At 47.6% G+C, this 72089-nt stretch overlaps 1 protein-coding gene across 1 annotated transcript; it reads right to left on the reverse strand.

Annotated features, from left to right (window-relative positions):
* Positions 1-30447: 30447 nt before the first annotated feature.
* On the reverse strand, positions 30448-31866 carry LOC123191351 (uncharacterized acetyltransferase At3g50280-like). Its single transcript, XM_044604125.1, has one exon. The coding sequence runs from the start codon at positions 31849-31851 to the stop codon at positions 30448-30450; it is 1404 nt and encodes a 467-aa protein (XP_044460060.1). The 5' UTR covers positions 31852-31866.
* Positions 31867-72089: the final 40223 nt, after the last annotated feature.

A 72089-nucleotide genomic window follows, 5' to 3' on the forward strand; every position in this document is an offset into this window, starting at 1 on the left:
CGTCTCACGTGATGATCGGACACGGCCTAGTCGACTCGGATCATGTAACACTTAGATGACTAGAGGGATGTCTAATCTGAGTGGGAGTTCATTGAAATAATTTGATTGGATGAACTTAATTATCATGAACTTAGTCTAAAACCTTTGCAAATATGTCTTGTAGATCAAATGGCCGCCGCTAATGTCAATATGAACTTCAACGCGTTCCTAGAGAAAACCAAGCTGAAAGACGATGGCAGCAACTATACGGACTGGGTCCGGAACCTGAGGATCATCCTCATAGCTGCCAGGAAACAATATGTCCTAGAAGCACCGCTAGGCGAAGCACCCATCCCAGAGAACCAAGACATTATGAATGCTTGGCAGTCTCGTGCTGATGATTACTCCCTCGTTCAGTGCGGCATGCTTTACAGCTTAGAACCGGGGCTCCAAAAGCGTTTTGAGCATCACGGAGCATATGAGATGTTCGAGGAGCTGAAACTAGTTTTCCAAGCTCATGCCCGGGTCGAGAGATATGAAGTCTCCGACAAGTTCTACAGTTGTAAGATGGAGGAAAATAGTTCTGTCAGTGAACACATACTCAAGATGTCTGGGTTGCACAACCGCTTGACTCAGCTGGAGATTAACCTCCCAGATGAGGCGGTCATTGACAGAATCCTTCAGTCGCTCCCACCTAGCTACAAGAGCTTTGTGATGAACTACAATATGCAGGGGATGGTAAAGACCATTCCTGAAGTATTTGCTATGCTGAAATCAGCAGAGGTTGAAATCAAGAAAGAACATCAAGTGTTGATGGTGAATAAGACCACTAAGTTCAAGAAGGGCAAGGGTAAGAAGAACTTCAAGAAGGACGGCAAGGATGTTGCCGCGCCCGGTAAGCCAGTTGCCGGGAAGAAGTCAAAGCATGGACCCAAGCCTGAGACTGAGTGCTTTTATTGCAAAGGGAAGGGTCACTGGAAGCGGAACTGCCCCAAATACTTAGCGGACAAGAAGGCCGGCAACACTAAAGGTATATGTGATATACATGTGATTGATGTGTACCTTACCAGTACTCGTAGTAACTCCTGGGTATTTGATACCGGTGCCGTTGCTCATATTTGTAACTCACAGCAGGAGCTGCGGAATAAGAGGAGACTGGCGAAGGACAAGGTGACGATGCGCGTCGGGAATGGTTCCAAGGTCGATGTGATCGCCGTCGGCACGCTACCTCTACATTTACCTACGAGATTAGTTTTAAACCTTAATAATTGTTATTTAGTGCCAAGTTTGAGCATGAACATTGTATCAGGATCTCGTTTGATACGAGATGGCTACTCATTTAAATCTGAGAATAATGGTTGTTCTATTTATATGAGAGATAAGGTTTATGGTCATGCTCCGATGGTCAATGGTTTATTCTTAATGAATCTCGAGCGTAATGTTACACATATTCATAATGTGAATACCAAAAGAATTAAGGTTGATAACGATAGTCCCACATACTTGTGGCACTGGCGCCTTGGTCACATTGGTGTCAAGCGCATGAAGAAGCTCCATGCTGATGGACTTTTAGAGTCTCTCGATTATGAATCGTTTGACACATGCGAACCTCATGGGCAAAATGACCAAGACTCCGTTCTCCGGAACAATGGAGCGAGCAACCAACTTATTGGAAATCATACATACTGATGTGTGCGGTCCAATGAGCGTTGAGGCTCGCGGAGGATATCGTTATGTTCTCACTCTCACTAATGACTTGAGTAGGTATGGGTATGTCTACTTAATGAAACACAAGTCTGAGACCTTTGAAAAGTTCAAGGAATTTCAGAATGAGGTAGAGAATCAACGTGACCGAAAGATAAAGTTTCTACGGTCAGATCGTGGAGGAGAATATTTAAGTCACGAATTTGGTACACACTTAAAGAAATATGGAATCGTTTCACAACTCACGCCGCCTGGAACACCTCAACGAAACGGTGTGTTCGAACGTCGTAATCGCACTCTATTGGATATGGTGCGATCTATGATGTCTCTTACCGATTTACCGCTGTCATTTTGGGGATACGCTCTAGAGACAGCTACATTCACTTTAAATAGGGCACCGTCCAAATCCGTTGAGACGACACCGTATGAATTATGGTTTGGGAAGAAACCTAAGCTGTCGTTTCTAAAAGTTTGGGGATGCGATGCTTATGTCAAGAAACTTCAACCTGAAAAGCTCGAACCCAAGTCAAAAAAGTGCGTCGATACCCTAAGGAAACCATAGGGTATACCTTCTACTTAAGATCCGAGGGCAAGATCTTTGTTGCCAAGAACGGATCCTTTCTGGAGAAAGAGTTTCTCTCGAAAGAAGTAAGTGGGAGGAAAGTGGAGCTTGATGAAGTACTGCCTCTTGAAACAGAGAGTAGCGCAGCTCAGGAAAATGTTCATGTGGTGACTGCTCCAATTAGAGAGGAAGCTAATGATGATGATCAAGATACTTCGGACCAAGCTCCCACTGAACTTCGTAGGTCCACAAGGACACGTTCCGCACCAGAGTGGTACGGCAACCCTGTCTTGGAAATCATGTTGTTAAACAACGGTGAACCTTCGAACTATGAAGAAGCGATGGCAGGCCCAGATTCCAACAAATGGCTTGAGGCCATGAAATCCGAGATAGGATCCATGTATGAAAACAAAGTATGGACTTTGACAGACTTGCCCGATGATCGGCGAGCGATAGAAAACAAATGGATCTTTAAGAAGAAGACGGACTCAGATGGTAATGTTACCATCTATAAAGCTCGACTTGTCGCTAAGGGTTATCGGCAAGTTCAAGGGGTTGACTACGATGAGACTTTCTCTCTCATAGCAATGCTGAAGTCCGTCTGAATCATGTTAGCAATTGCCACATACTATGATTATGAGATATGGCAAATGGATGTCAAAACGGCATTCCTTAACGATTATCTTAAGGAGGAACTGTATATGATGCAACCGGAAGGTTTTGTCGACCCTAAGAATGCTAACAAGGTATGCAAGCTCCAGCGATCCATTTATTGGCTGGTGCAAGCATCTCGGAGTTGGAACATTCGCTTTGATGAGATGATCAAAGCGTTTGGGTTTACGCAGACTTATGGAGAAGCCTGCGTTTACAAGAAAGTGAGTGGGAGCTCTGTAGCATTTCTCATACTATATGTAGATGACATACTTTTGATGGGAAATGATATAGAACTTCTAGACAGCATTAAGGCCTACTTGAATAAGAGTTTTTCAATGAAGGACCTTGGAGAAGCTGCTTATATATTAGGCATCAAAATCTATAGAGATAGATCAAGACGCCTCATAGGTCTTTCACAAAGCACATACCTTGATAAGATTTTGAAGAAGTTCAAAATGGATCAGTCCAAGAAAGGGTTCTTGCCTGTATTGCAAGGTGTGAAATTGAGCTCGGCTCAATGCCCGACCACGGCAAAGGATAAACAAGAGATGAGTGTCATCCCCTATGCTTCAGCCATAGGATCCATTATGTATGCCATGCTGTGTACCAGACCTGATGTTAACCTTACCGTAAGTTTGGTAGGAAGGTACCAAAGTAACCCCGGCAAGGAACACTGGACAGCGGTCAAGAATATCCTGAAGTACCTGAAAAGGACTAAGGACATGTTTCTCGTTTATGGAGGTGACGAAGAGCTCGTCGTAAAGGGTTACGTCGACGCTAGCTTCGACACAGATCTGGATGACTCTAAGTCACAAACCAGATACGTGTATATGTTGAATGGTGGAGCAGTAAGCTGGTGCAGCTGCAAGCAGAGCGTCGTGGAGGGATCTACATGTGAAGCGGAATACATGGCAGCCTCGGAGGCAGCGCATGAAGCAATTTGGGTGAAGGAGTTCATCACCGACCTAGGAGTCATACCCAGTGCGTCGGGGCCGATCAAACTCTTCTGCGACAACACTGGAGCTATTGCACTTGCCAAGGAGCCCAGGTTTCACAAGAAGACCAGGCACATCAAGCGTCGCTTCAACTCCATTCGTGAAAATGTTCAAGATGGAGACATAGAAATTTGTAAAGTGCACACGGATCTGAATGTCGCAGATCCGTTGACTAAACCTCTCCCTAGAGCAAAACATGATCAACACCAGAACTCTATGGGTGTTCGATTCATCACAATGTAACTAGATTATTGACTCTAGTGCAAGTGGGAGACTGTTGGAAATATGCCCTAGAGGCAATAATAAAAGCATTATTATTATATTTCCTTGTTCATGATAATTGTCTTTTATTCATGCTATAATTGTGTTATCCGGAAATCGTAATACATGTGTGAATACTTAGACACCAACATGTCCCTAGTATGCCTCTAGTAGACTAGCTCGTTGATCAATAGATAGTCATGGTTTCCTGGCTATGGACATTAGATGTCATTGATAACGAGATCACATCATTAGGAGAATGATGTGATGGACAAGACCCAATCCTAAGCATAGCACAAGATCGTGTAGTTCGTTCTGCTAGAGCTTTCCAATGTCGAGTATGTTTTCCTTAGACCATGAGATCGTGTAACTCCCGGATACCGTAAGAGTGCTTTGGGTATACCAAACGTCACAACGTAACTGGTTGAATATAAAGGTGCACTACAGGTATCTCCAAAAGTGTCTGTTGGGTTGACATGGATCGAGACTGGGATTTGTCACTCCGTATGACGGAGAGGCATCTCTGGGCCCACTCGGTAATGCATCATCATAATGAGCTCAAAGTGGCCAAGTGTTTGGTCACGGGATCATGCATTACAGTACGAGTAAACTGACTTGCCGGTAACAAGACTGAACAGGGTATTGGGATACCGACGATCGAGTCTCGGGCAAGTAACGTGCCGATTGACAAAGGGAATTGTATACGGGGTTGCTTGAATCCTCGACATCGTGGTTCATCCGATGACATCATCGAGGAGCATGTGGGAGCCAACATGGGTATCCAGATCCCGCTCTTGGTTATTGACCGGAGAGTCGTCTCGGTCATGTCTGCATGTCTCCCGAACCCGTAGGGTCTACACACTTAAGGTTCGGTGACGCTAGGGTTATTAGGAAGACTTGTATGTGATTACCGAATGTTGTTCGGAGTCCCGGATGAGATCTCGGACGTCACGAGGAGTTCCGGAATGGTCCGGAGGTGAAGATTTATATATGGGAAGTTGTCATACGGACACCGGAAAGTTTCGGGGGCATATCGGTATTGTACCGGGGCCACCGGAGAAGTTCTGGGGGTCCACCTTGAGGGGCCAGCCCTCTCGGAGGGCCTCATGGGCCACAAGGGGCAGGGAACCAGCCCCTGGAGGGCTGGGCGCTCCCCCTTCCCTTGGGCCCATGCGCCTAGGGTTGGGGGGAAACCCTAGTGGGGGCGCCCCCTTTGCTTGGGGGGCAAGCCCCCTTCCCTAGCCGCTGCCCCCCCCCCCCTCTAGATCTCATCTAGAGGGGGACGGCCCCCTTGCCCCTTCCCCTATAAATAGTGGGGATGAGGGGAGGGCAGCAAGACACACCAAGGCGCAGCCCCTCCCCTCCCCAACACCTCTCCTCCTCCGTCATGCGCTTGGCGAAGCCCTGTCGGAGTACTGCTTCTCCACCACCACCACGCCGTCGTGCTGCTGTTGGAGTCTTCTTCCTCAACCTCTCCTTCCCCCTTGCTGGATGAAGAAGGAGGAGACGTCGACCGTCCCGTACGTGTGTTGAACGCGGAGGTGTTGTCCGTTCGGCACTTGGTCATCGGTGATCTGAATCACGGCGAGTACGACTCCATCATCACCGTTCCCTGAACGCTTCCGTACGCGATCTACAAAGTGGTATGTAGATTCAATCTCTCTCCCATGACTCGTTGCTTAGATGAAACCGTAGGAAAATTTTTAATTTTCTGCAACGTTCCCCTACACATGTACCTTTGGAGACACCTGTAGAGCTCCTTTATAATCACCCAGTTACGTTGTGACGTTTGGTAGCACACAAAGTGTTCCTCCGGAAAACGGGAGTTGCATAATCTCATAGTCATAGGAACATGTATAAGTCATGAAGAAAGCAATAGCAACATACTAAACGATCGGGTGCTAAGCTAATGGAATGGGTCATGTCAATCAGATCATTCAACTAATGATGTGATCCCGTTAATCAAATAACAACTCTTTGTCCATGGTTAGAAAACATAACCATCTTTGATTAACGAGCTAGTCAGGTAGAGGCATACTAGTGACACTCTGTTTGTCTATGTATTCACACATGTATTATGTTTCCGGTTAATACAATTCTAGCATGAATAATAAACATTTATCATGATATAAGGAAATAAATAATAACTTTATTATTGCCTCTAGGGCATATTTCCTTCAGTCTCCCACTTGCACTAGAGTCAATAATCTAGTTCACATCACCATGTGATTTAACACCAATAGTTCACATCATCATGTGATTAACACCCATAGTTCACATCGTTACATGACCAACACTCAAAGGGTTTACTAGAGTCAATAATCTAGTTCACATCGCTATGTGATTAACACCCAAAGAGTACTAAGGTGTGATCGTGTTTTGCTTGTGAGAGAAGTTTAGTCAACGGGTCTGCCATATTCAGATCTGTAAGTATTTTGCAAATTTCTATGTCAACAATGCTCTGCATGGAGCTACTCTAGCTAATTGCTCCTACTTTAATATGTATCCAGATTGAGACTTAGAGTCATCTGGATTAGTGTCAAAACTTGCATCGACGCAACCCTTTACGACGAACCTTTTGTCACCTCCATAATCGAGAAATATATCCTTATTCCACTAAGGATAATTTTGACCAATGTCCAGTGATCTACTCCTAGATCACTATTGTACTCCCTTGCCAAACTCAGGGCAGGGTATACAATAGGTCTGGTACACAGCATGGCATACTTTATAGAACCTATGGCTGAGGCATAGGGAATGACTTTCATTCTCTCTCTATCTTCTGCCGTGGTCGGGCTTTGAGTCTTACTCAATTTCACACCTTGTAACACAGGCAATAACTCTTTCTTTGACTGTTCCATTTTGAACTACTTCAAAATCTTGTCAAGGTATGTACTCATTGAAAAAACTTATCAAGCATTTTGATCTATCTCTATAGATCTTGATGCTCAATATGTAAGCAGCTTCACCGAGGTCTTTCTTTGAAAAAACTCCTTTCAAACACTCCTTTGTGCTTTACAGAATAATTCTACATTATTTCTGAACAACAATATGTCATACATATACTTATCAGAAATGTTGTAGTGCTCCCACTCACTTTCTTGTAAATACAGGCTTCACCGCAAGTCTGTATAAAACTATATGCTTTGATCAACTCATCAAAGCGTATATTCCAACTCCAAGATGCTTGCACCAGTCCATAGATGGATTGATGGAGCTTACATATTTTGTTAGCACCTTTAGGATTGACAAAACCTTCTGGTTGCATCATATACAACTCTTCTTCAAGAAATCCATTAAGGATTGCAATTTTGTTATCCATTTGCCAGATTTCATAAAACGCGGCAATTGCTAACATGATTCGGACAGATTTATGCATCGATACGAGTGAGAAAATCTCATCGTAGTCAATACCTTGAACTTGTCGAAAACCTTTTGCGACAATTCTAGCTTTGTAGATAGTAGCACTACTATCAACGTCCGTCTTCCTCTTGAAGATCCATTTATTTTCTATGGCTTGCCGATCATCGGGCAAGTCAACCAAAGTCCATACTTTGTTCTCATACATGGATCTCATCTCAGATTTCATGGCCTCTAGCCATTTTGCGGAATCTGGGCTCATCATCGCTTCCTCATAGTTCGTAGGTTCGTCATGGTCAAGTAGCATGACCTCCACAACAATATTATCGTACCACTCTGGTGCGGATCTCACTCTGGTTAACCTACGAGGTTCGGTAGTAACTTGATCTGAAGTTACATGATCATCATCATTAGCTTCCTCACTAATTGGTGTAGTAGTCACATGAACAGATTTCTGTGATGAACTACTTTTCAATAAAGGAGAAGGTACAATTACCTTATCAAGTTTCTACTTTCCTCCCACTCACTTCTTTCGAGAGAAACTCCTTCTCTAGAAAGGATCCATTCTTAGCAACCAATGTCTTGCCTTCGGATCTGTGATAGAAGGTGTACCCAACAGTCTCCTTTGGGTATCCTATGAAGACATATTTCTCCTATTTGGGTTTGAGCTTATCAGGATGAAACTTTTTCATATAAGCATCACAATCCCAAAGTTTAAGAAACGACAACTTTGGTTTCTTGCCAAACCACAGTTCAGATTGTGTCGTCTCAACGGACTTAGATGCTGCCCTTTTTAACGTGAATGCAGCTGTCTTTAATGCATAACCCCAAAAACGATAGTGGTAGATCGGTAAGAGACATCATAGATTGTACTATATCCAATAAAGTACGGTTATGACGTTCGGACGCACCATTATGATGTGGTGTTCCAGGTGGCATGAGTTTGTGAAACTATTCCACATTGTTTTAATTGAAGACCAAACTCGTAACTCAAATATTTGTCTCCGCGATCAGATCGTAGAAACCTTATTTTCTTGTCACGATGATTCTCCACTTCACTCTGAAATTCTTTGAACTTTTCAAACGTTTCAGACTTATGTTTCATCAAGTAGATATACCCATATCTGCTCAAATCATCTGTGAAGGTCAGAAAATAATGATACCTGCTGCAAGCCTTAATATTCATCGGACCACATACATCAGTATGTATGATTTCCAACAAATCTGTTGCTTGCTTCATTGTTCCGGAGAACGGCGTTTTAGTCATCTTGCCCATAAGGCATGGTTCGCAAGCATCAAGTGATTCCGAAAGCCCATCAGCATGGAGTTTCTTCATGCGCTTTACACCAATATGACCTAAACGGCAGTGCCACAAATAAGTTGCACTATCATTATTAACTTTGTATCTTTTGGTTTCAATATTATGAATATGTGTATCACTACGATCGAGATCCAACGAACTTGTTTCATTGGGTGTATGTCCATCGAAGGTTTTATTCATGTAAACAGAACAACAATTATTCTCTGACTTTAATGAATATCTGTATTACAATAAACATGATCAAATCATATTCATGCTCAACCAAATAACATTTATTTAGGTTCAACACTAATCCCGAAAGTATAGGGGAGTGTGCGATGATGATCATATCAATCTTGGAACTACTTCCAACACACATCGTCACTTAACCCTTAACTAGTCTCTGTTTATTCTGCAACTCCTATTTCGAGTTACTAGTCTTAGCAACTGAACCAGTATCAAATACTGAGGGGTTGCTATAAACACTAGTAAAGTACACATCAATAACATGTATATCAAATATACTTTTGTTCACTTTGCCATCCTTCTTATCCACCAAATACTTGGGGCAGTTTCGCTTCCAGTGACCAGTCCCTTTGCAGTAGAAGCACTTAGTCTCAGGCTTAGGATCAGACTTGGGCTTCTTCACTTGAGCAGCAACTTGCTTGCCGTTCTTCTTGAAGTCCCGATTCTAAGTTGTTAAGCATGGTGCACTAAACTATCAAGTAGTCATCATATTGAGCTAGCCAAACGTTCATAACATCTGCATCTGCTCTTGCAATAGGTCGGTCACCTAGCGGTGCATCAAGGACATAATTCTTCTGTGCAGCAATGAGGACAAACCTCAGATCACGGATCCAATCCGCATCATTGCTACTAACATCTTTCAACACAATTTTCTCTAGGAACATATCAAAATTAACATATGAAAGCAAAAACTCGAGCTATTGATCTACAACATAGATATGCTAATACTACCAGGACTAAGTTCATGATAAATTAAAGTTCAATTAATCATATTACTTAAGAACTCCCACTTAGATAGACATCCCTCTAATCCTCTAAGTGATCACGTGATCCATATCAACTACACCATGTCCGATCATCACGTGAGATGGAGTAGTTTCAACAGTGAACATCAATATGTTGATCATATCTACTATATGATTCACGCTCGACCTTTCGGTCTCCGTGTTCCGAGGCCATATTTGTTATATGCTAGGCTCGTCAAGTTTAACCTGAGTATTCCGCGTGTGCAACTGTTTTGCACCCGTTGTATTTGAACGTAGAGCCTATCACACCCGATCATCACGTGGTGTCTCAGCACGAAGAACTTTCGCAACGGTGCATACTCACGGAGAACACTTATACTTTGATAATTTAGTGATGGATCATCTTATAATGCTACCGTCAATCAAAGCAAGATAAGATGCATAAAAGATAAACATCACATGCAATCAATATAAGTGATATGATATGGCCATCATCATCTTGTGCTTGTGATCTCCATCTCCGAAGCACCTCATGATCACCATCGTCATCGGCGCGACACCTTGATCTCCATCGTAGCATCGTTGTCGTCTCGCCAATCTTATGCTTCTACGGCTATCGCTACCGCTTAGTGATAAAGTAAAGCATTACAGGGCGATTGCATTGCATACAATAAAGCGACAACCATATGGCTCCTGCCAGTTGCCGATAACTTGGTTACAAAACATGATCATCTCATACAATAAAATTTAGCATCATGTCTTGACCATATCACATCACAACATGCCCTGCAAAAACAAGTTAGACGTCCTCTACTTCGTTGTTGCAAATTTTACGTGGCTGCTACGGGCTTAGCAAGAACCAATCTTACCTACGCATCAAAACCACAACGATAGTTTGTCAAGTTGGTGCTGTTTTAACCTTCGCAAGGACCGGGCGTAGCCACATTCGGTTCAACTAAAGTTGGAGAAACTGACACCCGCCAGCCACCTGTGTGCAAAGCACGGCGGTAGAACCAGTCTCGCGTAAGCGTACGCATAATGTCGGTCCGGGCCGCTTCATCCAACAATACCGCCGAACCAAAGTATGACATGCTGGTAAGCAGTATGACTTATATCGCCCACAACTCACTTGCGTTCTACTCGTGCATATAACATCAAACCATAAATCCTAGGCTTGGATGCCACTGTTGGGAACGTAGTAATTTCAAAAAAAATCCTACGCACACGCAAGATCATGGTGATGCATAGCAACGAGAGGGGAGAGTGTTGTCTACGTACCCTCGTAGACCGAAGCGGAAGCATTGACGCAACGTAGAGGAAGTAGTTGTACGTCTTCTCGGTCCAACCGATCCAAGCACCGTTACTCCGGCACCTCCGAGTTCCTGGCACACGTTCAGCTCGATGACGCTCCCCGGGCTCCGATCCAACAAAGCTTTGGGGAGGAGTTCCGTCAGCACGACGGCGTGGTGACGATCTTGATGTTCAACCGTCGCAGGGCTTCGCCTAAGCACCGCTACAATATGACCGAGGTGTAATATTGTGGAGGGGGGCACCGCACACGACTAAGGAACGATCACGAAGATCAACTTGTGTGTTCTAGGGTGCCCCCTGCCCCCGTATATAAAGGAGACAAGGGGAGGGGGCGGCCGGCCAAGGAAGGCGCACCAAGGGGGAGTCCTACTCCCACCGGGAGTAGGACTCCCTTCTTTCCTAGTTGGAGAAGGAGAAGGGGGGAAAGAGGAGGAAGAGGGAAAGGAAAGGGGGGCGCCGCCCCCCTCTTCTTGTCCTATTCGGACTAGGGAGGGGAGGGGCGCGCGGCCACCTCTTGCCTCCTTTCCTCTTCTCCCTTAGGGCCCATGTAGGCCCAATAACCCCCGGGGGGTTCCGGTAACCCTCCGGTACTCCGGTAAAATCCCGATTTCACCCGGAACGATTCCGATATCCAAATATAGGCTTCCAATATATTGATCTTTATGTCTCGACCATTTCGAGACTCCTCGTCATGTCCATGATCACATCCGGGACTCCGAAGAACCTTCGGTACATCAAAATACATAAACTCATAATGAAACTGTCATCGTAACGTTAAGCGTGCGGACCCTACGGTTCGAGAACAATGTAGACATGACCGAGACACATCTCCGGTCAATAACCAAGAGCGGAACCTGGATGCTCATATTGGTTCCTACATATTCTACGAAGATCTTTATCGGTTAGACCGCATAACAACATACGTTGTTCCCTTTGTCATCGGTATGTTACTTGCCCGAGATTCGATCGTCGGTATCTCAATACCTAGTTCAATCTCGTTACCGGCAAGTCTCTTTACTCGTTCTGTAATACATCATCTCACAACTAACTCATTAATTGCAATGCTTGCAAGGCTTATGTGATGTCCATTACCGAGAGGGCCCACTACAAGAAATATGTCAACTTGTGACCACCACTATTGGTCACTTAAAGGTCACAAATTTCCATTTGCGACCTTTTTGTGACCAAAAACAGAAGGTCAAAAGCTGGCCGTCATAAACTGACTATAGCGACCTTTCTTCTGGAATGGTCGCAAACGTTTACGACCAAAAAAAAGGTCGTAGATTTAACGACCAACTGTTTTGGTCACTAGCAATCCGACCACACCACGTCAGATCCACCGTGGCAAGCTGACGTGGCAGACTTACGACCAAATGAAAAGGTCGTAAAATAGAATCAGCCCGGTCCATTTCAGCCGTCTTGATGGGCCAAGCCCAATAGTTCAGCCCATTTAATTTAAATTTTTTTCTCTTTATTTTGCTTATCTGCATGGGCCTGGCCCAATAATTTGGCCTTTTAATTTCTTGGAATGGAGCCTTTTTCTGATGAATTTTTTTTATATTCCACTATTGTTTTGGGCCACAGCCTTTTTAGTCTAGTTCGAATTTGGGCCTTGGCCTTTTTATTTTCTGTTATGCAGCCTTTTTATAATTTTTTTCTTACAGACATTTCTTTTTTTAGGCCCAAGCCTTTTTGGTCTAATTCTTGTTTGGGCCTTGGCCTTTTTAGAGCCCAGGTCTCATTTTGCATAACTATAGACAGAAAGGCCCAGGTTCAACAGCAAGGCTCAGGTGCACAAGATCATAACTTCACAGAAAATAAACACAGGTTCACAAGATCATAACTTCACAGGTTCACATAACTTCACAGGTTCACATAACTTCACAGGTTCACAAGATGATAACTTCACAGGTTCACATAACTTCACAGGTTCACAAGATGATAACTTCACAGGTTCACAGGCAGCAATGCAACAAAATGCACAGGTTCAAAGACAAACTTCACAGGTTCACAACCATCAAACAACCATCAAACTACCTGCTCAAACTGCACAGCCATCAAACTGCCTTAGCTCCAAAGAGAGCCATCAAGTGGGCTAACTTCTCTTCCTGTTCTTCAGACTTCTTGCGCAGCAGCTCAAGTTCCTTGTCGCGTGCAGCTTCAGATTCTTCCGCCTTCATCTTGATTGCCGCCAATTCTTCTTGCACCAGTTCAGCTTGAAGCTGGGACCTCTCCAGCTTCTGCTCAAGGTCACGAATATGAGCAGCAGCTTTGTTGTTCCTAGATGACTGGAGCCCAACATTCCTGAGGAATGTGCTTTGCTTGACTTCGGTCTTAAGGACTTGTTCGACAATTTCGACAGCAGACTTTGGCTCTTCACCTTCTGGTACCGGCGCTTCCATCATTTTTTCCATCTCAAGCTAGCATATGGAGGAAAATGATAGGCATTAGTGGGAGATCTATTTCACATTTTGCAAACCAAACCAAGCAAGACAAACCAAACCAGCACACAAAATCTATACAAGAAGATGATGACTAGTGACCTGGAGACATGCAATTGGAACAATCTGATCACTTCATTAAGCCTAGAATGGTGGTTCTATATAAGATGGCTTCCCGAGTGAGCCGGTCATCAAACTAACATTCAGATCAAATTTCATCATATCATAAAAAATGCATCAAATAGCTACAGCAAGTTCTGATATATTTGTTGAACTATCAAACAACATCAAAGCATGGAACATAGCGTGTGTTCTTGACTGGCTCCGAATCAAACAACATCAAATCATCAAAGCATCAAACAGGCTGGCTGTGAATCAAACAGGGCAAAGCATGGAGTGACTTACTATAGCAGTCTTGACTGGCTCCGAAAACCCGTGCTTCTTGCTGTTGTGGGTGGCCTTAAACAAGTCAATCGCAGACAGCTCCTCACCCTTACGCTCTTCTTTCTGAAATGTTTTTCAACAAAAATCAAAATGTTATTCAGCAAGAATCAGAAATGTTATTCAATGAGGATCAAACGGTAAGGTCTCTAGAGAAGAGTTCTCACAGTGGCAAAAATGTGTGCTGTGTAGTGCCTGGAACCAGTTCTGTGATTGTACACGACTTTTTCTCGATTCATCTTGTTCGACACACAGGTTTCCTACAAAAAAGCATACTGTCAGCATGATCTAGCACTAGCATATCATGTGCAGAACATAAAGCATCAAACAAAGCTGAGACAAACCTTGTGTCTTGGGGTAGACCACATCTCCACCAGAGCTTGCCATTCACCATCCGTTAGATCAGGCACCGGAGACTTAATGCTGACTTTATTTGCGGCTACGGTATCAAAATACTTCTTCTTGATCTGATGGCGTCTGTTCTTTGAATATTTCTGCAGAATATCTTTGCACGAGGTCTTGATGGTCTCCGAGTCCGTGTCCATCTCAAAATTTGCCTACCAAGATAGCAAACAAGGTAGGAACAATATTAGTGATCATGCATAGGTGTAACAGAAAATAGATAGCACATTAACTATGAAACAAGTAGCTTACAACAACTTTCCCAATGTAGTTCTCCAATAGACTGGCATTTTTTTGTATAGCTTGAAGTGAGGAAGAACCGGAAGATGGCTTTTTGCAATGAGTCCACACTCAGAAGCAAGCTTTGCTGCCTGCAGAGGCTTCTCTGGTCGAATCATCCCTTCGGCAATTTGGATAGGCACCTTGCTACCAAGCGACTTGGTGATCCTCTCTAGCCCTTTGCCCTTTCTAAGTCTAGTCTTGGGAATCATTGCATCTGAAAATGAATCTGAACTCATAAATTAGAATAGAAATCGACAAATGCAGGAATCGACAAAAGCATACATGATCATTCCATTTGGAAAATGCACTAGTAAAAGATAGCATTGCAAAGGTCAACTTGCCTGATTGAAGCACAAGCTGCTGTTCTTCTTCATTGATGACAGCGTTCCTGTCAATAGAAGGTGCAACAGGGCTGAGGTCTGTGTGGACAGTGCCTGCTTCATCAATGCAGATGGTGCCACTTCCATCCATGCTGAGAGTGGTTCCTTCATCCATGGGCGGCAACTCATCACCCGTTTGCACCAAGGTCTGAGAGTCCATGCGCAGCATACTTTCCTGATGGTCCGTCGCAGTCGCCATCCTTGCTTTCTGCCTTGTGACTCTATCAAGGGCAGGTTCATCAGGTTCCAGGATCCTCTTTTTTTGTCCTGGAGCTGGGGCCATCACCCTTCCTGGAGGCATTGCAGCAGATGTTTTTGAGCTCTTGTTCTTCTTGCTGACTGCCTTCTTAACACCAGGCCTCTTCGTCCTAGATTCCTTCAGTGCCTCGTATGAACAGCACGGAAAAAAGCATTAGATCACAAGAGAAATATGTGAGCACAAGGAATAACATAGAATAACAGAACCCCAACCCTCCAAGCAAGACAGAGTTTGCACCTTAACAATCTTGTTGACTACAACATCATCCACTTCCTCTCCATCAATAACTTCATCCTCCTTAGGATTGTACTCTGGGTCATCATTGATAACTCCACTACCCTCTTGAACCTCATCACTTCTACCTTCTTGTACACCATTTGTTTTCCTAATCATCGACGCTATTGCACCGATGCCAAGGGACTGGAACATCCGATTGTTCCTCATGATATTTCTAGCCCTAACCTTCTCGTACTCAGTGAGAGGCTCTTCTTTGCATGATAAAGGAAACGTAACTATTAGGTGAATGTTTGGAATGCATGGACAGGCAGCCAAACATATCTTATGAAATTTTATTATCATTTAATCCTAGTTATTCAGGTAAGGAAGACTAACAGCACACAGGCACAATTAAGCCAGCTTATTCAGATTGCAGCAATACATTTCACTTAGCATATTAAGACACAGATTTTATGAAACTGACCACAAGGAGCAAGTTGCATACCAACGGTTGGCGTCATGCTTGACCTTGTCATCCTTGCCATTGATGATCTTGAGGTGGTGCTTGCAAAGTAGAATAAACAACAATCAGATACAACAGGGATAAAGTAAAATGATGCACTTGTATCAATAAAGGAAAGCATTTGGACCATCATGCACATACATGTGATGTACTGTTATTAATTAAGCAAACATGTAAGTGCACTAAACAAGCATGCATGTACAGTGGAAATATATGTACACTAAACAAGCAAGCAAGCAAAGTGCTACTAATAGAAACAAGCAAGCATTGAAGGAAATTGAAAAGAAGCAAGCAAATACTATTGATACAAACCCTAATTAATAAGAAAGCAAGTAGCTTCTTCTCCATGTGCTACTGATACAAGCAAGTACTGCTAATGGAAACCCTAATTAAGCATGTATGCTTGCAAGCAACATGTATGTTAGCAAGCAAGCAACATGAACTAGTGAATTAGTGTCATGTACACATGCTTAGACAGTCTGACAGCAAGCTAGACGAGTATATAATGAGGACCTTCAAAACAACTAGATGTTTCCACTGGTAAAGCATGAAACAACTATACTTGCAGCAGTACAAAAGCAGATGAAAAAACTATACTCAACTATTGATTATGCTGTCTCTACACACCAAAAATGGCTACAGACTAGATGACACAAGTTAAGACATTTTGACAATTAGAATCAACCTTGTATATTACAACAATCAAAATTATCTAGCACCAATCTAGTATATATTGAAACTAGTCATACTGCCTTAACACACCAGGAATTCCAATACCATAATAAGTACTAAGCATTCCCGTGTTCACTGGAAAGAAGAACACAAGCTTCATGCACATATCATGAAAGAAGAACACTGCTACAAACCCTAGTAGTGCTACTGATAGCAAAGTGCTACAAGCAATCAAGTACATGTTCATACTAATCCAAGTTGCAAGCAAGCAAAGTGCATAATACAAGCAAGCAAGCATGGAAAGTGCTACTGATAGAAACAAGCATAGTGCTGCTGACAGTACTGATACAAGCACCATCAACCAGACATCATCCACTTCCTCATCCCCTAAAATCATCCACTTCCCCATCCATCCCCATCCCCTAAAATCATGAACCCTAAACCATGAAGCGGACCAAACGAACCACCAGGAGGTCCTAACCCTAACCCCATGAACCCTAACCCTGACCACATGAACCCTAACCCTAACCCCATGAACCACCAGAGGACCTACCGAACCACCAGGAGATCCTAACCCTGGAATATCCTAACCCATGAGGGGGATCTACTAGAGGGGAGATGGATCCACCAGAGGGGAGGTGGATCCACCAAAGGAAGGGAGATGGATCAAGGGGAGAAGTACCTAGGGGGAGATGATGTTGACGATGCAGCGGTGGTCGTCGTCGATCGCGCCGTCGTCGATGTAGCCGATGTCGTCGTTGATGTAGTCGATGTGACCGTCGTCGTCGTCGATGTAGTCCGCGGCACGGAGGAGGGGAGGGAGTGGGAGCGGGGCGGCACGGAGGAGGGGAGGGAGTGGGAGCGGGGCGGCGCGGAGGAGGGGCGAAGCAGAGGAGGGGCAGCGCGGAGGAGGGGCGGCGCGGAGGAGGGGATTCGTCGGGGGTGGGGAATGGAGGGAGAAGCTAGGGTTCGTCGGGGGTGGGGAATGGAGAGGGGAGGGGAATGGGGAAATTTTGGGAGGGGAGGGGAGGGGATCCCGCGTGTAAGGGTGAGGAGGGGAGTGGTGGGACCCGCCTGGTAGTGGGAGGGAGTGGAGGGAAATTTTGGGAGAGGGAAATTTTGGTGGAGGGAAAATTTTGGTGTGGGAGGGAAATCCTTTTGGGTTTGGGTGTAGAAAAAAATAGGGTTTTTTTGTAAACTTTGTAGAAATCATGGTTAAAATCATACCGAGTAGCTCAAGAAAACGCCGGTATTGCAAGTTTAGTATTTTTGCTAGTTGGTAGGCCACATTTGATGATGTGACGCGGAGGTCTCCCATTTTTTTGATTTTTTTTGAATTTTTTACGGTGTTTTCAAAAAACGGCCGATTTCGTCGCGGCGGCCGTCCGTGGCTAGGGTTTGAGCCGTGCAAATCTGTTGTCGATTCTGTGATGAAATGCCTACCTGTGAAGCTAAAAATCATTTTTAGTGAAAATAACGGGCAAGCTATGGAGGACCCGCAGTTCAAATTGCAGCCGGTTCCAGCTGAATCGGCCGAAGGTGGTCCGAGTTGCCGGGAGTAGCTACGAGGGTCGGAAATGCATGCTTTTTGGCGATCGTCCGTAAAATAGGGTCTACTTTGAGATAGACATGGAATGGCGCCGTTTGGGGTGCCCCTCCTTGTAGCCGCTTCACGAAAAACGCATGTCTTTTGCATTCAAAAAATGAAAAACGGTTTTTTTTGTTAAACAAGTTGGAACCTCGCTTTGGCAGCATTGTTTGCCATCACAAGACGGAGGCATGCGCCCAATTTGGGCATATTATCAGAAACTATTCAACGGATGCGGCCATATCATTGCTAGTTTGGCTTGAAAGGCATGAATCTTCGTTCATGGTAGGTCGTTTTTGAGAACACTTTTTCAAGAAAACGCCGGTATTGCAAGTTTAGTATTTTTGCTAGTTGGTAGGCCACATTTGATGATGTGACGCGGAGGTCTCCCATTTTTTTGATTTTTTTTGAATTTTTTACGGTGTTTTCAAAAACCGACCGATTTCGTCGCGGCGGCCGTCCGTGGCTAGGGTTTGAGCCGTGCAAATCTGTTGTCGATTCTGTGATGAAATGCCTACCTGTGAAGCTAAAAATCATTTTTAGTGAAAATAACGGGCAAGCTATGGAGGACCCGCAGTTCAAATTGCAGCCGGTTCCAGCTGAATCGGCCGAAGGTGGTCCGAGTTGCCGGGAGTAGCTACGAGGGTCGGAAATGCATGCTTTTTGGCGATCGTCCGTAAAATAGGGTCTACTTTGAGATAGACATGAAATGGCGCCGTTTGGGGTGCCCCTCCTTGTAGCCGCTTCACGAAAAACGCATGTCTTTTGCATTCAAAAAATGAAAAACGGTTTTTTTTGTTAAACAAGTTGGAACCTCGCTTTGGCAGCATTGTTTGCCATCACAAGACGGAGGCATGCGCCCAATTTGGGCATATTATCAGAAACTATTCAACGGATGCGGCCATATCATTGCTAGTTTGGCTTGAAAGGCATGAATCTTCGTTCATGGTAGGTCGTTTTTGAGAACACTTTTTCAAGAAAACGCCGGTATTGCAAGTTTAGTATTTTTGCTAGTTGGTAGGCCACATTTGATGATGTGACGCGGAGGTCTCCCATTTTTTTGATTTTTTTTTGAATTTTTTACGGTGTTTTCAAAAACCGGCCGATTTCGTCGCGGCGGCCGTCCGTGGCTAGGGTTTGAGCCGTGCAAATCTGTTATGTATTTTGCATGTCTTTACGGTGTCTTTTGCATTCACGAAAAATGCATGTCTTTTGCATTCACGAAAAACGCATGTCTTGTAGCCGCTTCACGAAAAACGCATGTCTTTTGCATTCAAAAAATGAAAAACGGTTTTTGAATTTTTACGGTGTTTTCAAAAACCGGCGGATTTAGTCACGGCAGTCGTCCGTGGCTAGGGTTTGAGTCATGTTTTTAGCATTCAAAAAATGAAACTTATATTGTTTCATACAGGAGCATGCACAAAAACCCATAATTTTATCTTTCAAAAAAACAGCATTTTACACCGCAACATCTTCAGTTCAGAAAAACAGCTCTAAAAACAACATCTTCAGTTCACCAAAAAACAACATTTTGCATCTTCAGTTCACCAAAACAACATCTTCATTTTGCATTGTATCTTCCATCACCAAAACTTCATGATCACCAAAACTACATCATTTTGCATTGTATCTTCAACCATCATCTTCCATCACTACACAGTCTCATGCATTTTGGTACCTGGAGAGATTTTTAGTACAAAAACTACATCAGGATCACATCAACAACTACTACTAAGGAGACAAAATAGCATTAGCTCACCAGGGAGACCAAATTTACCTTCGCTACTCATCGTCGTCGATACGAAAACAAGGAACTCTATGCCCACTCCTGTTTTCCTCATCATCACTACAATATTGCAGCATAGTATGATCAGTCCGGTTTTCCTCATCCTCGCTTTCATGTGCATCCTCTACCACCTTTCTTCTTTTCTTGATGCCTTCAACTATTGCAGCACCAACGATCACACGTTCCCGGTCCCTTCGCACTCTGCTTTGCACCGGAACTTCCATAGAGTCATCATCAGCTTGCAACGGAACTTCCATAGAGTCATCATCTTGGTATGTTAGTCCACCATCACCGGGGCCCTTTTCCATTTCAGTTTCAGTCACACTCCACAAGTGTCTGTGCTGAAAGTTTTGCACAACTCGCCATTTTCCGTGCAAAAGAGTGTCTGGCAGATAAAACACCATTGTTGCTTGTGTTGTTAGAATAAAGGGATCACTCTTATACCAACACCTTGCAGTGTTGATGCTTTTGAAGTGGCCATCATATTTGACACAAGAGTCTCTCCTCTTCTTGCTACCAAGCTCAAACCAGTCACAGCGAAATAAGACAACCGAGCGATGGATGCCTCCACTAGAGTTGTACTGCAACTCTACGATGCTTCTCAACTGACCATAGAAGTCAATGATCTCACCATCATGTGACCCCTCAGTGACGATTCCACTATTCTGTGTCTTCCTTTTTTCCTCGCGGTCAACGGTGTGGTACCGGACACCGTCAGCAATGCATGCTGAATACACTCTCACTCGCTTATCCGGTAAGCATGCCAAAGCAAATAGATCATCACTGACCTTCTTCTCCTCATGCAACTTTCCAATCTGCACAAATAAACCATTTAGCAAACAATGGTATTTAACAATGGGTGAATAACACAGAAAACATAAAACATGTGGCTAAAGATCTCACATGATTCTTAAACCACTTAGCAAACACCTTGGCAACCCTTTTATCAACATTGATATTGCTTTCTTCCTGATTTAACTCTTCCTTGCATTTCCTGCAATGCCAACAAAACATGTGAATTAAAACATTAGGCTGGTGCCAACCCAAGCAAAAAAAATATATTTAATGAGTGCACAAGATATAACGTACTCGATATATGGTAGAACCTCGGCGCAATTGCTGAGCACAAAGAAAACCATCTTGTCATACTCATCACCAGCCTCCAAGTATTGTGAGGCTCCAAGAAATTCCACACCATGGTTGAAAAGAGAGACATCACCACTTTGCGAATCAGACCGCTCTCTATTTCTGCCCGGCCGGTTCCATCTTGTTTCCACATCACCAAAGTATCTAGAGCAAAAAGTCAAGCACTCGTCAACAACATATGCTTCAGCAATAGAACCTTCAGGTCTTGCCGTGTTTCGCACATAACGCTTACAAGTAAGCAGCCTTCGTTCGATTGGGTACATCCAACCGTATTGCACAGGGCCTCTAAGCATTGCCTCTTTGGGTAAGTGCACCGCTAAATGGACCATCACGGTGAAGAAAGCTGGAGGGAAAATCTTCTCGAGCTTGCAAAGAATAATTGGGATTTCTTTTTCAAGTCTTTCCAGGACAGTTAGCTTGAGGGTTTTGCAGCACAGTTCTGTAAAGAAATTTCCTAGCTCAGCAACCGCTTCATATATCCTTGTCCATGATTCCTCGGAGGCCCGCCGGTAAAATCCTTTGGAGGAGGATGTGACAATCATGGGTTTTCAGTACTGAAAGCTTGAATCCATCAGAAGTAACACACTTTGCTAGGTTAGCAGCATAACCATCTGGAAATTTAACCGCTCTTAGGAATTCACAGAATGCAAGCTTTTGTTCTTTATTCATTGTATAACATGCTCGTGGAATTTCAAATGAATCTTCATCTTCATTGTGCTGTAGATGCAAATCTTCTCTTATGCCCATGTCCTCCAAATCAAGCCTGGAACTAACCGTGTCCTTTGTCTTCCCTTCAATGTTCAGAAACGTCCCTAGCAGATTCTCGCATATGTTTTTCTCAATGTGCATTACATCGAGATTATGCCTTAATTTCAGATCAGCCCAATATGGCAGGTCCCACAAACAAGACCTCCGGTCCCAACATTGACCTTCCTCACGCTTTCTTTTCTTCGCCAGCTTTCCTGGTCTCACATCTTTCACCTTTTCAAGTTGCTGCTCCAGCTCTTCTTTAGTGAATTCAGCTGGCTTGTCACGGGTTTCATTCTCACCATTAAAATCTTTGTTTCTTCGCCAGTGATGGTTTCGGGGAAGAAAGCGGCGGTGCCCAATATAGCAGATCTTGTTCCTTATTCTCTTTGAGCAAGGGTCTTTGTCACAATGGACACAAGCCTTATAACCCGCTGTGATCCTCCCAGACAGAGTGTGCAGAGCCGGTAAATCATGGATGGACCATATGATCGCAGCACGTAGATTGAACTTTTCTTCCGGACTCAAGGCATCGTATGTAGGTACACCAGTCCAGAGCTGGAGCAGTTCTTCTACGAGGGGCTCCATAAAGACATCAAAATCCTTTCCTGGAGAATCTGGACCCGGGATAAGAATGACATCATGAAGTTGGACTGATCCATGCATGCCCATGGTGGCAGGTTGTACGGCACCACGAAAACTGGCCACATGCTATAAGACGTGCTCATGTTCCCAAACGGATTAAACCCATCTGTGGCAATGCCAAGTTTTATGTTCCTTGGATCTGCAGCAAAATCTAAATGTATTCTGTCAAACTCTTTCCATGCCTCTCCATCCGCTGGATGGCTCAGCTCATTGTCCACAGGTTGCCGCTTCAGCTTGTGCCACTGTACTTCACGCGATGATTTTTTCGAGATGAACATCCGCTGCAGCCTTGGTATCAAGGGAAAGTGCCTCAGTACCTTCGCCGGTATTGACTTCTTCCCATCACCATCTTTCCACCTAGATGCATTGCATTTTGGACAGTTGTCATGCTTTGCTAAATCCTTCCGAAACAAGACACAATTATTTGGGCACACATGTATTGACACATAACCTAACCCCAGCCTGCGGATTATGCTCAATGCTTCATCATATGATCTGGGAACACAACTATCAGGAAATTGCAAGCTCAAAAGACGGAGTATTGCGTTGAATGCGGCATTGCTAATCCGGTAGAAAGACTTGATGTGGAGTAACTTCACGGTGAAGGTAAATTTTGAAAATTTACCCCCTTCATGAGCTGCGCGCTTCGCCTCCTCTAACACCTCAGCAAACAACGATTTCTGTCCATCAGCATGATCTTCAGCATCGTACAAATCCTTCAATAGGTCAGGAATCCTATCATCCTCATGCCCATCCTCTTCCTCCAAAACAACATTATCTCGCAAAACCTTTTCCATGAAATCAATGCCAGCATCACCACCACCCATCATATGAGGGGCCTCTGTATCAGCTTCAAAATGTTGAGGTTGACTGTCTAAAGGTTCTCCATGATATATCCATCTATCATATGTGCTGGACATCCCATTAAGAAGCAGATGATCTTCCACTCTTCCTTGAGCCATTCTTGGACGGTTGAGGCATTCACAACATGGGCAAAGAATGTGAGCATCGTTGGCAAAATTTGCCCGAACAAATGCCATGAAATCTTCAACTCCTTTCATATGTTCTTTCGAAAACTTTCTAACTAATCGTCTAATCCAGCTTCTATCCATCTGCCAAAGACAACAAATTGTTGCAACTTAGCAAATTAATCTAAGTGCATCAACATTAATTAATGAAAATGGATGGAAGTAATGGAAGCTAAAATTCCAGAAAATAAGGTAGGCACCCAAGTTTATATGCTAACTGCCTAAGCACAACATTCAGCTATTTCCAATTCCTCACTACTTTAGTCCAGTTCACGTGGTTTACAGATTTCACATGGGAGCAATAAAAAGTAGTTCAAATGGAAATACAGATTTCACATGGGAGAAAAGAAAAGCTAACTAAAACATGACGGTTCACAAAAAACATAGGTGGTTAAACAACCAACAATAACAATATATGCTGCCACTAAGAAATATTTTGGTTAAACCACCAACAATAACACCACTGTCAATTTACATGAATGCCATTTCCAAGATTGCATCAAATCTACATCAATGAGAGTTTTCCTAGTTTACATCTAATCTACATCAATATTCAGGTCCTTTCACGGATTTGAGGCTGAAATTTCAGAGGTGTAACATCAAATCTACATCAACCCCAGGATCCTGTTTCAGGGAAAGACCAACTCGAGCTCTGTTCTATTGATTGCTGACAACATAATTTACCAGTAACAATTGACTGAATTCCAAAAGAATTCTTAACAATTTCATCAACAACAATTCTCCTAATAATTTCATCAACAGAAATTCTCTTCACAATTTCTATCAAATTCATCAATGACATTTCCAAGAGATTTTTCCAAGCTTACAACAAACCTACATCAAATCACTCTGAAGATTCTCCTAACAAATCTACATCAAATCATTGACATCAACAGAGAGGAGAGGGGGAAGAGGAGGGGGAAGGAGAGGGGTGCATACGTGGGCGAGGTCTGCTTGCGGCGGTGGCGACTCCCCCATGCTCGGCGGCGGCGAGTCCCCCATGCGTGGGCGACGCGAGCGGCGAGGTCGCCGTTCCTGTCGTGGTCCCCGCCCCTGCCCCCGCCTCCGCCCCTGCTGGTTGCTTCCGCCGCGAGGCCGTGGGCGAGGTCACCTGCAGCGAGGTCGTGGGCAAGGCGAGCGGCCCCTACTGGTTGCTTCGGCCGCCGGCCCCCGCCCGCCGGCCGCCGCCCGCCGCCCGCCGCCCACCGGCCCCGCCCTCGTCCGCTGGTTGCTTCCGCCGCCGCCCGCCGCCACCTGGTCGGAAGACCTAGAAAAACGCTAAGTGTTGCTCTGTTCGATGCCACCCGCCGCCACCTGGTCGGAAGGTCCCACTTGTCAATGATACGAGAGAGCCGTAGTTCTATATAATGTATAGATAAACTCCCAGATGTGAACAACTCCCCCTCTCTAGCCTAGCGGTAGCATGCGAGCAAAGCAAGCATGAGGTCGCGGGTTCGAGTCCCGCCTCGTGCATCTTTTTTGGGCGAATTAAGCGCTCGGCCTCACCTGTCAAATGGGTCCCGCCTGTCAGTTAGTGCCCCGTCTGTCTGTTGAATATTAAAACTCAAGCAAAAATTACACCTGGACAGTGACACATAAGAGAGGTTGCTGAGGTGGCTGCCTAATCATCCTAATTCATTCAAACTCAAGTGTAGTGACCATTTTATATTGGTCGTTATCAGGTAGGCATGAGGCAGTGGACAATGCTACTAGCTTTACGACCATTTCCTCTAATGAAATTATGACCTTTCTGACCAAAATGGTCGTTATGGTTTAGGGTTTAGAGCCCCCCAGGCAGCTTTTGACCAATTGGTATCAAATGGTCATAAATTTATGACCAATTCTTCGAGGGTCACTGACAGAAGGTCGTAAGTTGACATATTTCTTGTAGTGGCCCAGAGATACCTCCCCGACAATCGGAGTGACAAATCCTAATCTCGAAATACGCCAACCCAACATTTACCTTTGGAGACACCTGTAGAGCTCCTTTATAATCACCCAGTTACGTTGTGACGTTTGATAGCACACAAAGTGTTCCTCCGACAAACGGGAGTTGCATAATCTCATAGTCATAGGAACATGTATAAGTCATGAAGAAAACAATAGTAACATAAACGATCGGGTGCTAAGCTAATGGAATGGGTCATGTCAATCAGATCATTCAACTAATGATGTGATCCCGTTAATCAAATAACAACTTTGTCCATGGTTAGGAAACATAACCATCTTTGATTAACGAGCTAGTCAAGTAGAGACATACTAGTGACACTCTGTTTGTCTATGTATTCACACATGTATTATGTTTCTGGTTAATACAATTCTAGCATGAATAATAAACATTTATCATGATATAAGGAAATAAATAATAACTTTATTATTGCCCCTAGGGCATATTTCCTTCAACTACGGACCCGAAGGTCTACAAACAACTACTCACGCATGATTGGAGAGGCACCATTGGTGGTGGTGAACCCCATCCAAGATGGTGTCTAGATTGGATCTGATAGTACTGGCTCTGCGGCGGCTGGATGAATATTTCATCGACGCTTTTAGGGTTTTTGGAATATTGGGGTATTTATAGAGCAAAGAGGCGGTTCGGGGGGCACCCGAGGTGCGCACAACCCACCAGGGCGCGCCCTGGTGGGTTGTACCCTCCTCGGGACTCCCAACCAGGTGCAACCAGGGCCCGTTGTGTTCCTTCTGGCCCATAAAAATTCTCTGTAAAATTTTGGGGCATTTGGACTCCGTCTGATATTGATTTTCTGCGATGTAAAAAATATGGAAAAACAGCAACTGGCACTTGGCACTATGTCAATAGGTTAGTACCAAAAAATAATATAAAATGATTACAAAACATCTAAGATTGATAATATAACAGCATGGAACAATAAAAAATTATAAATATGTTGGAGACGTATCAATGCACCATCGAAACGGGGGCTAGGCGAGGAGAACCTTATTCCATCATCAGGGAGCAGCCCATCGTCTCGTCTTCCTGAGTAGGACACAAACCCTAACAAAACTCAAAAATACATCTAAAAACGGAGCCCTCCCATCGGCAAGGGCCGGGATCCACTGCACCCCCATGGTCCTAAGGCCACCGGAGATGAGGCGGACCGGCAACGGCGCCGGCGGGAGGCAGAGGAACCCTAATTTTTAGGGAAGGATGCGGCTGTGTGAGCTGCGGACGCTCAAGCGATCTGTCTTTTGTTGTCTACCCTTGACTTGATCTTGCTACTATCATACTCCCTCCGGTCCTTTTTTCTCTGCGCCTAAGGTCGAGCGCGCATACCAAGGGAAGGCTCGGTCTGTTTTTTCTGGATAAATTTGCCCTTGCGTTTACATGTATCGCGTCGCTGGGTAGCTATTATTTCCATGCAATCGATTGGCTCTCCTGGCCCGCATGCGTGCTGTTGCCTCAAATCCCGCTCCGCATGCATGCACTGCTCCCTGTCCCGCTGCATGCGCGCATAGTTACGAGGAGATTGAGTAAATTCTGCGTGCAATTAGTTGGAAAGTGGCTCACTTAATGCGGGGCATAGTTGGAAACTATAGAGATAAAAGAGGAATGCGCAGACTATTCAGGGAAAAAACGAAAAAAGTTATGCGCAAAGAAATAAGGACCGGAGGGAGTACTATTTCGAAGACAACCGAAATGTAAGAAAAAATTATGCCCCACCATGTATGTACACTAGGAAATTATAGTTCAAATATTTGAAGTTATTGATTTTTCTCATTATCCAATTTATAAAATATTTATATAGTGTCCTCAAGATGGACCGGTGCCGCAACACGCGCTTCTTACGCCAGTTCATGTAAATTTAGGTTTTCTGCCATATTACCACATTACTTCGCTTACAAACCAATTAAAATTCCACTCTTCAAATACCAATGGACATACATATCAGTTGATTTAAATTTAACTTCCATATTTTGTGTCTATGTATATTTACAAAAATACTTTATTTTAGTGAAAAGGTAGATGGGCACGGCAACATGCGCCATGGTCTAGTCTCTACTCCTATAAAAAGTTGAGCTGGTGATGATGGTGTGCCTGCCATCCTTCATTTACAACCGTTCGATTTACACCCAACGTATCTGAGACAAACTATGTCAGTTTTATAAAAAGACCCCCGCACTCCAGTTCTCGTTTGTAGATAACCCCCTGCCTCTCACCTCATCTAGCCATCTCACGACAAAATAAGAAGAATCTAGAAAGGTCGCTGCTCTTGGTGTTGTCTGCCCCCAATGCCTCTCATGCCTTCGCTTGGGCCGCATTGCCGACCACCACAACGACCCCCTCCTCCTCGTCATCTCATCTATCCTCTTCCAAGTCATCCTGAGTTACATTCATAGTTGTCTAGAAAAAATAAACAAAATTGATACTCAAAAAATATTTTTTGAAGATCATTTTTTGCATAGCACAATAAGTGTTATTTCTTCATGAAGTTTTGGATGCAGGTTGAACACTTGAATGCTTTTGTTTGCAAAAGATAAATTTTTATCTATTTTCCTACAGTTACTATTCACCCGTATGCTTGTGAGCTCTAGAGAAGAATGAATATTCGAAATCGATATTTGTTAAACATGAGATGGCCCGGATCAATGCATTTTGGTGTTGCATGCAACGCACGGGCATCTTACTAGTATGTAACAATAGTGGTGTTGTGTGCCGCGTTTTGGTGCTCAGGTTACGAGAGCCTTTTTTAAAACATTAAAAAAATCTTGTTACAAAGTTCCAAAATAATCTGAAAAAAGTTCCACATTGAAAAAAGCCCCATTGAGTTCATGCCTACAAAGTTAGCGGATATGGCCATCCACACATCACACGACAAATCATCCTCCTTCACCAAGTATCCCGTCATCGTGCTTACTTTAGAAAACAACAAGGAGTTCAACAAAAAAAGCTCAATGACATTTCACCCAACACCTGCCTTTTGTAATGCCTGTCATGAACATCGTCGATAAGGGAGGGAGGGTACCTAGTTGCGGAGGAATCCTGGGTGGACGGCGGCGTAGTTGAAGGACGATGGCGGCGTTGGTGGGGATGCGGACGTCCTATGTTGCCTGAGGAACTGCCTGTGAGGTACAACGGCGGCGAAGGACGAGTAGGGTGCAGATGAGGAGCAAGGACGGAGTGGAAGAAAAGTGAACGTAATGAAGGAATTGAGGGGGAGTTTGGTTCAGGGACTTTTTAGTCCCAGAGACTAGAAAAAGTCTCTAAAAAGTCCCTAGGAACCAAACGGGAGGGCCTTTTTATACATGGACTAGAAAAAGACTTTATTGGATAGTCTTTTTTAATTAGTCCCTGGGACTAGAAAAAGTCCTAGAACTTCTGAAACAAACACGCCCTGAGTGGGCTAGGAACATCGGAGTTCTACGTGATGCCCGTCCAAACTCCCACAAAGCTCTCTTACGAGTTTGCTTTCATTTTGCGGAAAGACGGATTTTCGGACCCTGCAACAGATTGAAAGGGTACTGTGTTGTACGGACCCCGAAAAATACAGACGAATAAATTGCAAGAAACCACCAATTTGAGGGCTAGGTTTGCGAAAAACACTAGGATACATTTTCTCTGCAGAAAACACCACATCTTGCGTAATGGTTTTGCAAATACCACTGATCGGCGGATTGGGCCATGTTAAGTGAGTTTATGACAGGTGGGCCCGTTTTTCGCTGACGTGGCATACATTTCGTGCCAGATCAATTTTAATTTAAATTTACAATCTAGTCCTTAGATTTTACACACACACACACCCCTGAATCAAAAAGAAAAAACGCAATTAGCCCACTTGCATCCTCGCTGCGGGTTGGGCGGTCAACGCTGGCGGCGCTGGGCGTCTCCTTCACGCAAGAGGCCAAATCTGGGCAGCAGCCCTCGCCAGATCTGGACGAGCGCCACGGACGCCGTTGCTTCGCTGGCAAGCCCAGACTGCTCTCCCTCCCTCTAATCGCCCTGCTTGCCCGGATCGGCACTAAGTCGCAGCCGCCCAAAACGAGCGCCAAATCTGGGCAGCAGCCCTCGCCGGATCTGACGAGGTGGCGGCGCTGGGCATCTCCTTCATACACGCATCCCCACCCACCCGAGCTCGACCACAACCGCAACCATCCATGACCCCGGTGCTTCTCTCCCTTCACGCAGTGCGGCGATGGCGACGGCAGAGCAGGGCGGCCGACGCGGGCGGAGCAGGGCGGTCGTGGAGCGGCCGGCACGGGCGGAGCAGGGCGATAGTGGCGCGTCTGGCAGAGGGGCCGGCACGGGTGGAGCATGGCGGCGGCGGCGCGGCTAGCAGAGGGGCTGGCGTGGGCAGAGCATGGCGACGGTGGCGCGACTAGCATGGCGGAGGGCGCGGCCGGGCAGAGACAGGAGTACGGCTCGGCAAGAGCGGGACCAGGGGAAGGGCCTGGGCGGGGCAGGGGAAAAGTGTTGGGGGTGTGTTTGCCTTTTTACCCATCCGACGTTGTCTTTGCTAAAACGTTCTGCCACATCAGCAAAAAATGGGGCCCACCTGTCATAAGCTCAGTTAACATGGCCCAATCCGCCGATAAGTGGTATTTGCAAAACCATTACGCAAGATGTGGTGTTTTCTGCAGAGAAAATGTATGCTAGTGTTTTTCGCAAATCTAGCCCTCAAACTGGTGGTTTCTTGCAATTTACAGACGGATGCTGGCCGATTAAGATCCATTTTGTGGCAACATTATCAAAAATCTAACATTATTGGCAGTGAGGCACTTGAGTAGGGCTGAGACATGGGATCGCCAGCTCACTAGCATTACGGTTTGACTGCTGCATTCATGCCTACCGACGCGTCCATCAGCTCTGTGTCGGCCACGAGCCTGGCGAGCGCACCAGGAGCGAGGCACACCTCCAGCTCCATGCCGCCTCTCCCCCCGCCGTCATCCCTGCCCTGGTACACCGAGACCAACCCGTCCACCTTGTTCCCCGCGCCGCTCCGGACGGCCAACGGCCTGCCCCACCCGAAGTCGTTGCCGTACACGTCGAGCTCCGGCGAGCCGCTGGCCACCATCGCCGCAGGGCCGATCCCGTCCAGGTACTTGAAGCTGGGGTTCGCAGGCCACGCCGCGAGCTCGGCCCTCACGCTCGCCTCGTCCACAGCGGCCACGGCCCGGTTCAGGAGCCACGCCGCCCGGCCAAGGCGGCCTTCGCCCAGGATCTCGTCGGCGTCGGCCTTGCCGACGGCGCCCGCAGCCGCGTTGCCCACGTAACCCTGCGGCATGCCCTTCACGAGTGTTCGGCATCCGACGGAGAGCGAGCACGTCGTCTCCTGGCCCGGCGCGAGCCCCCGGGCCCGGCACACGGCACGCCAGATGTGCGTGGCCCCGGCCTGCAGGGAGGAGATGGTGGCTGTGCCGCCGCCGGCTATCGTCTCGGCGTTCGCTTTCGCCGTCAGCCTCTTCACGCTCTCGTGGGAGAAACGGAGAGAGCATTCCTGCAGCGGCGGGCGCTCGAAGTGCCTGGCCATGTCCTCCACCTTGGCGAAGGGGAGAGGGATCGACACGGGGCAGCCATCGAGGAACCATCTTTTGGGCAACGAGGGGATATCTTCTCCGCCAGCGGTGCCACCGCTTCGGCTGATCTCCGACCACGCGTTGAAAAGGTCCCACAACGTTTCCCCGTCAGCCGCGCAGTGGTTCAGCGACATGGCGACGAAGACGCCGTCGGCGAGCTCGGTGACCTGCGCGTCCAGGAGCGGCAGGCTGGGGTCGACGGCGGCGTCCGCGCCGAGCATCCCGTTGAGAGGGAAGAAGGACCGGACCACGCGCAGGATGACGGGGACCGGGCCGGAGATGTCGGCGACGGCGACCCCGGGCGCCACGGCGTGGACGAACTCTGCGCCTTGGTCGTCGCAGCTGATTGAGATCGTCAGGCCCAGCCGAGCGTCGTCGCTGGCCACTGGCGCGACGATGAAGCGGCCGGCGAGCGGGTAGAAGCGGGCCAGAGCGCGCGCGAAGGACGACGCAAGGTGTTCGACGGCGTGGGCGCTGCCGGCCGGATGCTTGGGCAGGACGACGCCTTTCTGCAGGTACTCAACGGTGATCCGCGGCAGGTCCCATGGCGTGAGGTGGACGGTCTCGGGCTCCGGCGGCCGCGAGCTCGCGTGGTGCTCTGGCTTGACCATGCGCCGGGACAAGATCTGGACACCGTCGCCTTCCATTTTGATCGCGGGAGCACTGGAGCAGTAGCCAGAGTGCGAGTCTCTGCTTGATCGTGCGTGTGGCTTTGGGGCATGTGGTGATTTGTAAGAGTCGTGACTCGTGACGAGCAAGACTAGCGGAGCACGTGCGGCTATCCTTTTGTAGCGAGAAAACCGTACACGTACGCAAGATTTTTCTGGAAACGTGGAGAAGGTACGAGTGTCCAAGAGTAAGAGCAGAAAAAAAAATCACAAATTACAAAGAAGTCTTTGAAATCTTCTATGCCCATCCTTCTCGTTGCTGCCGTCCTCGACACCTTTGTTGTAGCTCCATGAAGAAGAAGAAGCTAGAGGAGGATTCGGAATCTTGAGAACCTTCTTCCCTGGAGACAAGAAGGATGGCTCTCCTCTCTCCCTCCCCTCCCTCCCCTCGTCCTCCTCCTCCCCGTCCGCCCTCCGATCCCATGGTTCGTCGCATCCTACGCCCCCTCTCCCCTCGTCGACGGCCCTTTCCTCCGCCTTCCCCCCCCCCTCCTCGCCCTGTGCGGCGCCCCTCTCTCGTTCCAGCCCTGTCTTTGGGCCTCGGAACAAGTTCTGGACTCTGTCGTCGAATGAGGCGGATTCGGATCTCGATGTGGAGGATGTCTCTTCCCCTCTCCCCCTGGTCTCTCTTCCGGCGGCCCCGCTTTTGGTTGCGGCGCCGGCGGCTGCCAGGGTTCGTAAGTTCGCTCCGGGCGGCCGGGGCCGTCCGGTGATCTGTGCCGAGGCTGGGAGCTCGGGCTGGTTCCAGGTGCGGCGCAGACGGCGTGGGAAGCGCTCGGAGGCGCTCTCCTCGCCGGGTTGCGTGGCCCCTGGGGGTGTGGCTCCTCGTTCGGTTGGCCCGACTCGCTCTTCGCGCTCCCTGTCGCCCTCGTCGCTGGCTGCGGTGGGGCCGGCGTCGAGCTTGGTCCTGTCGCTTCCTCCCTTAACCCTAGATCCGGCTCTGGTGCAGGAGGCTCGTGCCCCCCCCCCCCCCCCCCCCCCCGCTGCTCCTCAATTGGGATGTTCTGGGCCGGCAGTTTTAGCTGGTCCTCCGCTGTTGTCGTCCTCTTCTGATTTCCCCCCTCTCTCTGTCTTAAGGCCCGGGCCTGGTTCGGCCCGCGTTCCTCTGCCCGTCTTGGCCGGCCCGGCCCACGCTTCCCCCCCGGCCGGCCTGGCGTCCTCGGGGTATTTATGGGTTCGTAAGGGCTCGCATCCCCCATTTCTAGGGTTTCCTGCCTCTCTTTCTGACCTGCGCCGCTATCATTTCCGCATCCCCTCCTTCCGCAGATCCCCTCCTCCTCCACCTCTCTCCCTCCCCTTCGCGGCGGTTGTCGCCATGGATCGCTCGCGTGGGTCGTCCAGCGAGGCGATCTCTGGCCAGAAGCGGCGGCGGGAGGACGCGGGTGATGGGGCCGTCGATCTGGAGCTCAAGGCCTCCCTTTGCTCCAAGCTTGAGGCCGAGCAGGCGGCTCGTCACCAAGTGGCCCGTGAGCGCGAGGCTTGGGTGTCGGGTCCGGCGTGGCTCCAGGGAGACGGGCGGGCTGGGGCTCCGACGCCGGCTGCGGCTGGATCTGGATCCGAGGCCCCTGGATCGGGCGGATCTGGGGCCGATCCATGGGAGGCTGCGGTGGCGGCCGGTGGCTCTGGCCCTGTGGCCCGTCCTCCCGCTCCTCCCCCGCCTGGCCGTGGCCCCATGGCTCGCAGCGGCGGCCGTGCTCCGTCCTCGTCTTCTGGTTTCGGCAGGCGCTCGATGGGCTGTGGGGGCGGCGGCTCCGGCAGCCCTGGTCGCCTGTTCCCGTCGTCGGGCCCTGGTGCGTCTTCTGGAGCTTTGGGCGATGGTATCCTTCCCCCTCCCCCTCCTCGCCTTCTGTCCCGCCCTCCTCCCCCGTCTAACCAACCACCTAACCCTAACCTCACCTGCTTCGCCTGCCACCAACCTGGTTATTTCCAGTCACGCTGTTTTAATCCCCCCTTCTGCTTGATCTGTCGTGAGGACGGACATCTTACTGTGAACTGCAATAACCACCGCAAACATGCGTCGTTTGTGCACTATGGCCAAGGGCTTCCTGGATGTTCATTCTTTGCGTTGGATTGTGAGGTCCCACAAGTCTCAGTGGCCCCAGCTCTCTCTAATGCTGCCATCATCACGGTCAAAGACCACAAGAATTCTCCCCAAACCCTCCAGGATGAACTGCAGTTATGGGATGAAGGAGGGTGGGACTGGCAGATCCGTCAGCTCTCTGACTTTGATTTTGCAGTGGTCTTTCCTTCTAAAAGCAGCCTCAAGATGATTTCCTCTTGCACGAGCTTCACCCTCCCTCTGAATCAACTGGTCGTTTCGGTTAAAGCTGCTGCCAATGGGGCGAAGCCTATTTCCCCCCTCTCTGAGATCTGGGTTTTGGTTGATGACATCCCTCCTTCCCTTCGCTCTACCGAATTTGTCATGGCTTTTGGCGTTCTCATTGGTAAACCAATCTTGGTGGATCAGGATTCCTTGGCTGTCCTTGGACCAGTGCGTCTCAAGATCTGGGTGGTTGACCCCTTATGTGTTCATGGAAGTGTTGATGTGTTCCCTGCTGCGGATGGTTTCAGGCTTCGGGTGCGCGTGGAGGGGGCTGCTTCTTCCCGTTCCCCTCCACCCCCCCCCCCCTCCCGCTGCTGATCGTCATGCTGGTGATACTGATAATGCTGGCAACCTTAGTGGGGGCTCGCTTCCTCACTTTACTACGTCTGAGTGGGACAGCATGGGCTCAGAAAGTCGCGAGCTTTTCAAGGAGAATGCCCCTAAGAATGGGAGCAGTGGGAAGGATCAGATGGAATCTGCGCCTATTCAGTCTGCCCCTGTTGCTCCGCCGGCTAGTACCCCAATGCCGGGAGTCTGTTCCAACCTCCCTGTTCGGCCGGGCTCCCCGTCGCTCTCGGGTATTGAAGACCTCCCTGCCTCCCCGCGTCGTGTGGCGTTGGTCCCTTCCTCCAAGCGCAAATCCTCTGTCCGCAAGTTCTCTGCTCGAAGACGGGCCTCCTCGGGAACGAAGCTCTCTGCAGCGGGTCTGTACCGTCGTCTTGACGGCGATTTGGGTGATGTGGCGGGCATGTCCTCTCCGGCTGCGGTGCGGTCCTCTCTGATCCGGTCCCCATCTTCTACGGCTCGCAAGAGTGGCCGGATCCGGGACAGCGGCATGAGGGTGGTCGACAAGGCGGCTCGACGCGCGGCGGCTCGGGACCTCCCCGCTTCAGGTATCCCTCCTTCCCCTGCACAGTTGGTTCATATTCCTTCCTCACCTACTAGGCTTGTTCTACCTTCCCTCTCGGATGATCACTTGACTACGGTACTCGCAGACGCGGGTATTTCTCTAGACCACAACCATGGCTCTCCCTCCTCTCTGATTGCTCTCATTAGGGCTAATGAAGTGGCTCAGGCGGCTTTGGCTAAGGCTAAGGAAGTAGCTGCAACACCTCCTGCCCCTCCAGTTGTGGCTGTTGGGGTTTCGGAGGCGGTGGCCGCTGGTGGTGGGGCTGGGACCCAAGTGAAAAAGGGGACTTCTAAACGGGCTAAATCCTGCTTGGCTCCTTGCAGGTCGACTTTGTGCATTAAAAACCTTTCTTACAAATGAAAGCCCTCTTCTGGAACATCAGAGGTTTTGGCGCTCGGGGACGCCGAGATCAAATTAAAGATTTGGTCAGGGGGGACAATATTGACCTGATAGGCTTGATTGAAACCTTTAAATCCTCCTTCTCTCCTCATGAGCTCTCTTCTATCGCGGGGGCGGATTGGTTTGATTTGAACTTCCTGCCCTCCTCGGGCCATTCTGGTGGCATTCTGCTAGGTTCGAAACGGGATGTTTTTGATTTTGTTGCTTTTGATCATGGTATATTTTGGGCTAGCACTGTGCTTTTTCATCGACAACTTAATTCTCTCTGGGAATTTATGGTTGTGTATGGCCTGACCGATCACTCCCTCTCTCCCATTTTTCTAGACGAAATCTCCAATAAAGTAGAAGCGTGTTCGCTCCCCTTGGTGATTGGTGGTGATTTCAACTTGCTTCGCTCCCCCGCGAACAAGAACACTAGTAATTTCTCGTGGGCTCTGGCTGGCGCCTTCAATGACTTCATAAGTTCTTGCGCTCTGCGTGAGATCCCTAGGGTGGGATCTAGGTACACTTGGACCAACCATCAACCTTCTCCTATCCGCTCCGTCCTAGACCGCGTTCTTGTTTGCTCGAATTGGGATTCTCTTTTCCCGCTCGCGACGCTTAAATCTAAGGCCATTGTGGGCTCGGATCATGCTCCTCTTATTCTTGACGCTGGAAATCAATCTACTTCTTCCCCTTCTAGATTTCAGTTTGACGCCTCTTGGCTCCTTATTGAGGGTTTCTGTGACCTCCTGGGTTCTAAAATCAGTGTGATTCTTTCTGCTCCTCATCGTTCCTTTGGACCCATGGATGATTGGCATAATTGCTCGGCCTTGCTTCGCAAATTCCTTCGGGGATGGTCCCAGAACTATTCGGCCCAGGAACGCAGGGAGAAGGCCCTTCTTTTGACCACTAGTAAAAAAGGGGGCAATGGTCCAGGGTGGGTTAGCCCATTAGTCCCGGTTCAATCTAGAACCGGGACCAATGGGGGCATTGGACCCGGTTCGTGAGCCCAGGGGGCCGGCCGGGCCACGTGGGCCATTGGTCCCGGTTCGTCTGGACCTTTTGGTCCCGGTTGGTGGGACGAACCGGGACCAATGGGCCTCGCTCCTGGCCCACCACCATTGGTCCCAGTTGGTGGCATGAACCGGGACCAAATGCTCCCATTTAGACCCGGTTCATGCCACGAACCGGGACCAGTGGTCCAGCCTATATAAACCCCTCGCGCCGGAGCAGAGCACTCAGGGCTCTGTTTTTTCTGGGCCGGCGAGAGGAGGGGCTTTAGGTGCTCTAGCTCACCTCCTATGCGCACGAGGTGTTTGATGAAATGCCCGAGCCACACTAGTTAAGCTTTCTCCTCTCGAAGCTCGACCTCAAAGCTCCATTTTCCTCGAGATTTGTCTAGATTTAGCGGTCCGTCACGCCCCACCCCTGTCTTCACTGCCGTCGATCACCCGCGTCGATCTCATCACCCACACCACCGTGGTGAGCCTCTTGCTCTTATCTTCTTTCTGAAAGGAAAAATATTCTTACTTGTATGTTTATATAGATACTTGTATCATTTTCTTACTTTTATTATTGCATCTTATATAGTGCGATGGTTTTGGTATCCGCCCCCGTCGGCCCTCGTCCTGTCTATGATTCAGATGTGGTATATATATTAATCTTTATAACTATTGGTTCATTTAATGTTTATGATAATTATGCGGACCAACGTGACATAGATTTTATTTATCTAGGATGTATGTGAACCGGAAATTCCAACCGACCCTATTGTTGAGAGGTTAAATTTAGTTGAATAAGAAAACAATTTCTTGAAGGAAAAAATAAAAAAAATTGAGGAGGAGAAGATGATATTGGAGTTGCATGTTGCGGATGTCGTCGATGATCACAAGATCAAGATGGATGCAATGCGCTTGAAGATTAGAAAGATTAGAAAATATGCCATTCATACCGAGGCTTGGTATCATTATGCCGTTGGATCAATTGTCACCTTGGTTGCGATTATGATCGCCTTTGTTTTCGCATTAAAATGTTTTACATAGTTTCAATGTATGGTTTAATTAATTAGATGCTCTGGAGATCTATATGTTGTTAGATGAGAACTATGTATGTACTTTGCTTTTAATGCATGTGATGATGAACTTCTATTAATTTGGACACTTAATTAATTATATATAATGCACGCAGATGAACCGACAATGGATGTACGGTGACAGACACACCTCCGAGTACATTAAGGGCGTGCATGAGTTTCTCGATGCGGCTGAGGCAAACAAGCAGAATGGTTTTATGTGTTGTCCATGCCCTGATTGTGGGAATACGAAGTCTTACTCTCACTGGAAAATCCTTCACACCCACCTGTTCTACAAGGGTTTCATGCCACACTATAATGTTTGGACGAGGCACGGAGAAATAGGGGTTATGATGGAAGATGATGAAGAAGAAGAGTACGATGACAACTACGTGCCCCCTGAATACCGTGATGCTACAACGGGGGGAGCTGGTGAAGATCAAGAGGAACCAGATGATGTGCCCAATGATGCTGCAACGGGTGAAGCTACTGAAGATCAAGAGGAACCAGACGATGTGCACGATGATGGTGATCTCCGCCGTGTCATTGTCGATGCAAGGACGCAATGCGAAAGTCAAAAGGAGAAGCTGAAGTTCGATCGCATGTTAGAGGATCACAAAAAAGGGTTGTACCCCAATTGCGAAGATGGCAACACAAAGCTCGGTACCGTACTGGAATTGCTGCAGTGGAAGGCAGAGAATGCTGTGCCTGACAAAGGATTTGAGAAGCTACTGAAAATATTGAAGAAGAAGCTTCCAAAGGATAATGAATTGCCCGACAGTACATACGCATCAAAGAAGGTCGTATGCCCTCTAGGATTGGAGGTGGAGAAGATACATGCATGCCCTAATGACTGCATCCTATACCGCGGTGCATACAAGGATCTGAACGCATGCCCGGTATGCGGTGCATTGCGGTATAAGATCAGACGAGATGACCCTGGTGATGTTCACGGCGATCCCCGCAGGAAGAGGGTTCCTGCGAAGGTGATGTGGTATGCTCCTATAATACCACGGTTGAAACGTCTGTTCAGAAACGGAGAGCATGCCAAGTCGATGCGATGGCACAGTGAGGACCGTAAGAAAGACGGGAAGTTGAGAGCACCCGCTGACGGGTCGCAGTGGAGAAAAATCGTGAGAAAGTACGGGGATGAGTTTGCAAAGGACCCAAGGAACATATGGTTTGCTTTATGAGGGGAGACTTACTGGAAAAGGCACGCTAGGAGCGGACTCAATAATATGCAGGGACGGGCATTCTTGGTCTCAAGCACACTACACAGTTCTACAGAACTCTACCTTGGTGACCCCGTATGTCGGTGAACACAAGAACAGTCTGCGCTCCAAACACCTGGAGCAGTGCGACGACTGGATTACATGTGAACACATCAGGACTTTCAGCAGTTGGTTGGAAGCACGTCTCAGAGGTGACAAAACTGTTTGTGATGAGTTGTACTTGTTGTCCAGGGGACCATCTTTGACTGTATTGATTTACAAAGGATACGAGATAAGTGGTAATACATTTTACACGATTGACCAAGATCATAAGAGCACCAACCAAAACAGCGGTGTCCGCTTTGATGCAACAACCGAGAAGGGAAAGGACACATATTATGGTTACATAGTGGACATATGGGAACTTGACTACGGACAAGATTTTAGGGTCCCTTTGTTTAAGTGCAAATGGGTCAATCTGTCAGGAGGCGGGGTACATGTAGACCCACAGTACGGAATGACAAGAGTGGATCTGAAATATCTTGGGTACACTGATGAACCGTTCGTCCTAGCCAATGATGTGGCACAGGTTATCTATGTGAAGGACATGTCTACCAGACCGAGAAAAAGAAAAGATAAGGAAACAGATACATCATACGATGAGCCAAAGCGCCACATAGTTCTTTTAGGAAAAAGGGATATCCTGGGAGTGGATGGCAAGACAGACATGTCTGAAGATTACGAAAGGTTTCATGAAATTCCTCCCTTCAATGTCAACGCTGACCCAAGCATCCTGATAAACGCTGAAGATTATCCATAGTTACGGCGCAATAAGCAAATGACACAAGCAAAGAAAAAGTGAAAACTTTCTCCCGCAACTATTATGATGATACCATGCCAAATTTGTAACAGACGAGTATGTTATGCCAAGTATTTTAGAGTTCATTTGAAAACAGACGAGTAGGTGCATCTATGTTAATTTTTTTAATTAAAGTTAATCACAAACTAGTGATTCACACAAATTTTAAAAAATTCAAAGTTAAACTATTCAAATTTTAAAACTAATGGCACTAATAGAAAGTTTATAATTTTTGTGACCTAAAATAAAAAAGAAATCACTACAAAACTATAAGTATTTAGTTCTAAGTAGAAACAAAAAAACAAAAAAATGCCACCTACTGGGCCCCACGGCCTGAATACGACTAGAAACCCTACCATGGGCCAGGATTCAGGCCCGTGGGAGGCCCAATAGGCCCACAGGCACAGATTGCAGTGTTAGGCCCGAAAGCCTGCTTTAGAGAGGAGCTCGAGAGGGATGGCGCACCGAACCTTATAAACAGGTGCGCCTCCCTCTCAACTAGCGAGGTGGGACTAAACATTTGGGCGCGGGGCAGCACAGGCCTTTGGTCCCGGTTGGAGGGACGAACCGGGACCAAAGGGGGCATTGGTCCCGGTTCGTAGCACCAACCGGGACCAATGCCCCCCCTTTAGTCCCGGTTGGTGCCACCAACCGGGACCAAAGGCCGCCGCTTCCCGCCCTTTGGGCTGCTGAAAATAAGCCTTTGGTCCCGGTTGGTGGCACCAACCGGGACTAAAGGGGGGCATTAGTCCCGGTTTGTGTCACGAACCGGGACCAATGCTCTTGCTATATAAGCAGCTCTTAGCAGTTTTCGACCAAATCCGCCCCGACGCCTTCTGCTCCTCGTCGCCATCGCCGCCGAGCCCTGCCCCGACGCCGTCAGGCTGCTCCACCTCGCCGTCGCCGCCGCCCCTGCCGGCCCTGACATCATCGTCGTCGCCGCGCGCGCCACCCGTTCCCTGACCCCGTCGCCGTCGCCGCGCGCGCCGCCCCTTCCCCGACCACATCGCCATCGCCGCGTGCGCCGCCCGTTCCCCGACCCCGTCGCCGTCGCCGCGCGCGCGCCGCCCCTTCCCCGACCCCGTGGTCGTCGCCGCGCGCGCCAGCCCCTTCCCCGACCCCGTCGCCGTCGCCGTCGCCGTCGCGCCTTCCCCAACCCCGTCGCCGTTGCCCCGACCACACGCCGCCGCCTTTGGTCCGGCCGCCGGCGCCCTTTGTATTTGGGATTATTCCATCTGTGCCCCCAATTCCTTAGTTGTGCTCACTTTTCCCCACGCGTCAAACTTGTGCTCACTTTTCCCCATTCCCTTAGCTAAAACTCTCACAAATGTTCATAACAGACGCTTGCCGTCTTGGCCGTTAACTGACTTATGGGGCCACGTTGGACTCTTTTTTTTTGAGGGGCTCGTTGGACTCTGTTTTTTTTTCTGTTGACTGTGGCTTCGCTGGTTGGGCCGTGTTTGTGTTCATAGGACGGGCCCGATGGATGCAGCCTGCTATGCATGCCCGGCTTTGGCATCGATGTAGCCTGCTATGCATGCGAACACCGCCACACACGCATCTAGTGACCTAGACCTAATTGCATGCATGCACGCCCACACGCACGCATTGATCCTTGCCGCACGGTTGCCGGTGGATTAAATCGCTCCGCATCATCGTTTCAAGCGTTGCAGGCATACGTGCCGGTGGCAGAAGGGGCAGGCTGCACGCATGGTCGCGTCCATATGTCGAGGCATTGGTTCACGCACGCAGAGCACGCAGAAGGGGGAGGCAGGCAGCCGCCAACGCAGAGCACGCAGAAGGGGGAGGCAGGCAGCCGCCAACGCAGAGCACGCAAAGCACACTCGCATCGATTCTCGTTTACACATTGATGATCGCATCGGTTCACGCACGCACCGAATCACGATCTACGCCGGCCGTTTGCGCGTGTACCCACTTCGTCTCCCCCGACTATTTAAACTGCCCTCCATTGCCTCTTCTTCTACAGATCCATATGCGCCTCCAACTTCTTCTCTTCTTCCCCCAAAAGCCAAAGCGGTTCCACTCAGCGAAGCGAGCAAGATGCAGTACAACGGGCCGACGTTCCAAGCGCCGCCCACCGTGCCGGAACAGCGGTACCCCGCCCACGTCATCATCGAGGAATCCCTCCGCGTGTGGGCGTTCTCCCGCTGGAGGGGAAGCACTGAGCTTGCATGGGGGTTCCTCCGTGCGGGCTTCCACCACCTCCCGGCGGGCTCGCCGCCCATGTACAACCTCGTGGAGCAGCGTCCCCACGCCAACGCTCCAGTGGTAGGGCTCGCCGTCCACTTCACCAACAGGTTCGATGCCTACTACCTGCTCGGCAAGGTGTATTGATGTGGGTGTGAGTTCATCGCATTCACGACCTATAACATCTTCACCGACTTCGAGAGCGTCTTCCCCGCTCGCAACCGCATGCACAACCTCCCGTACTACCTCGGCGACAACGGCCGTGAGGAGGAGGAGTACTGAAGCCGACGGTGAAGAAGACGGTGAAGCCGGCGGTTAAGGTGAAGACATGGCGGTGTTGCCCTAGCTACCCTATCTATCTATCTAGTTTGTTGTGTGTGTTGCCCGAGCTATCTATGTAACGTTAACTATTATCCATGGTGTGTATGTAAGAACTTATGTTGCCCTAGCAACCATACCCTATCTAAGTTAAGTTATGTGTGTTATATTAATGTTTTGTCATGTTTGTATTTTGTTTGTCCCAAGTTTAGACACGGCTAATTGGCATGGGAAAAATTAACCAAACAAACTAAAAATGATGTGTTTATAGATGCCTTCTCAAAAGAAGAACATATTGTACATTTGTACACGGCTTTGGTTTCAGAGCTCTGTATTTTTTAGGTATTCAAAGAATACTTTGGTTTTCAAAAATATTGAAGTATCAAATACTTTGAGATATTTGGCTTTAGTCAAAAGTGTAGTTTTAACTACACTATGTTTGAAGTAAAGGAAAGCCAAAAAAATTCTTCCCCATGGCCTATGTAAATAATTTTTTTCTAAAACCCACCTCCCTACTTTGGGTCAAGCCAAGCAACAATTTCCAGCAAGTTTCAACTGTCCCTAAATTTTATTTATATTTATTTTATCTCAAAATCTTTTCTGTTATTTATTTTGGACCTTAGAGTTTCCAAAGGAATTGCCAGATTTCCTTTGAGTTTTGACTCCAAGTAAATTCCTCTGACTAGTCCTTAGCACCCTCAACCAAGATCCATCAAGATCCACTGGTCCACAATTCAAATCTTTCAAAATGTGCTTGCTGCAAGTTTGGACCAGATTTGCCATTTTTGGTGAAATTCATTTCTTTTATTTTCCTAAAAATCTGAGAAAAATCAGGCAGCCTTTGGATGCATCAAAAGACCACCTCACCAAAGATCAGCTCTAGAAAAATTTTCCACATGCCAAAATCATTTCATCGAACAGTTGGTGTGCACTGTTTCTGTTAGTTTCAGAGTTCAGTGTTCAGTTGTAGTCGGCAGTGTCGTTTTCTTCAGAGCACGGCGTCGATCTCGCCAGTAACTGCAGTGGCGCCTTGCTCCCTGTTCCCCCTCCTTGTCCAGTGCGCTTGATGATCCTATACTCGAGGTTATTAGCTAACAAAATAATCCTATCACTGAACTGGTAGTTGTTTTCTGCCGAAACTGAAAGTGTCGAAACTTAACAGTAAACTGCATACATTCAGTGATCGACAGTTGCACAAACATCTCTAACGAGAGATGGCCATCAAGTAAAAAATTCCTAGAGCAAGTATTCCTAAAGCTATCAGATTGGATTGCTTCTTCAACTCAATCAGATGCTTGAAGTTCTTGTTCATCTTCTTCAAATCTGTCTTCAGTTCAACATCTACCACCGTCGGGTATTCTGGACGCGCAGCTGCTGCCGGAGCGGCACTGTCATGGGGCAGATTGGACTCGCTGATTGCATTCCCCCTCGAATCCAGCAAGCCCGACCCTTGAAGCCTCTGGATGTAATCATCCATCCACTCGAAATGGTGGCATTTCTTCACGATCTGAAAACGAAATCATGTAACCTAAATCCAAATCTGACAGATTTTTTGAGACATTAGAGATAAAGGATGCGAGGAAAACTCAGATCTATCCTGCCCCTCCGGCTTGCTCTCGCATTTGACGAACTCGCGCCCAAAGTTCCCATTCTTCTCCTCCTTCGAAGTCAACCGCTTCAGTGGCGCAGTCCGTGGGCAGTCAGTGCATCGAGTCATCGGCACTGGACCATACACCGGCCACGTGGAACGGGGGGCTGACGAGGAGGTCGACATATCGCCCGAGAGGAAGAAACAGAGGAATTGCTCGAGAGGAAGAAGAACGAGAAGATGGGGAAAGAAACAGAGGAATTGCTCGATCTGCTCGATGCCTTTGTTTGTCAGATGGAGAAGAGGAGAAGGGGAAGCTATATTGACGATTTGCCACATTGTATTTTGCAGTTTCAATATTTGAACCAACTCTTAACACTGACATGTGGTGGTCATGTGCGAAAAATACAATTTCATTTGTAAAGTGGGGCAGATCGTAAAAAACCCGAGAAGGGTCAGTAGCCAATCAGGATGCATCACGCGGATCGCGCATGCCTGCCCCACATCTGACGGGTGGTGTTTGGCGCTTGGTAGGATCCGACGGCGCACGTTCGACGCTAGGGTTTGGAGCATTTCTGTGGGGTTATGAGCGAGTCAACGGGGTTATTAGGGTTTGACCAGATTTCAAATGGCCATAACTAAATTAGAAAAAATCGCAAAAATATAAAACAAACGTAGTTCGTCCATTTATGAGACCTAGTTACCATAAAAAAATATAAACTCGGTATAGGGGCGTTTTTTTGAAAAATCATTTTTTGAAGTGATTTGTCCAAATCAAGTTCAAATGTTTTTAAAAAAATCAAAAAAAAATCAAAATGTTGTAATTCTTGCGCACATAGCCGTCATATGTGACAAGGTTATGAGAAAAAATATAAACTTGGTGTAGGTCATTTTCATGAAAAAAGTCTTCACACAAATGAGCTATCACCTATGAACATTTTCAGAGTTCGTAGAATAGGGAGAGAGGGTTTAGGGTTTGGAAAAAAATCAAAATAATTTTAAAAAATACGAAAAAATCTCCATAGCTTCATTTTGGAGTGAGTAAGAAGGATGTGAACTTACTTTTTCATTTTCATATCTAAAACGTGTTATTTGACGGTTTTGAATTAAAAGCATATTCTTTTCAAAAAAATGTAGTAATATGAATATTAATCAATAAATAGTGAGACTTCGTTTTTACCTTATATATATGGAACAAGTGTTAATAAAAATATATATGCCTCATTTATGCAAGGTCAAAAAAAAACTTGATTTCAAATAAGGTTGTTTACCCTTGTTTTCGAGCTCGTTTCTAGCACATTTCTCATTTGGACTGTTCACCTACGAATATTGGACTTCAAATTCTCGATCAAATACACCGCATAGAGCAATGAACCTCCAATGTTCAACTTCAACTTTGACTCGAATCCAAATTTTGGCCCAAATTCAAATATTGATTTAAATCCAAATTTTGATGGAAATTTGAATTATGACTCAAATAAGAAACCAAAGTAGAAGCAACATTATTACAACTGATAAGTTTTCACAGTAGCTCAAATCTACCAAGTTTTAAGCGATCCACTCGCCCTCAAATTGACAACACAAACATTTCCCAACAACTTAATTCAAATTTTTGACTTGCTCCTTGTGTTTGCAGCTGGCTTCACCGTCTTGCTCCTGGTTTCCCTAGTTGAGATGCTCTTTTCTTTCAGACTCTTGTTCCTTTTGATCTTGGGCTTTACTTGGGGTTTTCCTCGTGGAGGTGCTGATGGAGTAGTTGCACTCACCGAGCACTTGACGACCATTTGACGGTCATCTATGGGTTCAGTAATCTTTAAAGGCACAATTGGAATAATTACGCCCTCCTCTTCCTCTCTTATAGATTCAAAACCATCAAAGGCCATGGTTTCAAAATCTTCTGCTTCTTCATCTCTTGGCCTTTTCTCCCTAGACCTGGTAAATAAAATAAATAAAATTATAAGCCATAGGCAAAAAAGAGAACAAATGCAAACAAAAGGGTAGCTGCATTCTACAAAGGGTGCAAACACATACCAAGATGCTTCATTTGCTGCTGCATTCTCCACTGCTTCATTTGCTGCTGCATTCTCCACTGCATCTTCAGTCTCCATTGCTGCTGCATTCTCCTCAGCATTGGCTGCTGTCCATCTTTCCTCCTCTCCAAATGATGCATCCACTGCATTGGTACAAAGCCTAGCAATATGCCCCAGAACTCCACATTTTTTGCAAGCACGCTTCTTTGGTAGACGACCCTCCTCACCTGCTCTAATCCTCTGGTTCCTTGGTCTTCCTGGTGGTCTACTAATGACAGGAGCGTGGAGTTTGAACCCTGGATCTACTATGTTCCATTGATCTTTCCCAAATAGTGCAGGCACATTGTTAGCATAAGCAGCCATAAATTTGGCAACAGAGAAATACTCAGAGCAATATTGATCAACTTCACCATCTGCACCCCCGATAACGGTCATCAGATGTAGGGCATGTATGCATGGCTTCCCACGGATCTGCCATTGCCTACAAGTACATTCTCTAGTACTTAGGTTCACAGGATACCTCCATACCCTATTTTTAGTGTCAGTATAGGTAACCTCTCCCTCATATGTACCAGATCGAATACATTTCATCTTCATTCCTCTTGCCTTCATGTGCAATGCCTTAATCAGTGATGGGAGCATTTGATGACCAACATTTTGTGTTTCTGCAATTCTTTTGCGAAGAGCCATCTTTATCATGATCATTTGCCTCATCTTGTCAAATGCTTGCCACAACAAGAGCCCTTTCACTGACTTGAACTTTGAATTGAAGCATTCTGCAAGGTTACTGGTCACATAATCTACTTTGCAGATTTCGTTGAATTTGCTTCTTGACCACACCTTGCCATGATGTGCATCCATGTACTCCTTCACAAGAGGATTTTGAGCATACAACACTCTCAAATGGTGTTCATGCTTCCTTTTGCTGCATGTGTATGATGCTGGCCATAAGTTCTCATCATAAACTTTACCTTTGAACTTCTTTTTGAAATTATGCGCTAGGTGTCGCATACATTCCCTATGCTCCACTCCAGGGAATACAATTTCCACTGCACTCTCTAAACCCTTGCAAGCATCTGTGTGTATAGCTAAACCTGTGGGTGTGCCTATAATGTTGCGCAACTGCTGCAGAAACCAGACCCAACTTTCCTCAGACTCTGCCTCCACCACACCAAATGCAACTGGGAATAGCCAGTTGTGTCCATCAACTGCAGAAGCTGCTACTAGCTGTCCTCTCCATCTTCCAGTCAAATGTGTAGCATCTACGGCCAAATAGGGCCTGCAACCATCTAGAAACCCCTGCCAGCAAGCCTTGAAACAAACAAAAGCCCTTCTGAAGCACTCCTTCTGAAATGACTTCCCTTTTATTTTGAATGGAACTGTATGCTTGTCAATCTCTACAACACTCCCTGGACTTGCCATCTCCACTTCAGCTTTGAAAGTGTAAAGCAACTGAAAACTGTCATTCCAATTACCATTAGTTCTGTCAAGAGCGTTTTCCCTAGCATTGAAAATTCTCATGTAAGGAATTTCTATCTTGTAATTCTCAAAAAGCTTCCCATGGAGTGCTGTTGGACCAAGTCCAGGTTCTTCCCTCAGCCAATCCAATATAGCATCTGCCACCCACCTAGTTTTTGCTAGCTTGGTTTTGGCCTTCCCCCCTCCCCCTCCAGGTGGACAGGTGTGCTTGTGTGGGTTTTTCTTTATCTGAAACAAAACAAAAGGGTAAATAACAGTTAAGAAACCTTACTCAACGATCTGAAACTAAATTACTAACTAAACTTGGATTACCTGAATATATTTGCTCTCTCTCATACGAGATGCATGCAACTTCCACCTACACCTAGGATATGGACAAAAAACTGTGAACCTTGCTGGCTCACTCCTTTTAATCCTATAGGTGTTTTCAGATATAATGCACCATGTTGTCACTGCATTCCGACAGTCCACCATCGATTGGAAAATGGTATCTACACTAAGCTCAGGGTTTTCCCTGTTCCACTCAATTGTTGGCATGTCATCACCATCGTATTCATCCTCGATTAAGCTGTCCGTGTTCTCCACCTTCTCTTCATCGTCAGTGTCATCAAACCTAGCTTGGCTGATGGGCTCCTCCATATATTCGTCATCCACTGCTTGCTGACTTGCTACATCGACCAGTTCAGGAAACATCATCTCATCTTCATCATCATTTGTAGGCACTGCCTCATCAGGTTCTTCATCTTCTTCTACAGCAACTGCAGAAGGTACACGAGAAGCAGCAGCTGAATCGGAACCAGAATTGGCAGCAGGCATGTTGTGGCTCCATGAACCACTTGCTTTACTTGGTGTCGACCTACAAGGAGTGCCGGGGTGCTGGCTATTAGCACAGACATATGATGTCTGAACTCCCTTCCCCTTCGCCTGTTCTGCGCGTGGCTGAAGCACATCGATTTGGAGTTTACCGAATCGGCAGCCAGCAATCCCAGAAAAAAGCAACGGCATATGATCGTCGCAAGTTAGTGGGAGAAATCTTTGCTCGTCACTGCTTAAGTAATTCAATTCAACAGCATCGGCATCACTCCAGGGATAGGTGTTTCGGAGCTCAAGTCGCAAATCTTTGAAAGATATGCTGGTTTCTACCACTTTGGGATAGAAAAATGATGAAATCAAATGCGGTTTAGTACCACGCAACACACTAGTTTCCATTCTAATCGCAGCCGGAAAGCCAGCGCGGGATCAATCCTACAATACGACTTCAGTTAGCTGGGTAAAATCGAGCACAAATTCGAACGATTCAACCAAACAGAAGTCAAATACGGCCTACAATACGACTTAGAACGTCAATTTGAGAGGAAACAATGCTTACCCAGGTTTAATCCATGAATTATCTCCCGCGGATTCGACCCAATCCTCTCCACGATCGACTGCATTCCGGGCGTCCTCACTCAACATCGCTATGTAATCTCAGATGGGGGGGTGGGCTATATCTGGCGGAGACCCGGCGTCACCGACGAACGGACGAGGGCATAGGGTGGAGGAAACAACTGCGGTGGACGCGGCAAGACGCCGGCGGAGGGGGCGGGGCGGCGCTGTGCAGTGCGGCCTGTCAAGATCTGTTTCAGATTCAGACAAGCTGCCCAATACGTGTCTCCTTGCGGTCCCACCCGTCAGCAAGCAACAGTCAGACAAAGACTCGGCCCCACTCGTCAGCAATTAACGGTCAATGGACGGTCAAGACGGCAAACGCCCGCTATGAGCATTTGTGAGAGTTTCAGCTAAGGAAGAGGGGAAAAGTAAGCAAATGTTTGGAGCGTGGGGAAAAGTGAGCACAACTAAGGAACCAGGGGCACAGATGGAATAATCCCTTTATTTTTTGCATTATTATAAAAATGTGTATATATGCATATGTTCTCTGTGTATATATATGTTCATATATGCAAAAGTTAGATTTTAGAAAAACTTTATATATGCAAAAGTTTATATATGCAAATTTTTTACATATATGCAAGTATATATATATGTATGTATGTGGATATATACATCAGGGGGGTCGATATACGTTGATGTATACATGCAAAAGATAGATTTTTAGATATGATGATGTCTTTTTTCATATATGTATTATTTTTTAAGTTGTTAGTAGATATCGATTTTAGGTTAGTGCATTTTATCACTGATTTTAGGTTAGTTGATCGATTTAGTGAATTTTATGTTTGTTGCATTTTAGGTTAGTGCATTTTATGTTAGTGGAGAGGAAAAAGTAAAATAAGGAAAAGGAAAATAAGTAGAGAAAGAAGGAGAAGAAGAAGGAGAAGACGAGGAGAGGAAGAAGAGGAAGAAGAAGAAGAAAAAAGAGGAGAAGAAGAAGGAATAGAGGACTTCTTCTCCTCTCTTTTTTCGTCTTCTTCCTCTTTTTTTATCGGGAACGAGGGTCGTCGAACATGACAGGAAGAAGAGGATAAAAAAAGAAAAGGAAGAAGTAGAAAAAAAGAGGAGAAGAAAGAATAGAGGAGTTCTCCTCTATTCTTTCTTCTCCGCTTTTTTTTCTTCTCCTCTTTTTTTTCTTCTTCTTCCTCTTTATTTATCGTGAACGAGGGTCGCCGAGCGGTAGAGGAAACCCTAATTAAATAGCAAGTATCGTCAGTGTGAGATACATGTGGCCGTCGGTGTCAGACACTACATCCACGTCACTTGTGGGACGTGTATGTAGTGTCCGACATCGACGGCCACTTGTATCTCACACCCACGATAATTGCTATTTAGGGTTTCCTCTACCGTTCGGCGACCCTCGACGACCCTCATTTCCGATAAAAAAAGAAGAGGAAGAAGAAGAAAAAAAGAGGAGAAGAAAGAATAGAGGAGTTCTTCTCCTCTATTCTTTCTTCTCCTCTTTTTTTCTTCTCCTCTTCTTTTTTCTTCTTCTTCCTCTTTTTTTTCGTGAACGAGGGTCGCCGAGCGGTAGAGGAAACCCTAATTAAATAGCAAGTATCGTCGGTGTGAGATACATGTGGCCGTCGGTGTCGGACACTACATCCACGTCCCACAAGTGACGCGGGCTTCGACGCCCACGTCACTTGTGGGACGTGGATGTAGTGTCCGACACCGACGGCCACTTGTATCTCACACCCACGATACTTGCTATTTAGGGTTTCCTCTACCGTTCGGCGACCCTCGAGGACCCTTGTTTCCGATATATATGATTCCTTATTATGATTAGCTAGCTAGTTCTACGTTCGCCACTAATATATCCATTTGTCATGTTTGAATAATAATTGCCATGTTGTAAATATTTGTAGAAACTATGGACACTATCGCCCGAGACGAAGCAAGAGAAGCGTTGTTGAATGACATAATCGCAGAAGGAAGTCATGCCGTCTCGTTGTATCTCAACGACACCGATGGTACTCTGGAAGGAGAGGATGAAGAAGCTGGCTCTGGTGCACTAATGCCGGTGCAACAAGAAGAAGAACGTGAGGACGGCTCCGGTGACCGAAACGAGTCCGGCGACCGAGCCGAGTCCGGCCAGGTATATATATATTAGTTAAGCCTGTGCTGACTAGCTAATTGATGCATTCATTGTTTTGGTATGTACGCATATTAATTAAGTCTTTGTTCTTTTTTCTAGCCCTCCGGATCGAGCACAACTGAGGTAAAGAGACGAGGCCCGAAGAGAAAGTTGAGGTCGGATGAAAAGTTTGAGATCATAGCAATCGCGCCCGACGGCCAACCTATTGAACCCATAAGAACAAAGAAGGCATTTGTTGCTCAGTGCGGGTTTCTGGTTAGGGACAAGATCCCGATCAGCATCCAACATTGGTTAAAGCCTAAGAACGAAGACCCTGAGGTGTCTTATGTCAATGATCTGCAGAAGAATGATCTTTGGACTGAGCTGAAGTCAAATTTCACCCTACCGCCAGAGGATGATCCGGAGAAGCCAGTTAAAGAGCAATTAATCAAGTCTTTTGCTCTTAAGAGGATGGCAGACCTATTCAGGAGGTGGAAGAAAGACCTGAATAGGTTTGTCGAGAATAAAGAGACACCAGAATTCAAGGGCATATATGAGAAGATCAGAGATGACTGGCCTGCATTTGTAGCCCACAAGACATCGGAAAAGAGTAAGAAGATGTCGGAGACAAACAAGAAAAATGCTGCGAAGAAGAAGCATCACCATCGCACGGGGTCAGGTGGCTACCTGGTAGCCCGGCCTAAGTGGGCCAAGGCTGAGAATGATCTGGTTCTAAAAGGGATCGAACCAGAGACAATGAGCTGGCCAGACCGTTGCCGGACTTGGTTCTTCGGGGCTGGCGGAACCTTGGACCCTGTAACAGGGAATTGCATTTGGACGGACGAGCAACGTCAGATTCCCTTGAAGAAGCTTTGGTACTATATCAAAGGAGCGCAGGAAGGGACGTTCCTTCCTGACAGAGAGAACGACGAGCTCACAAAGGCCCTCGGGAATCCTGAGCACCCTGGACGGACACGAGGCACGCCAGGCTCCATTCCGTGGAAGGTTGGGTTTCCGGACGCAGGCGGTTACAAAAGCCAGGAGAGGAGGAAGCAAGTGTAACAGTCCGAACTGCAGGCGCTAAAAGCAAGGGTACTCGGGATAGAGGAACGAGAAGCAAATCGCAGCAACCGAACTGCCGAAACTTCCCCTCAAGCTACCCCGCCATCTCAGCGGAGAAGCAGCGTGGCTTCCACCGAGCAGCTTCAGCCAGAGCTTGTCTTGACGGCTCCTGGCAGCTATCCCGTGGATGCTATCACGGAGGCTCAAATTTGCCACCTTATGACGCAATGGATGAATTTGAAGGTCAAGGCGGCTGTTGGCTCTGTTTTTCCTAATGAACCAGGCGCAACTTTTCACTGCCGGCCGATTCCAGAAGGATATGCTAAGGTCATGGTGGATGAAATAACGGAGGGATTTGAGAAACTCCAGCTTGACCACCCTACCGGAGAAGGGGAGACTCGACTGGGTTCTTCTCTGAAGACTCCATGCCTATGGCGGAAGGAGCTCATCAACCTTCCGAACTGGACGCCTCCGCCTCCTCCTCCTCCTCCGGCGAGTCAGGGCACTCCGCCTCCTCCACCGCCTCCTCCTCCGGCGAGTGGCGACCAGGGCCCTCGGCCGGCTCCTTCTTCTCCGGCGCGTGGCGGCACTCCGCCTCCTCCGCCTGCGCCGGCGCGCCCGAGCAGCCAGCCTCCTCCTTCTCCGCCTCGTCAGCAAGGGAGGAAGAGACCCGCCGCCGCTCCGGCAGCTGCTCCGGCGCGTCGTAGTCCTTCTCCTCCACCTCGCAAAAAGCAAGCAGTAAAGAAGACTGCCGCTCCGTCTGCTCTGCCGGTGTCTAGCAGTACAGCCAGAGGCGGGAGGAAATACAGATACGGTCCTTCTCTGAAGACTCCAGAGAAGTTACCATACAAGAGGACCGCGGAGGAGAACGATAGGGTCGCGCAAACCGAGTTGGATGACTGGTTTGAAGGGTTGAAAGCAAAGAGAAATCCACCTCCGAAGGAGAAGGTAGATCGGGCGAAAGTGAAGCGCACTCTGGATGCCCTGGCAAAACCACCCAAGTCTCCGCCGAAAGGCAACTATGAGCGCATTATTGCAAAGACATGGGTAGAAGCGTCGCGGTCGGGAAGTACTAAAAGTGATCAAAGGCTGAAAGAACGAGCAGCTGGGAAACAAATTGCCCAGCTCGGCGAACAAGCAAACCAATCGTGCCCCCCGCTCAACGTGCCTAGCGTCGATCAGAGGATGGCGCCCGGTTATAACAATCCTGACGAATAGCTGCCCGACGATGTAGATTTTGGTTTCCTGGACGTGCAGATACGAAGATACGAGTACGGAAAGCCTCTCGTCGAAGATGAAAGATCTCTAACAACGATGATGCGAAGATTGCATGATTGGTACATGAAAACCTGCAAAGAGTCAGGAGGGAGGAGTACTTTGTATGTGAGAGTTAAACCGGAGCATGACCTCGTTGGAATTGGACTGTTGCATGTTCCATTTGAGGATTTCTTTCAGTTCTTCAATCAGTTGGCCCTCGATAAAACAACGGTCACCTGCTACTGTCTGTAAGTACTACTACTTATGTCATTAATTAAGTCTCTCTATATAGCTCAGCTCTTTCATTGCATGTATTTATAATTATCCTCACTATATCATGCAGATTGAAGATCGCCGAATTGAAGAAAAGACAAATCGGTGATATTGGGTTCATTAACACAAATCTCATAGATGCAGTTCAGGTTAAAAAACATGCCGGAGATACCGAGGCCAGCTTGCTACGATCATTCGAAATAAATTCACACAAAGATATAATACTCTTTCCTTACAACTTCAAGTGAGTGTTGTCTTGTGCATATTCGATTTCCCTTATATATTAGTCCAGGTATAGTACTGTAATTGATGAGTTATGCATGCGTGCGCAGTTTCCACTATATTCTGCTGGAGATTAGGCTTGAGAAGGGAGTAGTAACTGTCTTGGACTCGAGACGAAAAGATCCCGAGGAGTATGCGGACATGATTAAAATCCTAAAGAAGCAAGTTAAATCGATCATTATCCACCATATCAGAAAATTTGTTCATTTCGTGATATCAAGTAATTGTTTTCTTTTGTCTGGCAGTGCTTGGAGAAAATTCAGCACAAAATCCCCGGGACTCCCGAAGGAGCTGCAATTTAGATACCCGAAAGTAAGTACTATAGTACCATGTTCCGCGCGTCTCCTAGCTATTGATTCAAGCGCTAGTTTCATCAATACCATTTGGCATTCTTGCTTATCAGTTTGATTGACCTCTATTTCTTGTAAAGTGGTTGTGGCAGGAACAAGGGAATGATTTCTGTGGATACTACATCTGCGAGTCCATCCGCCACACGACCTGTGAGCGGGGCGGGTACTCTGACAAACAATTTGAAGTGCGTAAGAAATAATATTCACAACTTTTGTTTATTACCACCATTTGTGTAGAGTTTCATTAATTCATATATATATATATATATATATATATGTATGTATTGACCCCCTTCTTCAAATTAGATGTTTCGGCGGCGGAATGAACTCCTAGCACCAGATCGCATGCGAGCAATTCAAGAGGAATTGGCGGCATTTTTTCTTGACCACGTGATCGCTGAAGACGGAGAATACCATGTGGACCAGGCGTCCGTATTTTAAGAGATTATATTTGTAAAAGATAATTATTGTATATACGTAGCCGGTAGTGTCGGACGATAGATATACGAGAACTTGTTGTTCGACCAATCTCTCTGAGAAGGAGAGGTGGTCGATATCACTTCTCTCTGTATGCATATATGTGCATGACGATCTTCTGTTTCCTTCGTTTGCTTACTAGCTAGGTAGCGTGCCTAGTCCTCTCTATACGTATGTATATACAGTACGTAGCGTCGACCAAGCACGGACATAAGAGAGGACACTTCTCTCTATTAACACAATATATGAAATACCTAAATTAACCCCCCAAAACCCCCAACCCCCCCCCCCTTTAAAAAAAACAAAAACCCCAGCCACAGAAATGCTGACGCGTGGAGGTCTATTGGTCCCGATTGGTGCCACCAACCGGGACCAAAGGCCCTCGTGCCTGGGCTCGGCACTCAGGCCACGTGGAGGCCCATCTGTCCCGGTCCTGGTTTGAACCGGGACTAAAGGGCGAGGGTATTAGTACCGACCCTTTAGTCACGGTTCGGGAACCGGGACTAAAGGCCCTTACAAACCGGGACTAAAGGCTGGTTTTCTACTAGTGGACCCAGATTGAGGTCCTTGATGCTCGGGCGGATGCTCCTGGCCTCTCTGATTCTGATTGGTCCCTCCGGTTCTCCCTTGAACGTGCGTTGATGCACCTGCATCGGCTTAACGAGATTTACTAGCGCTAGAGGGGCGCGTCCAATTGGCTCCTAAAGGGGGATTCCCCCTCTGCTTATTTCTTTGTGATTGCGAATGGGAGACGGCACAGATGTCTAATTGATAGCCTGATTATTGACGGGGTACGCACTTTCTACCAAGGCGTCATCCTTAACCACGTGGTCTCTTTCTTTTCTTCCCTTCTCTCCGCCAAGCCTGATCAGGGTTTCAGGCTTGCTGCTAACTTCTGGAACCAGGGAGCTTTGGTTTCTAAGGAGGAAAATTCGGACCTGATGATCCCCTATTCTGAAGAGGAAATCTTTTCTGCTATCACGAAGGCTAACCATAACTCTGCCTCTGGCCCGGATGGGTTTTCTATCCCCTTCTTTAAAAAGTTTTGGCCTATTCTTAAAAATCTTATTTGCCAAGTTATTCAAGGTTATTGCCTGGGCTCAGTTGATATCTCCAGGCTGAATTATGCGGTTATCTCTCTTATTCCCAAGATTAAGGGTGCGGACTTAATTTCCCAATTTAGACCTATCGCGCTCATTAATAACTTTGCCAAGTTCCCTGCCAAGTGTTCGGCCACTCGCCTACCCCAGTGGCCCATCGCACACTATCTCATCCGGGACTCCGAACAACATTCGGTAATCACATACTAGTCTTCCTAATAACCCTAGCGTCACCGAACCTTAAGTGTGTAGACCCTACGGGTTCGGGAGACATGCAGACATGACCGAGATGGCTCTTGGGCAATAACCAACAGCGGGATCTGGATACCCATGTTGGCTCCCACATGCTCCTCGATGATGTCATCGGATGAACCACGATGTCGAGGATTCAAGCAACCCCGTATACAATTCCCTTTGTCAATCGGTACGTTACTTGCCCGAGACTCGATCGTCGGTATTCCAATACCATGTTCAGTCTCGTTACCGGCAAGTCACTTTACTCGTACTGTAATGCATGATCCCGTGATCAAACACTTGGTCACATTGAGCTCATTATGATGATGCATTACCGAGTGGGCCCAGAGATACCTCTCCGTCATATGGAGTGACAAATCCCAGTCTCGATCTGTGTCAACCCAACAGACACTTTCGGAGATACCTGTAGTGCACCTTTATAGTCACCCAGTTACGTTGTGATGTTTGGTACACCCAAAGCACTCCTACGGTATCTGGGAGTTACACGATCTCATGGTCTAAGGAAAAGATACTCGACATTGGAAAGCTCTAGCAAAACGAACTACACGATCTTGTGCTATGCTTAGGATTGGGTCTTGTCCATCACATCATTCTCCTAATGATGTGATCTCGTTATCAATGACATCCAATGTCCATAGCCAGGAAACCATGACTATCTATTGATCAACGAGCTAGTCAACTAGAGGCATACTAGGGACATGTTGGTGTCTAAGTATTCACACATGTATTACGATTTCCGGATAACACAATTATAGCATGAATAAAAGACAATTATCATGAACAAGGAAATATAATAATAATGCTTTTATTATTGCCTCTAGGGCATATTTCCAACAGTCTCCCACTTGAACTAGAGTCAATAATCTAGTTACATTGTGATGAATCGAACACCCATAGAGTTCTGGTGCTGATCATGTTTTGTTCTAGGGAGAGGTTTAGTCAACGGATTTGCGACATTTAGATCCCTGTGCACTTTACAAATTTCTATGTCTCCATCTTGAACATTTTCACGAATGGAGTTGAAGCGACGCTTGATGTGCCTGGTCTTCTTGTGAAACCTGGGCTCCTTGGCAAGTGCAATAGCTCTAGTGTTGTCAGAGAAGAGTTTGATCGGCCCCGACGCATTTGGTATGACTCCTAGGTCGGTGATGAACTCCTTCACCCAAATTGCTTCATGCGCTGCCTCCGAGGCTGCCATGTATTCCGCTTCACATGTAGATCCCGCCACGACGCTCTGCTTGCAGCTGCACCAGCTTACTGCTCCACCATTCAACATATACACGTATCCGGTTTGTGACTTAGAGTCATCCAGATTTGTGTCGAAGCTAGCGTCGACGTAACCCTTTACGACGAGCTCTTCATCACCTCCATAAACGAGAAACATGTCCTTAGTCCTTTTCAGGTACTTAAGGATATTCTTAACCGCTGTACAGTGTTCCTTGCCGGGGTTACTTTGGTACCTTCCTACCAAACTTACGGCAAGGTTTACATCAGGTCTGGTACACAGCATGGCATACATAATGGATCCTATGGCTGAAGCATAGGGGATGACACTCATCTCTTGTTTATCCTTTGCCGTGGTCGGGCGTTGAGCCGAGCTCAATTTCACACCTTGCAATAAAGGCAAGAACCCTTTCTTGGATTGATCCATTTTGAACTTCTTCAAAATCTTATCAAGGTATGTGCTTTGTGAAAGACCTATGAGGCATCTTGATCTATCTCTATAGATCTTGATTCCTAATATATAAGCAGCTTCTCCAAGGTCCTTCATTGAAAAACTCTTATTCAAGTAGGCCTTAATGTTGTCCAGAAGTTCTATATCATTTCCCATCAAAAGTATGTCATCTACATATAGTATGAGAAATGCTACAGGGCTCCCACTCACTTTCTTGTAAACGCAGGCTTCTCCATAAGTCTGCATAAACCCAAACGCTTTGATCATCTCATCAAAGCGAATGTTCCAACTCCGAGATGCTTGCACCAGCCCATAAATGGATCGCTGGAGCTTGCATACCTTGTTAGCATTCTTAGGGTCGACAAAACCTTCCGGCTGCATCATATACAGTTCCTCCTTAAGATAACAGTTAAGGAATGCCGTTTTGACGTCCATTTCCCATATCTCATAATCATAGTATGCGGCAATTGCTAACATGATTTGGACGGACTTCAGCTTCGCTACGGGAGAAAAAGTCTCATCGTAGTCAACCCCTTGAACTTGCCGATAACCCTTAGCGACATGTCGAGCTTTATAGATGGTAACATTACCATCCGCGTTCGTCTTCTTCTTAAAGATCCATTTGTTTTCTATCGCTCGCCGATCATCGGGCAAGTCTGTCAAAGTCCATACTTTGTTTTCATACATGGATCCTATCTCGGATTTCATGGCCTCAAGCCATTTGTTGGAATCTGGGCCCGCCATCGCTTCTTCATAGTTCGAAGGTTCACCGTTGTCTAACAACATGATTTCCAAGACAGGGTTGCCGTACCACTCTGGTGCGGAACGTGTCCTTGTGGACCTACGAAATTCAGTGGGAGCTTGGTCTGAAGTATCTTGATCATCATCATTAACCTCCTCTCTAATTGTAGCAGGCACCACAGGAACATTTTCCTGAGCTGCGCTACTCTCTGTTTCAAGAGGCAGTACTTCATCAAGTTCCACTTTCCTCCCACTTACTTCTTTCGAGAGAAACTCTTTCTCCAGAAAGGATCCGTTCTTGGCAACAAAGATCTTGCCCTCGGATCTTAAGTAGAAGGTATACCCTATGGTTTCCTTAGGGTATCCTATGAAGACGCATTTTTCCGACTTGGGTTCGAGCTTTTCAGGTTGAAGTTTCTTGACATAAGCATCGCATCCCCAAACTTTTAGAAACGATAGCTTAGGTTTCTTCCCAAACCATAATTCATACGGTGTCGTCTCAACGGATTTTGACGGTGCCCTATTTAAAGTGAATGTAGCTGTCTCTAGAGCGTATCCCCAAAATGATAGCGGTAAATCGGTAAGAGACATCATAGAACGCACCATATCCAATAGAGTGCGATTACGACGTTCGGACACACCGTTACGCTGAGGTGTTCCAGGCGGCGTGAGTTGTGAAACGATTCCACATTTCTTTAAGTGCGTACCAAATTCGTGACTTAAATATTCTCCTCCATGATCTGATCGTAGAAACTTTATCTTTCGGTCACGTTGATTCTCTACCTCATTCTGAAATTCCTTGAACTTTTCAAAGGTCTCAGACTTGTGTTTCATTAAGTAGACATACCCATACCTACTCAAGTCATTAGTGAGAGTGAGAACATAACGATATCCTCCGCGAGCCTCAACGCTCATTGGACCGCACACATCAGTATGTATGATTTCCAATAAGTTGGTTGCTCGCTCCATTGTTCCGGAGAACGGAGTCTTGGTCATTTTGCCCATGAGGCATGGTTCGCATGTGTCAAACGATTCATAATCGAGAGACTCTAAAAGTCCATCAGCATGGAGCTTCTTCATGCGCTTGACACCAATGTGACCAAGGCGGCAGTGCCACAAGTATGTGGGACTATCGTTATCAACCTTAATTCTTTTGGTATTCACATTATGAATATGTGTAACATTACGCTCGAGATTCATTAAGAATAAACCATTGACCATCGGAGCATGACCATAAAACATATCTCTCATATAAATAGAACAACCATTATTCTCAGATTTAAATGAGTAGCCATCTCGTATCAAACGAGATCCTGATACAATGTTCATGCTCAAACTTGGCACTAAGTAACAATTATTAAGGTTTAAAACTAATCCCGTAGGTAAATGTAGAGGTAGCGTGCCGACGGCGATCACATCGACCTTGGAACCATTCCCGACGCGCATCGTCACCTCGTCCTTCGCCAGTCTCCTCTTATTCCGCAGCTCCTGCTGTGAGTTACAAATATGAGCAACGGCACCGGTATCAAATACCCAGGAGTTACTACGAGTACTGGTAAGGTACACATCAATTACATGTATATCACATATACCTTTAGTGTTGCCGGCCTTCTTGTCTGCTAAGTATTTGGGGCAGTTCCGCTTCCAGTGACCCTTCCCTTTGCAATAAAATCACTCGGTCTCAGGCTTGGGTCCATGCTTTGACTTCTACCCGGCAACTGGCTTACCGGGCGCGGCAACATCCTTGCCGTCCTTCTTGAAGTTCTTCTTACCCTTGCCCTTCTTGAACTTAGTGGTCTTATTCACCATCAACACTTGATGTTCTTTCTTGATTTCAACCTCTGCTGATTTCAGCATAGCAAATACCTCAGGAATGGTCTTTACCATCCCCTGCATATTGTAGTTCATCACAAAGCTCTTGTAGCTAGGTGGGAGCGACTGAAGGATTCTGTCAATGACCGCCTCATCTGGGAGGTTAATCTCCAGCTGAGTCAAGCGGTTGTGCAACCCAGACATCTTGAGTATGTGTTCACTAACAGAACTATTTTCCTCCATCTTACAACTGTAGAACTTGTCGGAGACTTCATATCTCTCGACCCGGGCATGAGCTTGGAAAACTAGTTTCAGCTCCTCGAACATCTCATATGCTCCGTGATGCTCAAAACGCTTTTGGAGCCCCGGTTCTAAGCTGTAAAGCATGCCGCACTGAACGAGGGAGTAATCATCAGCACGAGACTGCCAAGCATTCATAATGTCTTGGTTCTCTGGGATGGGTGCTTCGCCTAGCGGTGCTTCTAGGACATACTGTTTCCTGGCAGCTATGAGGATGATCCTCAGGTTCTGGACCCAGTCTGTATAGTTGCTGCCATCGTCTTTCAGCTTGGTTTTCTCTAGGAACGCGTTGAAGTTCATGTTGACATTTGCGGCGGTCATTTGATCTACAAGACATATTTGCAAAGGTTTTAGACTAAGTTAATGATAACTAAGTTCATCTAATCAAATTAATTCAATGAACTCCCACTCAGATTAGACATCCCTCTAGTAATCTAAGTGTTACATGATCCGAGTCGACTAGGCCGTGTCCGATCATCACGTGATACGGACTAGTCATCATCGGTGAACATCTCCATGTTGATCGTATCTTCTATACGACTCATGTTCGACCTTTCGGTCTCCGTGTTCCGAGGCCATGTCTGTACATGCTAGGCTCATCAAGTTAACCCTAAGTGTTTTGCATGTGTAAAACTGTCTTACACCCGTTGTATGTGAACGTAAGGATCTATCACACCCGATCATCACGTGGTGCTTCGAAACGATGAACTTTAGCAACGGTGCACAGTTAGGGGAGAACACTTCTTGAAATTTTGTAAGGGATCATCTTATTTACTACCGTCGTTCTAAGTAAACAAGATGCATAAACATAATAAACATCACATGCAATTATATAGTAGTGACATGATATGGCCAATATCATATAGCTCCTTTGATCTCCATCTTGGGGCTCCATGATCATATTGTCACCGGCACGACACCATGATCTCCATCATCATGATCTCCATCATCGTGTCTTCATGAAGTTGTCACGCCAACGACTACTTCTACTTCTATGGCTAACGCGTTTAGCAATAAAGTAAAGTAATTTACATGGCGTTTCCATTGACACGCAGGTCATAAAAGAATAATGACAACTCCTATGGCTCCTGCCGGTTGTCATACTCATCGACATGCAAGTCGTGATTCCTATTACATGAACATGATCTCATACATCACATATATATCATTCATCATTCATCACAACTTTGGCCATATCATATCACAAAGCACTTGCTACAAAAACAAGTTAGACGTCCTCTAATTGTTGTTGCAAGTTTTACGTGCCTGCATTAGGGTTCTAGAAAGAACGTTTTCTTACCTACGTGAAAGCCACAACGTGATTTGTCAACTTCAATTTACCCTTCATAAGGACCCTTTTCATCGAATCCGCTCCAACTAAAGTGGGAGAGACAGACACCCGCCAGCCACCTTATGCAACTAGTGCATGTCAGTCGGTGGAACCAGTCTCACGTAAGCGTACGTGTAAGGTTGGTCCGGGCCGCTTCATCCCACAATACCGCTGAAGCAAGATACTACTAGTAGCGGCAAGAAAGTTGACAACATCTACGCCCACAACAAATTGTGTTCTACTCGTGCAATAGAGAACTACGCATAGACCTGGCTCATGATGCCACTGTTGGGGAACGTTGCAGAAAATTAAAAATTTTCCTACGGTTTAAACAAGATCCATCTATGATTTCATCTAAGCAACGAGTCATGGGAGAGAGATTGCATCTACATACCACTTTGTAGATCGCGCACGGAAGCGTTCAGGGAACGGTGATGATGGAGTCGTACTCGCCGTGATTCAGATCACCGATGACCAAGTGCCGAACGGACAGCACCTCCGCGTTCAACACACGTACGGGACAGTCGATGTCTCCTCCTTCTTGATCCAGCAAGGGGAAGGAGAGGTTGAGGAAGAAGACTCCAACAGCAGCACGACGGCGTGGTGGTGGTGGAGAAGCAGTACTCCGACAGGGCTTCGCCAAGCTCTACGGAGGAGGAGGATGTGTTGGAGAGGGAGAGGGAGGCGCCAAGGCAAAGGGTGCGGCTGCCCCCCTCCCCTCCCCCCTTTATATAGGCCTCTTGGGGGGCGCCGACCCTGGGAGATCCAATCTCCCAAGGGGCGGCGGCCAAGGGAGGATTTCCTCCCCCCCCCCCAAGGCACCTAGGAGGTGCCTTCCCCTTGTGGGACTCTTCCCTTCTTGAACCCTAGGCGCATGGGCCTCTTGGGGCTGGTTCCCCTTGGCCCATGTAGGCCAAGGCGCACCCCCTACAGCCCATGTGGCCCCCCGGGGCAGGTGGCCCCACCCGGTGGACCCCCGGGACCCTTGCGGTGGTCCCGGTACAATACCGATAACCCCGAAACTTGTCCCGATGGCCGAAATAGCACTTCCTATATATTATTCTTTACCTCCGGACCATTCTGGAACTCCTCGTGACATCCGGGATCTCATATGGGACTCCGAACAACATTCGGTAATCACATACTAGTCTTCCTAATAACCCTAGCGTCACCGAACCTTAAGTGTGTAGACCCTACGGGTTCGGGAGACATGCAGACATGACCGAGACGGCTCTCGGGCAATAACCAACAGCGGGATCTGGATACCCATGTTGGCTCCCACATGCTCCTCGATGATGTCATCGGATGAACCACGATGTCGAGGATTCAAGCAACCCCGTATACAATTCCCTTTGTCAATCGGTACGTTACTTGCCCGAGACTCGATCGTCGGTATTCCAATACCTTGTTCAGTCTCGTTACCGGCAAGTCACTTTACTCGTACTGTAATGCATGATCCCGTGATCAAACACTTGGTCACATTGAGCTCATTATGATGATGCATTACCGAGTGGGCCCAGAGATACCTCTCCGTCATACGGAGTGACAAATCCCAGTCTCGATCCGTGTCAACCCAACAGACACTTTTGGAGATACCTGTAGTGCACCTTTATTGTCACCCAGTTACGTTGTGACGTTTGGTACACCCAAAGCACTCCTACGGTATCTGGGAGTTACACGATCTCATGGTCTAAGGAAAAGATACTCGACATTGGAAAGCTCTAGCAAAACGAACTACACGATCTTGTGCTATGCTTAGGATTGGGTCTTGTCCATCACATCATTCTTCTAATGATGTGATCTCGTTATCAATGACATCCAATGTCCATAGCCAGGAAACCATGACTATCTATTGATCAACGAGCTAGTCAACTAGAGGCATACTAGGGACATGTTGGTGTCTAAGTATTCACACATGTATTATGATTTCCGGATAACACAATTATAGCATGAATAAAAGACAATTATCATGAACAAGGAAATATAATAATAATCCTTTTATTATTGCCTCTAGGGCATATTTCCAACACTACTTTCCCTGTTTTATTCTCCTACTGTCCAAACCCTTAGATCTCTATCTCTGAGCATGCGTCGGGTAATTGGGACCTGCAGCTGCGTCGCTCCCTTTCTCCTATAGAGTTGGAAGACTGGCAGCGTCTTGCTGCCCTCTTCCCTTCACTCTCGAAGGAGGAAGACACAGTTGTTTGGCCCCATTCTACCTCTTGCCGCTTCTCGGTTAAATCCTTGTATAGCAAACTTATTGAGGGATCCATCACCTCCAAATTTAAGTGGATATGGAAAGTGTCGGTGTCAAAACCGGCGGATCTCGGGTAGGGGGTCCCGAACTGTGCGTCAAGGTCGGATGGTAACAGGAGACGAGGGACACAATGTTTACCCAGGTTCGGGCCCTCTCGATGGAGGTAAAACCCTACGTCCTGCTTGATTAATATTGATGATATAGGTAGTACAAGACTGGATCTACCACGAGATCAATGGAGGCTAAACCCTAGAAGCTAGCCTACGGTATGATTGTATGAAGATTGTTCTCAATCGTTGTCCTACGGACTACAACCCTCCGGTTTATATAGACACCGGATAGGGTTAGGGTTACAAAGAGTCGGTTACATTGGTAGGAGATCTTGAATATCCGCACACCTAGCTTGTCTTCTACGCCAAGGAAAGAACCTTCCGGACACGGGACGGAGTCTTGTATCTTGTATATTCATAGTCCTGGAGTCCGGCTGAAGGTATAGTCCGGCTAGCCGAACACCCCCTAATCCAGGACTCCCTCAGTAGCCCCTGAACCAGGCTTCAATGACGACGAGTCCGGCGCGCAAATTGTCTTCGGCATTGCAAGGCGGGTTCCTCCTCCAAGTTCTTCAAGAAGATAATGAACACCAAAAAATAGTGTCCGGCTCTGCAAAACAAATTTCCACGTATTGCCGTATAGAGAATAACATAAACACAAATCAAATCTGCCGACGTATTCCACAATGTGTCATAACACTGCGTCCAAGCCCTCTGTATGGGCTATTTTCACTGTTCCACCGCAGCACGTTCAACGAGGCGGTTTCCTTGGCACGTCTTGTCAAAGCAGAGATCGTGTGCCCCCTTTAACGGGATTCTCATTAATACGGACGTGGGTAACCCAACCGTGCCTGTTTAGCACGACGCTTGAGCGGTGAGCGAGTTTTATGAGGTAGGTGGGGATGCATGACAGCATCCGCCTATATAAGGGGATAAGGATCTTCCTTTCTCACCTACGCCTTCTTCCTCCCCCGTCTATCCATCTCTTGCGCACACAAGCTCCAACGCCCAAGTTCGCCCTTCAGCCCTCAATCTACTCCAGAGATGTCCGGAGCGGGGGGCAAGTGGATGGCTTCCTCCGTTACGGAGGGGCAAATAACAAAGCTTAGGAAGGCCGGATACTTGTCCAACGACATCGCGCACCGGCTCCCAGAGACGGGGCAAATCCTTCCCACCCCTGGGCCTAAGGAGAGGGTGGTCTTCCTCCCTCATTTCCTCCGCGGACTGGGCTTTCCGCTCCATCCTTTCGTCCGGGGGATTATGTTCTACTACGGGCTAGATTTTCACGATCTGGCCCCGAACTTCGTCCTCAGCATCTCGGCGTTTATCGTCGTGTGCGAGGCTTTCCTCCGCATCCGCCCCCACTTCGGCCTTTGGCTCAAGACCTTCAACGTCAAGCCTAAGGTGGTGTCCGGCACCCAGGCGGAGTGCGGAGGTGCGATGGCGGGCCGGATGGCCAACGCCGTCTGGTTCGAGGGTTCCTTTGTGGAATCCTTGAAGGGGTGGCAGGCTGGGTGGTTTTACATCACCGAGCCGCGCGACGCAACATGGGCCGCGCCCCCTGAATTCAGATCCGGACCCCCCACGCGTCTCAAGTCCTGGCAAGAGACGGGTTTGTCGTGGGGCAACGTGAGCGAAGTGACCGGACTGCAAACCCACATCCAGTCCCTGGTGAACAGGACGACCCGGCATGTTGACATAATCCAGGTTATGCTCATTCGTCTGGTCCTCCCGTGCCAACGACGGGATTTTACTTTGTGGGAATACGATCCGGCACAGCACCGAACCCTCACCAGGCTCTTCGACACGACATATGAAGACGTCTGGAAGGTGCTAACAAAAAGCGCCGATTGCCCCACATCCGCTTTTGAAGATCGCGGATATAGCTCGCAGCGCGATACTAAGGAGGTAAGCTGTTCGGCCCTTTTATAGGTTCCTTAAGCTCCTCTTTATAGATTGACTCTATGCAGGATTTTCTAAAAACTCCCTTTTGTCTTTAACAGAAGTGGCTGAAGACAGCCGGACAGATTAACTGTCCGGCCCCTCTGCCAGAAGACCAGGCCCCAGCTCTTCTAGAGAAGCTGTTGGCTCCGGCGCCGTATGTGGTGCCGGAAAAGAAGGTCAAGAAGATCAAGACCACCGGGTCCCGAAAGAGTTCCCGTCATGTGGTGCTGTTGGCTCCGGCGCCGTATGTGGTGCCGGAAAAGAAGGTCAAGAAGATCAAGACCACCGGGTCCCGAAAGAGTTCCCGTCATGTGGTGCTATCGATTCGTCACCGGACGAGTCTACGACGCCCTCCGCTCGTGAAGATGAGGAGGAAGAAGAAATCCCTCCCCCTCCAACGGGGGAAGGAAAGAAGAAAAAGGTTGTCGCTGGTGGGGTAGCCAAGGGGTCCAAGAAGAGGAAGACCCCTCCGTCGGACTACTCCCCTGATGCCAACGAGGGCGAGGGGGAGTGGCCGGAAAGGACCAAGCGTCCGGCGAAGTCGTAAGTGTTCGGATACCAGAATAACTCATGACATCCTTTGCAACTTTTCCTTACGTTAAACATAATTGCGCAGGCCGCCCCGGGACACCCTCAACATTTCATTGGGTGCTTCCCTGGATCCATCGGATATGGAATCCATTCCTCCCGCGGTCTCCCCCCGCAAGGCGGATGATGCCGAAGTGGCATCCCGTCCAATGGAGAAGGAGGAGGTGGTCCCGGAGGAGCCGCAAGGCAATCCTCAGGACCCCAGGAGTACGGGGGGCCAAACCCCTCAGGGCTCCCAGTCCGGCTTTAGGCCAGACACCGTGCCGGAATCGTCAGTGATTCCGGACAGGCGAACTCCTTCTAAGAGGAGTAAGCCTTCCCAGCCGGCGCCCTCTGTCCAACCGGAGGCACCGGATAATCTGCTGGAGGTGCTTAAAGGCGCCTCCATCAACGAGGAACACCGTACTATCATGAGTACGGTGATTCAAAAGGTTCAGTCCGCCAAAAGCGGACTGACTGAAGCTTGTGCTAGCCTTTTAACAGGCTTCGAGGTAAGCAAAATATAAGTTAAATTAATTACCGCATAGACAGTAGCCCCTGATGCTCTGTTCGGTGTTCGGAAAGAAAAAGCCGAATAGAGGATCTAATAAACTTCGCAAGAGCCTAACTATAAAGAGTCAAATATGCGTATGCAGGCTTCCCTGCTATCCACCGCCGCACTGATTGCGCAGGTGGAGGTCCTGAAGAAGGACTTCGAGCGGTCCGAGCAGGAGCTCGGCACTGCCAAGAGGCAGCTCGAGGAGGGGAAAGGTAATATAACCTTCTGAGTAATAAAATATGCCCATGGAGAGGCTTGATTGCGAAAAATAACAGGATTGAACTGTCTATTGTAGGGACCGCAACAGAGGTGGCGACCCTAAGGCAGGCGCTTGCCGAGGCCGAAAAGAAGGCGGCCGAGGAGCGCACTGAACGAGAGAGGCTCGGGGGCCAATACGGGGAGGTGCAGCAGAAGCTGCAAGCTCTCACGGAAAAGCATGAGGGTTTGGAGCTTGACGCGAAGGCGCAAGCCACCGAACTCGCCTCCGCCGTTGAGGCCACCAAGAATGCCAAGGCCGAAGCCCAAAAGGCCCTCCAAGAGTTGGAGGAGATGAGAAAGATAGCAACGGGTAAGACATTCTCAATGCAAAGTAGGAACATAAAAGTAAAATACCTGTTACTTACCCGGATCCGGAGTTCTCCCGGGGCGTTCTTCGATCTACCCCGCAGCGCATCCGACGCCGCCGCATTCTTCCGGAGCGAAGGGAACAGCTCGACGGAGAGTGTGTTCTGGTCTCAGTATTCTGAGGCCGGACACCCTGTGCCCTTGAGTGACCAGCTGAAGCAGCTGGCCGAGCTCCACAAGGCGGCCGAACAGGCGAGGAAGGGCTTATTAGTTCGGTTGTGGCCTGGAGAGGCCCTGCCAGGGAGCTATTTTGGGCTAGTACGGCGGCTGGTGGAGGCCTGTCCGCGGCTTGAAGTCATCAAGCGCTCTGCCTGTATTGAAGGTGCCCGGAGGGCCCTTGCCCGTGTAAGGGTACACTGGGGCAAACTTGACGGCGAGAAGCTGGTGACGGACGGTCCGCCGCAGGGGAAGGAACATCGTCATCCCGAGATGTACTATAAGGAAGTTCTTGCCGGATCCCGCCTTATGGCGGATGAATGTACCCATGATGTAATCTATCAATGAACTCGTTCGTTTCTGTCCCGTACGCCGAAAACTTGTTCGTATGCGCTTTAAGCAATGCTTTGAATTTAAAATATTATTTTCTGTGCGGCCGTTTATTAATAATCTGAGAGATGGCGAGTCGTCGGCTTCTGCCCTCGTGCAACTAGTGCTGAGGTGTTCGGGATAAACCTGCGGGCTCTTTTTCCCATAGTTGGGTCCTTCGAGGGAGGCCGGCAGCACAACGAACCAGGCAATCGGACTATAATGCTTGAACACTCTCACTTAGCCATAGAACTTTATAATTTTAAATTTCGGCGAAGCCCCTAGTTCGGAAGGCCGAATTTGGGGCGCTATCCACGCCTTTTAGCTGGATTAACCAGCTCTCCGTTCGAAAACGGCATAAGCCTTTAAGGACTCGAAAAACCTCTCGAACAGCGACCGGTCTCTCGCCCTATCATGACAGTCTGTTTTAGCTTTCTCAACTGAGACGCTCACCCACCTGACCTGGGGCGCAAATCGCAGTGGTTCTCCTAGTGCTACCTTAGCCGATAGAGCGGAACGTAAGGTACCAAAACATAGGAGCCGGGTGTCGGTGTCAAAACCGGCGGATCTCGGGTAGGGGGTCCCGAACTGTGCGTCAAGGTCGGATGGTAACAGGAGACGAGGGACACAATGTTTACCCAGGTTCGGGCCCTCTCGATGGAGGTAAAACCCTACGTCCTGCTTGATTAATATTGATGATATAGGTAGTACAAGAGTGGATCTACCACGAGATCAATGGGGGCTAAACCCTAGAAGATAGCCTACGGTATGATTGTATGAAGATTGTTCTCAATCGTTGTCCTACGGACAACAACCCTCCGGTTTATATAGACACCGGATAGGGTTAGGGTTACACAGAGTCGGTTACATTGGTAGGAGATCTTGAATATCCGCACGCCTAGCTTGCCTTCTACGCCAAGGAAAGAACCTTCCGGACACGGGACGTAGTCTTGTATCTTGTATCTTCATAGTCCTGGAGTCCGGCTGAAGGTATAGTCCGGCTAGCCGAAGACCCCCTAATCCAGGACTCCCTCAGTAGCCCCTGAACCAGGCTTCAATGACGACGAGTCCGGCGCGCAAATTGTCTTCGGCATTGCAAGGCGGGTTCCTCCTCCAAGTTCTTCAAGAAGATAATGAACACCAGAAAATAGTGTCCGGCTCTGCAAAACAAATTTCCACGTATTGCCGTATAGAGAATAACATAAACACAAATCAAATCTGCTGACGTATTCCGCAATGCGTCATAACACTGCGTCCAAGCCCTCTGTATGGGTTATTTTCACTGTTCCACCGCAGCACGTTCAACGAGGCGGTTTCCTTGGCACGTCTTGTCGAAGCAGAGATTGTGTGCCCCTTTTAACGGGATTCTCATTAATACGGTCGTGGGTAACCCAACCGTGCCTGTTTAGCACGTCTTGCCTTAATTATTGGCTAGTCCAAAACGGTTTCGGGGAGGACTCTTGGTATTCTACCTCTTTATAAAGAGACCAAGGCCCCGTCCCCCCTCAAAGCGCACTCACCCCTCGCCTCGAGTTCCAACTCCCTAGGCCTCCAGGTTCTAGGCGCACCGGATCTTTTAACAATGTCCAGCTCCGACCTCCAGGGCCGGTGGATGCCTTCCTCCGTCACCGAGGAGGACATATCAAAGTTGAGGGAGGCTAGGTTCATAACCAGCGAGATTTCGCATAGGTTGCCTGTCCGAGGACAGGTGATCCCAAGCCCTCAGCCTGGTGAGAGCGTAGTATTCGTCTCCCACTTCCTTCGGGGCCTAGGCTTCCCATCGGATCCCTTTGTAAGGGGGCTGATGTTTTACTATGGGCTGGAGCTCCATGACCTAGCTCCGGAGTCCATCCTCCACATTTCCTCCTTCATAGTTGTGTGCGAAGCATTTCTCCATATCACCCCTCACTTCGGATTATGGCTCAAGACCTTCAAGGTGGAGCAGAAGATAATCGAGGGGCGTCACCTAGAGTGCGGAGGCATCGTCATAAAAAGGATTGCCAATGCACCATGGCCCAAGGGCGCCTTTCCCGAAGAGCTCGGTTTATGGCAACAGGAGTGGTTCTATATCACCTCTCCTCGGGGCACCACCTGGGTGGCGCCTCCAGCCTTTCGGCCGGGCCCCCCACCATGTTTAATATCGTGGATCAGCACGGAGTTAGATCGGGGCCTGCCTGGAGATGTTTCTCTGTTGCAGGGCCGCATAAGGGATCTCTTGAAGGGAGACCTCAACTTGGTCAAGGTGACCCAAGTTATGCTGATTCGCCGGACTCTGCCCGGCCAACGCCGCCCGCTCCGCTTATGGGAGTTTAACCCAGAGGGGCCACGAGTTCTCCAAAATTTCATGGGCGCGACGCCTATGGAGATGCATAAATTGTTCTTTGGACCGCAAGAAGCGAGTCCGGACTTGACCGAGGATGCTGGTTTAAGCCGCAACCGGCCAGATACTAAAGTAGGTAACCCTACGTCCGGATCCTTCATCCGTATAATTAACCTGCTTTGTTAATCACCTTATCCCTATTATGCAGGAATGGATAGCGAAAGCGAAGCTGATCCGGTGTCCGGCCCCCCTCCCCGAGACTAGACTAGATCCAGTGCTTATCCGGATGTTGGAGGTAGCGCCTCCACAAGGAGGCGAAGGGGCGAACAAGGGAACCACGGCCTCTTCGAAAGAGGCCATTCCAAAGGAGGGAATCGACAATTCCTCTCTTCGGGGGAAGAAGAGGGCCACCTCTGACGACCCGAAGGTCCAAGCTCCAAAGCGGGGGAGAATATCCACGTCAGAGGACCCGAAGCCGAGGAGCCCCTCGGCCGGACTAAATCCTCAAAAGGAACAGCCCTCCATCGAGCCGTAAGTAAAAATAGAGTTTGTTCTTTTAAGAGAAATCTTTAATTTATGCTTTAAGAAGCTTTAACCGAACTTTTACCTTGTAGTTAGGATTCCGACCCTTCTCAGCAGAACTCGTCATCGGGGGACCTCCTTCCAGAGATGATAGAAAGCGGAATGCCTCCCCCTTCCACACCGCCTAGCAAGGCGGGTGACGCTGAAGTGTCGTCACAGAGGGTCGTTCCAGATCAGGCAGAAGGTGGTCATACGGCCCCCCGAGGTTCTCCGTGTCCGGCCTCCGAAGAAGGCCATGGGACGAGTCCGGCACCATCTGGTGTTCGGTCGGAGGAGCTGAAAGTTCTGCTGGGCCGAGCCTCTGTTACAGAGGAACACCGTGTGTTGATGCACACGGTTATTGAGAAGATTTCAGCTGCGGAAAGCGGGCTGAACGAGGCCGCCAAGAGTTTATTGGCGGGCCTGGAGGTACGTCTTTAAATAACGAACAACAATTTGCGCATAATAACATGCGTCCTGTGTAGATAGTAGCCCCTGAGACTCTGTGTGGCGCAAAGATGTGCGGCGCGCAGAGGATCTTATTCCCAGGCCCTTTAAATGGCATCTGTTTATGCAGATGGCTAATTGTCCGGAATCAAGCCGGACTCGAGAGTTGACCGAAGTGAAACGGCAACTTGATGTGGCAGAAGCCGACATCGCGCTTGTTAACAAGCGGCTTGATGATGCTCAAGGTACGTATGATTAATTGGCGACTGGTAGTAAGAGTAGCTTTATGTAAGTATCTTACCTTATAAATGCTTGATGCAGATGGTGCGGCGGCCGTAGAAGGACTTAGAGCCGAACTTGCCAAAGCCAAGGAGCAAGCCAGAAAAAGCGACGCGGCTGCCAGGAGAGCCCGCGAAGAGCTGAAAGCCGAACAGGCCTCCCATTGCCGAAGTAAAGAAATGATGGCTGATCTTACTGAGAAGTTAAGAAGTGCTGCGGACCGTTGCAAGCTTCTTGAAGAGGAAGGTCGAACCAGGCAGACGGACCTAGAGAAGGCCGTTTCT

The sequence above is a fragment of the Triticum aestivum genome, chromosome 2A (genome assembly GCF_018294505.1).
Source record: "Triticum aestivum cultivar Chinese Spring chromosome 2A, IWGSC CS RefSeq v2.1, whole genome shotgun sequence".
NCBI lineage: Eukaryota > Viridiplantae > Streptophyta > Magnoliopsida > Poales > Poaceae > Triticum > Triticum aestivum.

Coding starts and splice junctions, on each gene's coding strand:
- LOC123191351 (XM_044604125.1), bottom strand. CDS start 31,851: ATGGAAGGCGACGGTGTCCAGATCTTGTCCCGGCGCATGGTCAAGCCA.